General features: G+C 38.4%; 5 protein-coding genes across 6 annotated transcripts; 3 read left to right on the top strand and 2 right to left on the bottom strand.

Annotated features, from left to right (window-relative positions):
- The first annotated feature begins 26,493 nt into the window (after positions 1-26,493).
- On the top strand, positions 26,494-29,898 carry LOC122004622 (receptor-like protein 7). The gene has a single exon (XM_042559480.1). It carries the CDS (start codon positions 26,494-26,496, stop codon positions 29,896-29,898), a length of 3,405 nt encoding a protein of 1,134 aa, XP_042415414.1.
- A 1,985-nt stretch (positions 29,899-31,883) lies between these two features.
- Positions 31,884-32,288, bottom strand: LOC122004623. Its single transcript, XM_042559481.1, has one exon. It carries the CDS (start codon positions 32,286-32,288, stop codon positions 31,884-31,886), a length of 405 nt encoding a protein of 134 aa, XP_042415415.1.
- A 1,515-nt stretch (positions 32,289-33,803) lies between these two features.
- On the top strand, positions 33,804-34,392 carry LOC122006573. Its single transcript, XM_042562125.1, has one exon. It carries the CDS (start codon positions 33,842-33,844, stop codon positions 34,238-34,240), a length of 399 nt encoding a protein of 132 aa, XP_042418059.1. The 5' UTR covers positions 33,804-33,841; the 3' UTR covers positions 34,241-34,392.
- LOC122006572 (60S ribosomal protein L10-like) lies at positions 34,073-36,329 on the top strand. Its single transcript, XM_042562124.1, has 4 exons — positions 34,073-34,490; positions 35,091-35,592; positions 35,748-35,829; positions 36,044-36,329. The coding sequence occupies exons 1-4, from the start codon at positions 34,481-34,483 to the stop codon at positions 36,122-36,124; spliced, it is 675 nt and encodes a 224-aa protein (XP_042418058.1). The 5' UTR covers positions 34,073-34,480; the 3' UTR covers positions 36,125-36,329.
- Positions 36,330-37,141: 812 nt separating this feature from the next.
- On the bottom strand, positions 37,142-39,728 carry LOC122006574 (uncharacterized protein At5g39570-like). Of its 2 annotated transcripts, none has more exons than XM_042562127.1 (6): positions 39,000-39,728; positions 38,604-38,780; positions 38,318-38,494; positions 38,011-38,193; positions 37,682-37,867; positions 37,142-37,332 (listed from the first exon to the last, which is right to left on the bottom strand). In XM_042562127.1, the coding sequence occupies exons 1-6, from the start codon at positions 39,507-39,509 to the stop codon at positions 37,282-37,284; spliced, it is 1,284 nt and encodes a 427-aa protein (XP_042418061.1). In that variant the 5' UTR covers positions 39,510-39,728; the 3' UTR covers positions 37,142-37,281. The 2 variants fall into 2 exon arrangements, with proteins under 2 accessions (XP_042418061.1, XP_042418060.1); XM_042562126.1 differs by having other exon boundaries at positions 37,682-37,864; positions 39,000-39,719.
- Between the last annotated feature and the right edge of the window lie 32,361 nt (positions 39,729-72,089).

A 72,089-nucleotide genomic window follows, 5' to 3' on the forward strand; every position in this document is an offset into this window, starting at 1 on the left:
CAGAACAGAAAAAATCTAAGACACATAAAGGAGGACTACCCGAAACTCAAAAAGGAAAAAGACAAGAGACCAAAGCAAAACAAGCACATGAATCTCAAGGCCAATTGGGACGAAAGCTCATCATCCGAGTTAAAAATAAAGGCATACGCTGGATTAGCACTGATGGCTAGCTACGAAGAATAAAGCATCTCAAAAGCTAGCATCGATGAAGGGAGAGTGACTTCAAACGAATGCAGTGAAGTAGGAGGAGAATTAAGCTTCATATATGACATGATAAGTGAGGTATGCCTTTTACCACTTGATCAAGTTTATTTCAGCATTAAATCAATAGCAAAATCAATGTGCAAATTTAAAACTAAAAATGACAAATTAAAAAAATGAAAATTTAGAAATAAAAAGAACCTTAGTAAAATCATGATTAATAGATAATTTAGATAAGTTAAAAATTGAAAATGCTAATTTGAAATAACAAATAGAAAATTTAAAATGTTCAAATTTTTTCTGCTTCAAATTTTAAGAACTATAAAGGATTAAATTGGTATTATAAATTTCATAAGGGTCAAATAAAAAATATAACAAAAAACATACATCCCTAAAAAATATTTGATTATGTAACGCCTGCCCTCCCTGCTAACCCTAAGGGACGGGGCTACGATACTCTACGTACGTATTACAGCGGAAGACTTAAAATTATTTTTCTTAACTTAATTAAAACCGAACTACACTAATATGATTTCCATAACATGATAACAAGTTAAATAAAAACTTAACATCAAGTCACCCATATTGTATTACATTTCACAAAACCAAAGCATAGTTCTTAAAGGTTTTAAAGCAGGTTCTTTAATTAGTTGCCTAGCCACCGCCACACACATCTTTGTTGCCCCTCCTGCTGCTCCTTTAACTCATCTAACTTTTTCCTTTATCTGTGGTACAAGGAAAGTAAGCTGTGAGCACTCATGGCTCAGTAAGTTCCTTTCCTACTCACTAAAACCAAAAATAACATATAATCAAAGAATGTCTCAACTTAACATAATCTCAACTAGTCATGGTATAACATATCCTATTCTTTAAGCATATCGTGCAGCATAACAAACATCATAACTAGTCATGGCATATCATCTCCTAAAGCATAGCATGACACATAACATAATCATATCATGGCATATCATCTCTTAAAGCATAGCATGAAACATAACATAATCATATCATGGCATATCATCTCTTAAAGCATAGCATGAAACATAACATAATCATATCATGACATATCATAAATCATAGCATCATCACAACATGATAATAAGGTATATGCAATATGATTTTTGAAAACATGTATCCGAAAAACATGTATATGTCTCATGATCTTTAAAACCATTTCTTCTTACATATATACCTGAACATAATCTCAACTTAAAGGGGATCCCGGCTATGTACCACTTACATATTGCGCGCAACTTATGTAGACCCAAGGTAGCAAGTCTTGAACCCTACAAGGCAAACATACTAGGCCCGAGTCTTACTCCATCGACCTAGGGGCACTTAGGAGCCCATCCCTAACGAGGCCCGAGTCTTATTCCATCGACCCCGGGGCGCTTATGGAGCCCACCCTTGGTACAAGCCACATAAAGTAAAGTACATGTCATACTTATACATATCATACATCATAAAAGCATGCATCACTTAGGCACACATCATATCATAAAAGTATGCATCACTTAGGCATACATCATGTCATAAAAGTATGCATCACTTAGGCATACATCATATCATAAAAGTATGCATCACTTAGGCATACATCATGTCATAAAAGTATGCATCACTTAGGCATACATCATATCATAAAGGTATGCATCACTTAGGCATACATCATGTCATAAAGAAAAACATGCATATTTTCACCACATAGCATATCATAAAAAGCATGCATATTCTAAGCATATAGCATATCATCAAGCATGCATATTCTAAGCACATATCATATCATCAAAGCATGCATATTTCTAAACACATATCATATAATAAAAACATGCATATTCTAAGCATATAGCATATCATCAAAGAATGCATATTTCTAAACACATATCATATCATAAAAACATGCATATTTTAAGCACATAACATATAATTAAAGCATGCATATTTCTAAGCACATAACATATCACTAAAACATGCATATCTCTATCCACATATCATATCATAAAAAGGTATAAATCCCAAGCATACATGGTTAAGCATAAGGGTGTATCATGTGATTATACTATCATAAGAAACATGGTAACATAGTTAACTTGGGTTCTAAGCTTCCTAAACCCTTGGGTTCCTATCATGGACGAACCCCCTTAGGTCTCAATTTAGGTAAAAACAACCTCCAAGCATGTGAAACCTAAATTATCATTACATGAATTTCATAGGAAGCATTATAAGTATGATTTACTTGGTTTCTAAGTTCTCCAAGTCCTTAAACTCATGTGACCGAACCCTATCAGTATATAAACAATGTCCCAAATGTCATGAAGGCATGGAAACCTTAAACCATATTTATAGCATTTTTTTTTTCAAATAGCATAGTAAGCATATTGAGCTAGTTCTTAAGTCCTTCAAGCCCTTAACGTATATCTTGGTCAAACTTTTAACAAGTGTTCATTAGGGCTAAAAACAAACATACAAGCATGTGAACTTGAACTAACATCATGTATAAATTCATAACAAGACATCATACAATAGGTATGGCCGAAACTTACCCTAGCCTCATTTAGGTCACTAAACAACATATAGTATGAGAACTTTGGTTTTCTACTTATCATATTTCATGTAGAGTGACATAAGCATATTTAATTCTTGTTCTAGGGTTTCTAGGGCATCTATTCCTTCATGGCCGAAACACACAATGATCCATTTAGGTTATGGAAAAATTATACAAATATGTGACACACTCAACACCTTATCATATTTTCATAAGAAGTACTTTTAACACATTTGGTTTCATTTCTAAGGCCTCTAGGTCTTTTAAACCCTACTTGGCCGAAACTCACAGAATATAAACTTGCTTCAAATAGCCTAAAAGCATAAGAAATCATACAAGTTTCATAGCATGTATAAAGACAAGCATAATAAACATACATGTGAATTGTGTCTTAGGCTTCCTAGGTTTCTTTCCCTTTTTCTTTTATTTTTCCTCATGGCCGAAACCTACCAATCTTTAAACTAGGTTTTAAGTGGCCTAAAGCATGGAAAACCTAAGTAAGTTTCATGGCAAAAATTACTAAGAACATCATATACAAAGTTGGTTCATAAACAAGCTAGGACCCTTGTGATCTTACATGTCATATATCATGTAACTAATTTTCTATACTCAATTTAAACATAAGAGCATTAAACAACTTTCATATCATAATATCACAGAGGTCTTGAGCATATTAGAATTTTGTTTAAGTTTTTCTAAACTATCCATCTTATCATGGCCGAAAATCTAAAATAAGAGTTCATGAATTTCTAGCAATGTACAACATGCAATTCTTTAAGAGAACTCTATATTTTATCATACAAACATGGTTATTTAAATTTAAAGGTCTTCCTAACCCTAAGCCCTTTTCTTGGCCGAAACATATAAATGGATTTATTTGGTTTCAAGTAACTTTCAAGCAAGAAAACCAATAAAAACCCTTAGTAGTTCATGGGAGAAATTTTGTACTAGTTTAGTTAAACAATATTTTTCCCTAACCTCCTTAACATATTTTTGGCCGAAATTCTAGGGTTAGGTACTCCTCTTATCAAGCATCATTTAAGTATAAAAACATGAAGAAAATCCTTCCTACATAGCATAGAAAGAATATCATGAAATAAGGACTTGTTTAAATCATCCTAGATTTGAAAACCCTTTCTTTAGCCGAATTATCTTAAATTCTTTCCTAGGTTTTCTAATCCTTATAGAATCCGAAAATCACATAAAAGCCTTGTACCACAGGTGAGGGGAAGCTTACATCCTTTTCGCTTATGGATCTAAGGTATGGTGGAGAAGAAATAGCCTCTTCTTCTAGTTCCTTTTCCCTTGATTCCCTTGCTTAGTCCTCCTTGTATCTTAGGCTTCCTAGGAGAAAACCTTAGCTTTGGGGCCGAAGGTGGAGGAGAGGGGGCTGAGGTGTTCTCGGTGAGGGAGAGGATGAATGAGAGAAAATGAGAGAAAATAGAATTTTCCCTTTTACATATTCTCTTTTATGTTAAGGGGGAAGAGGTAGCAAACTTGGTTTTTGCTTTCCTTCTCCCTTAGCCTTTTTTTTCTATTTCTTTTTATTTTTATTTATTTATTTATCCTCATCATTCATGGTGAAATAAGGGGGAATGAATCCACTTAATTAGCCTCTTTTATTTTCGGCAAGAGAAGAGAGAAAGAGGGAGAGAAAGGGAGGAAGGCAAGTTGCCTTTCTCTTGTTCCTTTCTTGTTTTCTTTTGGCTAGCTTTTACTCTTACCTTTATCATGAGTTTCCCTCCTTTGCTATCAATATCTTCTCTCTATCCCAATTGGTTTCTACTAATTAATTCTATGAAATATAATATAAGAGGTTTATGGTTCAATCCTTGACCTCCTCTTATTTTTATTTCATTTTATTTCTTTTTTGCTTCAACTCACTTCCTATTATTTTTCTAAGGAAAAATCCCACATTCATATATTTATCTTACAAGTTTAGTGGGTATTACAGATTCTCTCCCTCATATAAAATAGTTGCATCAGGTGGCACTGAACTTTCGGCTGAGTGCATCGGCCACTTTGTTCGCCTTTCCTGGGTGATAAAGAATCTCGCAGTCGTAATCTTTAACTAGCTCGAGCCATCGACGTTGCCTCATATTCAGATCTTTTTGCGTGAAGAAATATTTCAGACTCTGATGGTCGGTATAAATCTTACATTGAGTTCTATATAAATAATGTCTCCATATTTTGAGAGCGAAGACCACGGCTGCTAGTTCTAAGTCGTGAATGGGATAATTCTTCTCATGTTCTTTAAGTTGTCTAGAAGCGTAGGCAATGACTTTGCCATCCTGCATGAGTACAACTCCAAGTCCTGTGATCGAAGCATCGCTGTACATATCGAAACCTCTGTTGGTTTCCGGAAGAGTAAGAATCGGAGCACTAGTCAGTCTCCTTTTTAATTCCGCGAAACTCTTCTCGCAAGCTTCTGTCCATTCATACTTTGTATTTTCCTTGGTGAGGGCTGTCATAGGGGCTGCGATTTTGGAGAAATTCTCTACGAATTTTCTGTAATAACCTGCTAGTCCGAGAAAACTCCTGACTTCGCTGGCATTCCTTGGTTAGTTTCAGTTATTTACAGCTTCGATTTTCCTTGGATCCACCATAACTCCATCTTTGGAAATGACATGACCTAGAAATATTACCCGGTCAAGCCAAAACTCGCATTTGGAGAATTTTGCATATAGTTGTTTCTCTTGAAGGATCTGTAGTACAGTATTCAGGTGTTCAGCATGTTCTTCTGGGGTTCTCGAGTAGATAAGTATATCATCAATGAAGACGATTACAAATTTATCAAGATATGCTGTAAATACTCGATTCATCAGGTCCATAAATACTGCAGGAGCGTTGGTTACTCCGAAAGGCATAACTATGAACTCATAGTGTCCATATCGGGTTCGAAATGCTATTTTTGGTATATCATCTGGTTTCACCTTCACTTGATGATAACCGGATCGTAGATCTATATTTGAGAAAACGGTCGCACCCTTCAGTTGATCGAACAGGTCATCGATTCGTGGGAGTGGGTACCGGTTCTTGATCGTCACATTATTCAGTGCTCGGTAGTCTATACACATTCGCATAGACCCATCCTTCTTCTTTACGAACAACACTGGAGCTCCCCATGGAGAGTGACTAGGACGAATAAGTCCCTTGTCGAGTAATTCGGATAACTGCTCCTGAAGTTCCTTTAATTCAGCCGGAGCCATACGGTAAGGTGCTTTTGAAATCGGCTGAGTACCAGGAATCAATTCGATTCCGAATTCTATCTCTCTGTCAGGGGCCAACCCTGGTAGTTCATCAGGAAATACTTTTGGATAGTTGCATACTACTCTGACGTCTTCTAACTTCGGGTCTTTGACTTGATTGGTATCAACCACGTGTGCTAGAAACCCCATACATCCTTTATCTAACATCTTTTGTGCTTTAATAGATGACAATAACTTCTCCGTTCCTTCTGATTCTCCGTAAAATTCAAACTCTGGTTCATTTTCGGGTCAGAAAATCACTTTTCTTTTGCGGCACTCGATTGAAGCGCCGTACTTGCTAAGGAAATCCATGCCCAAAATTATGTCATAATCCTGCATATCGAGTACTATCAAATTGCAGTAGAGTTCTCTGTTTGCAATCCGAATGAGTACTGCTTGCAGCATATGGTCTGATGGCATAATCTCCCCGGATGGTAAGGTTGTTAAGAACGTGTCCTCTAGAGTTCGGAGTGGTATATCTAGCTTCTTCATAAAAGGTGTTGAGACGAACGAGTGTGTTGCCCAGTATCAAATAATACTACAGCATACTGATGCTGGAGGTCTGGTGGAGTCACTGTCCCTCCGGTTCGGGCATTGCGTGTCCTAACCATGTTTATCTAAATAAGGACAAACAGACTAGTGTAAGTGGTTATCGTTTTTAGCCCATCTAACGTACTGTTTTGTTTCTATCTATTTGTTCTGGTATTATTCCTAAACTACCAATATGTAATCCTAATCTAATTTATAACTAAAAGCATAGAATAAAGCATCAAACATAAGCAAGTAAAACATGAAACTAAAGCATAAACAACATAAGGAAAAATAAGGAATATAATGACAAACAATGTAACATAAGGAAATAAAGCATAAGCAATGTAGTAAAGAAAATAAAGTGTAGGACCGTTAGATTCGATAGAGGGGGGGGGGGTGAATATCGATTCGAAAACTTAGAGTATAAACGCAGCGGAAAAGTAAAATAGACACAGATGTTTTTTACTTCGTTCGGAGCCTGTGACGACTCCTACTCGAAGGCCCGTGGTCCTTGACCACTTTCGTTGGGCAATCACTAACAAGTCGAAATATGATTACAGAATAAGTACAGGAAATGCTAGTGAAAATAAAGCAATACCGATAAGGAAATTAAATAAAAACGGAAGGAGCACTTTGTCGGAGCGTCGTTGGCGTCGCACTGAACGTCGAGCAGCAAGACCAGCAGTAGAAGAGTTCTCAGTTTGATTTATTCTGAAGCTCCGATAAAGTTTGCCTCCCGGGCGCCTGGATTCCTTCCGGGCGCCTGGATTCCTTCCGGGCGCCCGGACCCTGTTTTCCCGCTGAATCCGTCCTGCACGACAAACGTTAGTCCGGAGGCAAATATATATCCTGTAAAACAGATTGTTAGCACAATTAAAGTTCAACAAAGTAATAGCAAAGAGTATGACTTAGATTCCGTCTTTCCGAGACCGGAATCTAGTCACGATCTCAACTTAGACATCCGAAATGGATCTAAGCCGGATCGACGCCTAATGTTCCCTTCCCGGGAACGCGTCCTCGCAGTCACTCCCCTCCAGTGACTTACCTCACTTACCTGCCAGACGTCCGGTCAGCCCGTCGACCCGTCTGGACTTCTCGCCAAGCGTCCGGTCAGCCCGTCGACCCTCTTGGACTTCTCGCCAGCTATCCGGTCAGCCCGTCGACCTACCTGGACTTCTCGCCAAGCGTCCGGTCAGCCCGTCGACCCGCTTGGACTTCTCGCCAGCTATCCGGTCAGCCCGTCGACCTAGCTGGACTTCGTGCCAGACATCCGGTCAGCCCGTCGACCTGTCTGGACTTCTTCTGCACACTTGATCAAAGTGTCAGATAACAACAAAACTAATTTAACCTATTTGTCATTCATCAAAACCTAGGTTAAATCGTTAGTGCTAACCGCACCAACATAAAGCATAGGCAATATAACAAGAAAGAAAATAAAATAGAGCATAAGTCATATAATCATGAAAATTAAGCATAAACATGTAACAAGAAAATTAAACATAAGCATATAACAAGTAAATTTAGCATAAACATTCTTACTTGGAGTGGCAGGTAGGAGGCTTGATGTGTGTGTAGTGAGCTGGCAAAAATCTGGCTCTGATACCAACCTGTAACGCCCGCCCTCCCTGCTAACCCTAAGGGACGGGGCTACGATACTCTACGTACGTATTACAGCGGAAGACTTAAAATTATTTTTCTTAACTTAATTAAAACCGAACTACACTAATATGGTTTCCATAACATGATAACAAGTTAAATAAAAACTTAACATCAAGTCACCCATATTGTATTACATTTCACAAAACCAAAGCATAGTTCTTAAAGGTTTTAAAGCAGGTTCTTTAATTAGTTGCCTAGCCACCGCCACACACATCTTCGTTGCCCCTCCTGCTGCTCCTTTAACTCATCCAACTTTTTCCTTTATCTGTTGTACAAGGAAAGTAAGCTGTGAGCACTCATGGCTCAGTAAGTTCCTTTCCTACTCACTAAAACCAAAATCAACATATAATCAAAGAATGTCTCAACTTAACATAATCTCAACTAGTCATGGTATAACATATCCTATTCTTTAAGCATATCGTGCAGCATAACAAACATCATAACTAGTCATGGCATATCATCTCCTAAAGCATAGCATGACACATAACATAATCATATCATGGCATATCATCTCTTAAAGCATAGCATGAAACATAACATAATCATATCATGGCATATCATCTCTTAAAGCATAGCATGAAACATAACATAATCATATCATGGCATATCATAAATCATAGCATCATCACAACATGATAATAAGGTATATGCAATATGATTTTTGAAAACATGTATCCGAAAAACATGTATATGTCTCATGATCTTTAAAACCATTTCTTCTTACATATATACTTGAACATAATCTCAACTTAAAGGGGATCCCGGCTATGTACCACTTACATATTGCGCGCAACCTATGTAGACCCAAGGTAGCAAGTCTTGAACCCTACAAGGCAAACATACTAGGCCCGAGTCTTACTCCATCGACCTAGGGGCACTTAGGAGCCCATCCCTAACGAGGCCCGAGTCTTATTCCATCGACCCCGGGGCGCTTATGGAGCCCACCCTTGGTATAAGCCACATAAAGTAAAGTACATGTCATACTTATACATATCATACATCATAAAAACATGCATCACTTAGGCACACATCATATCATAAAAGTATGCATCACTTAGGCATACATCATGTCATAAAAGTATGCATCACTTAGGCATACATCATATCATAAAAGTATGCATCACTTAGGCATACATCATATCATAAAAGTATGCATCACTTAGGCATACATCATGTCATAAAGAAAAACATGCATATTTTCACCACATAGCATATCATAAAAAGCATGCATATTCTAAGCATATAGCATATCATCAAGCATGCATATTCTAAGCACATATCATATCATCAAAGCATGCATATTTCTAAACACATATCATATCATAAAAACATGCATATTCTAAGCATATAGCATATCATCAAAACATGCATATTTCTAAACACATATCATATCATAAAAACATGCATATTTTAAGCACATAACATATCATTAATGTTGGTGCGGTTAGCACTAATGATTTAACCCAGGTTTTGATGAATGACAAATAGGTTAAGTTAGTTTTGTTGTTGTCTGACACTTTGATCGAGTGTGCAGGAGAAGTCCAGCTAGGTCGACGGGCTGACCGGATAGCTGGCGAGAAGTCCAAGCGGGTCGACGGGCTGACCGGACGCTTGGCGAGAAGTCCAGCTAGGTCGACCGGATAGTCGGCGAGAAGTCCAAGCGGGTCGACCGGACGCTGGCGAGAAGTCCAGACGGGTCGACGGCTGACCGGACGTCTGGGGTAAGTGAGGTAAGTCACCGGAGGGGAGGACTGCGAGGACGCGTTCCCGAGGGACATTAGGCGTCGATCCAGCTTAGATCCATTTCGGATGTCTAAGTCGAGATCGTGGCTAGATTCCGGTCTCGGAAAGACGGAATCTAAGTCATACTCTTTTTATCCATCTGTTGAACTTTAACTGTGCTAACAATCTGTTTTACAGGATGTATATTTGCCTCGGACTAACTTTGTTTTGCGGAAAGGGAGTTTAACACAGTGGTGCAGGCGAAGGCGAATTCTATCCAGCCAAGTCGTCGCCATGTGGAGCATCTCGATTTGAGCGCATTTGCGCCAAGGGATCCAGCGCCGAACAAGATATAAAAGAAGCCCGCATGAGCTTCGGATAAATCAAATCAATCAAGTGAGAACTCTTCTCCTGGTCTTGTCGCCGACGCTTGACGCCAACAAAGCTCGACACTACGCTCCGCTCTTTTCCCTTTGTGTATTTGTTTTCTTTTCACATTCCCTGTACGGTTCTTTTGTAATCATTATTCCTAATTGCTAGTGATTGCCCAACGAAAGTGGTCAAGGACCACGGGCCTTCGAGTAGGAGTCGTCACAGGCTCCGAACGAAGTAAAACCATTGTGTCTATTTTACTTTTCCGCTGCGTTTAAACTCTTGTTTTTCGAATCGATATTCACCCCCTCCTCTATCGAATCTAACAGTCCTACAAGTGGTATCAGAGCGGGTACCGCTCTGATTTGGTGCTACCTCCAATCAGACAGGGGGTGAATTTTTTTTCTTTGTTTTTGTTAGATAATTAATTTTAAAACTGGTGTTTCGTTAACTTAATATTTATCTAATCAATTTAAATTAGTGCAACACGAATCTAGATTTTTTTTCTATTTTTCTCTTCCCGCACTACTAATCCAAGACCAAGTCTTGGGATATTTTTTTGGTTATTTACCTGTGCACAGAATGTCCCAACAAGAAGGATTCAGCACAGTGCGACCTCCACTCTTCAACGGGGACGACTTCCCTTACTGGAAGAAGCGCATGGAGGTTTACCTCAAAACAGACTTCGACCAGTGGATGAGCATTACGAGACCCTACAAAATTCCAGTGGACAATGCCGGGAATCTAGTGGATCCTGAAGACTGGACAGCAGATCTCAAGAAAAAAGCGTCAACAGAAAATAAAGCGATCAACACTCTACAGTGCAGATTGACAAGAGAAGAACTGAACAGAGTCGGTCCACACAAAAATGCTAAAAAGCTATGGGACAAGCTGATCGAACTGCACGAGGGAACGAGCGACGCTAAGGTAACAAAACGAGACCTGCTTCTAAATAAGATTTTTAATATAAAAATGAAAGAAGGAGAAACAGCGAATCAACTACACGCGAGGATCAAGGACATCCTCAACGGGCTTCATGCGATAGGCCACCAAATGGAGAACAGACACTTAATAAGGTACGCATTAAACGCCTTTCCACATAATAGTTTGTGGGCATCAATAGTGGATGCCTACAAAATTTCTAAGGATCTTTCTAACTTAAAATTAGATGAGCTTTTCTGTGAATTAGAATTACACGAACAAACTAATGCTAGAGCCGAGAAAGGTATAGCTCTATTTGCAGGTTCCTCCAAAGAAAAGAAAAGCAAGCCTGAATTTGAAGAAGAATCTGACCAAGACTCCGAAGACGAAGAACACCTGGTGAACTTGGTAAGAAAAATGTTCACCAGGAGAAAGAGGAGCTTCAACAAAAAGGACCTTCAAAAGATCAGCTCTCCCTCAGAACAAAAGAACGTGACTTGCTACGGCTGCAACAAAAAGGGACATTACAAGAACGAATGTCCAAAACTGAAGTTCGACAAACCAAAGCCAACTCAAAGCAACGTGGGACGACTCCTCGGACGAATCGGAGGAAGAAGAGCAGAAACATCAGAGCCACCTCGCACCGATGGCCCGCGCATCCGAAACAGAAAAAGAGTCGGAAGATGAAGACGGGTCCGAACCCGAAACAAGCCACGAGTCCGTACTCGTTTCCGAAGGCTCGAATGAGGTATATTTTAATTTAAACAAAAAGTTTTTTAGAATCATTTCTTGTTTAAATAGTAAATTAACCAAAGTAGAAAATGAAAACAAATTACTTCTTGAGGAAAATCAGAACCTCAAGGAACAATTAAAAAATTCAAATCCAACTCAAGATCTAACACTTGAGGAGGAGAATTTATCATTAAAAAATAAAATAAACAATTTAAAGGAGATGTTAGAAAAATTCACAACAAGATCAAAAAATTTAGACCTAATCCTAAATAATCAAAAAGCATGTTATAATAAAACCGGACTAGGATATAAGTCGAATTCAAATAAAACCTTCAAATCATTAATAACCCAATACAAGTCAACCAATCTAGCTTGGGTTCCGAAAGCGTGTCTGACCACGCATGTAGGACTTAATCAATATTATATACCTAAAGAAAAAATACATTATATAAAAGTGTATAAACCAAACCAAAATCCAAAATACAAACCTAAATCAAATTCAAAATCTAAACAGTTTAAAAATCAACAAAATTATCACCAAGTTAACTATAACTATAAAAAGAATCGATACAAGCCTAAAACCAAAATCTAAATTAATGGCCAATAATTCAGGGGGAGGCTCCAGAATAGCTGGCACCTCCAAAACTAACCTACCCCAAAACAAACTAACCCGGCAGGGTAATTAGGATTAGTTAAAAAGAGACCAAGTTTAACTTGAATCATGGTACTGGTAAAATTTTTGGATGATAGTACGTTAGGGAAGCTTGGGCATCACATGTCTAGAAAGATATGGCTTCGATCTGGTGCATTTGGCCAAGTGGAACTGACCGAAGCTACCCTTAAATGGATCCTAATCAGTTAGACCAAGATTTAGTACTAAGCTCCGTGGATAGGACTATTCGGAAAATCTCGAAAGGTTGGTTACTTCTAATGACGCCCATGTGACTCACCAAGCTTAGAAATTTATCCGAAGAATGCCTATTTGTGGAGACCAAAGCTAAATCTGAATCTAACTCAAGTTAAACCAAAACTCCATGAAAAAAAAAAAAAATCTAATTTCATCTCACAAAATCATAGGATTCCCTGATTGATAATATAGATCGGGTGAGATGAATAAGGTTTAAAATTTTAAACTTAAAAATTAATTTCAAAATTCTAATTTTAAACTTAAAAATTATTTTCAAAATTTTAAACTTAAAAATTATTTTCAGAATTTTAAACTTAAAAATTACTTTCAGAATTTTAAACTTAAAAATTATTTTCAGAATTTTAAACTTAAAAATTACTTTCAGAATTTTAAACTTAAAAATTATTTTCAGAATTTTAAACTTAAAAATTAATTTCAAAATTTTAATTTTAAACTTAAAAATTAATTTCAAAATTTTAATTTTAAACTTAAAAATTATTTTCAAAATTTTAAACTTAAAAATTATTTTCAGAATTTTAAACTTAAAAATTATTTTCAGAATTTTAAACTTAAAAATTATTTTCAGAATTTTAAACTTAAAAATTATTTTCAAAATTTTAAACTTAAAAATTAATTTCAAAATTCTAATTTTAAACTTAAAAATTAATTTCAAAATTTTAATTTTAAACTTAAAAATTACTTTCAGAATTTTAAACTTAAAAATTATTTTCAAAATTTTAAATTAATTTCAAAATTCTAATTTTAAACTTAAAAATTATTTTCAAAATTTTAAACTTAAAACTCTAATTTTAAACTTAAAAATTATTTTCAAAATTTTAAACTTAAAAATTATTTTCAAAATTTTAAACTTAAAAATTAATTTCAAAATTCTAACTTAAAAATTATTTTCAAAATTTTAAACCTAAAACTTAATTTTAAATTTTAAACTCAATTAATCTCAAAATCTTAATTTTAAACTTAAATTAATACATGCTCAAAAGACTAACTTTAAATCCTACTTACTGTAGGAAACCAAGTGGATTTTGGACAGTGGTTGCTCCAAACATATGACTGGAGATCACACCAAGTTCACTCAACTCACTTACAAAAGCCTAGGAACAGTTGCCTTTGGAAACAACGGCAAACTCAAGGTAATTGGTATAGGTAATATTGAATTAAAATTAGACTTTATAATTACAAATGTCTTACTTGTTGAAAACTTTAAATATAATCTTCTAAGTATAAGTCAATTGTGTGATACTAGGTATAAAGTCAAATTTCTATCTACAGAATGCTTAATCAAACATCTAGATAATCCTACCATAAGCCTAAAAGGTTTTAGAAAAGACAACATCTATGTCATCAACTTAACCGTTTCTTCCATTAAGTGTTATTTAACACAAAAAGAAGAAACTTGGTTATGGCATAGGAGAATGTCTCACACCAACTTTAGAAATATAAGTAAACTAAATGGACTTGTAAAAGGTTTACCGAAGTTACCTAACTTAGATTCAACCATATGTAATGCTTGTCAACAAGGCAAACAAACTAAATCAACCCACAAACAAACAAATCAACCACAAACTAACTCAATCTTAGAACTTCTACATTTAGACCTTTTTGACTCCCATGGAGTCAAATCCATAAATGGAAACTTATATTGTTTAGTAATTATAGACGATTATTCTAGGTTTACTTGGGTAAAATTCTTAAAACATAAAGATGAAACTTTTGAAATTTTTACAAATTTTTGCAAACAGATTGAAAACGAAAAAGATATTAAAATTAAAAGAATTAGGAGTGACAATAGGGGAGAATTTAAAAGTCACAACTTTAACAGTTTTTGTCTAGAAAACGGTTACCATCATGAGTTCTCATGCCCTAAAACCCCCCAACAAAATGGAATTGTAGAAAGAAAAAATAGAACCTTACTTGAAGCTTCTAGAACAATGTTAAATGAGTATAACCTACCTAAATACTTTTGGGCAGAAGCCGTTAGTACAGCCTGCTATGTACAGAACAGAACAACAATAAATAAAACTCATAACAAAACTTTCTTCAAAATATTTTATAATAAACAACCAAACATAAAATATTTTAAGGTATTTGGGTGCCCAATTTTTATCTTAAATACAAGAGAACACTTAGGAAAATTCACCTCTAAAATTGAAAATAGAATTTTGTAGGATATTCCCTAAATAGTAGAGGCTACAGAATTTATAATAAGGTTACCTTAAAAATTGAAGAAACTACTAATGTAAAATTTAAAGAAACTAAACAAGACATAGAACCTACACAACCACCGGAGTTTGTTCCAAAAACCAACCAAACTCTAAGTCATGAAGAAGAGGAACAACATCAAGAGAATCAACCTCCTAAAACAATAAGGGTAAACCCAAATCATCCAACTGATCAAATAATTGGTGACCCAGACTTAAGAGTTCAAACCAGATCATCTTTTAGAAACCTAAGTCAAATTTCATTAATTTCAAAAATTAAACCCAAAACTGTGGATGAATCCCTACTAGACCCAGATTGGATTATAGCTATGCAAGAAGAACTAGCCCAATTTGAGCGTAATGAGGTCTGGGACCTAGTCCCACCACCTAAGAATAAGAAAATAATAGAAACAAAATGGGTATTCAGAAACAAACTAAGTGAAACTGGGGAAATTACTAGAAATAAGGCTAGGCTGGTTGCCAAAGGATTTAGTCAAGTTGAAGGACTTGACTATGATGAAACATATGCCCAGTAGCCAGATTAGAATCCATTAGAATGTTACTAAGTTATGCAGCCCATAAAGGGTTCAAACTATACCAAATGGATGTTAAGTCTGCCTTTCTTAATGGACTAATAAAAGAAGAAGTTTATGTAGGTCAACCTCCTGGGTTTGAAAGTCTAGAACACCCTGATTATGTATTTAAGTTAAAGAAAGCATTATATGGACTTAAACAAGCACCCAGGGCATGGTATGAAAGGCTAACATCCTACTTAACATCTAAAGGATTCAAACAAGGTCAAATTGACCCAACCTTGTTTGTTAAATCATTAAATTCAAACATATTTATTGCACAAATTTATGTAGATGATATAATATTTGGTTCAACAAATTCAGATTTTTTAGAGGAATTTATTAATCTAATGGAAAAAGAATTTGAAATGAGCCTAGTAGGAAAATTAACTTATTTCTTAGGATTACAAATCAAACAAACAAATGAGGGAAATTACATTTATCAACACAAATACACTAAAGAATTACTTAAAAAATTCGGAATGGAAAATACAAAAGAAATAAAAACACCTATGGCAGTGAACACAATCTTAGATAATGACCCAAATGGAAAATCAGTTGACCTAAAATATTATAGGAGTGCAATAGGTAGCCTACTGTACTTAACTGCCCTGATATTTTATTTGCAGTTAGTATGTGTGCTACATACCAAACTTGTGCTAAGGAATCCCACTTGACACAAGTTAAAAGAATTTTTAGATATCTTAAAGGAACAATAAATGTAGGAATTTGGTATCCTAGAACCAATAATTTTGAACTAATAGGGTATTCTGACTCAGATTATGCTGGATGTAAATTAGACCGCAAGAGCACAAGTGGAGGATGCCAATTATTAGGTTCATCACTTGTTAGCTGGTTCAGTAGAAAGCAACATTGTGTTGCTCTATCTACAACTGAGTCAGAATACATAGCTATAGGTGAATGTGTTGCACAATTACTATGGATGATGCATACTCTAAAAGATTTCAACTTAAACATTACAAATGTAAAAGTATTAATTGACAATATAAGTTCAATTAACTTAACCAAGAACCCTGTGCATCATTCAAGAACCAAACATATTGAAGTTAGGCACCACTTTATCAGGGATCATGTTACTAAAAGTGATATTGAACTCAAATACATTGAGTCCAAATCAAATTTAGCTGACATTTTCACAAAACCACTCCCTGAAAGTGAGTTTAGCAACTTACGCCGAAAATTAGGAATGTGCTCAATAGACTAGGAATTTTCAATTTCAAAATTGTTTTCAAAAATCACTCTTTCAAATTATAAGTCAAACTTATTTGTTTTCAAAACTTTCCATTTTTAGATTTTCAAAAACAGTTTTGGCCTTAGACTAGTTTTGAATCCTTAGAAAGCATGTACCCATAGGACTAGTTTTTGAGCATCTCACCAACACCTTAGGTTTACCTTGCTTGTGTTTGACAAACATAGAAAGGGGTGAGATGCATAGGCCAACTGTCTGGACTTAAGATGCTTATTTCAGTGCATCAGCATAAGTCTGGACGTTAAATACAATTCAGATATTAATCAGATTAAAGTTCATTAGTCAAGTCAAACACTGACTGGTTATAATTAACTTAATCTGACTAACCAAGTGAAAGCTACTATCTTCTGATAGTTAGTTAGTACCTAATTGGTTAGACAGCTGGTTAAAGATGAGTGTCAAGTTCAGGGGGAGAAATTAATGTGTGTTTGAAAAATATTTTTTTTACATCTATGTTAAAACTAACTTATTTTTAAAACACCAGTTTTTCAAAAAGTTAAATTTAACTAAGTTTAATCCACCCTAATCTCAAAACCTGATTTTAAAAGATGAATATTGTAAATTTAAACTTATTCAGTTTTGTAACATATGCTTGAAAAATCAACTTTCCAAACTTAGCTTTTATCAAATTAGCCTTAAAAATTTATTTTAGCAAAATTTTACTTCTTGAAAAATTCTTACTTGCTTAATTTTTGCTGTGTTTTGAAAAATCGTAGTTGAAAAATTCATTTTTTTTTAAAAGAAAATGAAAAGTAAATTTGAAAAACCTGTTTTGAAAATTTGTTTTACGATTAAAAAGTTACACTTGATTACCTTTAAATTTATACTTTTCAAAAATCAATTTGTCTCCCCCAAGTCAACTCGACTATTTTTCTTGGTGTTAAAAATTGTACTTTTACAAACTCTTCACTATGATTGTGTACCCTTGCTTATTTTTGATGAATGACAAAGGGGGAGGGTTAGGTGGTTAAGTTAGCTAAACCAGAATTGAAAATACAAACTAACTTAAAAACCACATAAATGCATGTTGTTTCTTGCATATGTTTTCACTAACTTAACCAGGTTGTCATTCCATCAAAAAGGGGGAGATTGTTGGTGCGGTTAGCACTAACGATTTAACCCAGGTTTTGATGAATGACAAATAGGTTAAGTTAGTTTTATTGTTGTCTGACACTTTGATCGAGTGTGCAGGAGAAGTCCAGCTAGGTCGACGGGCTGACCGGATAGCTGGCGAGAAGTCCAAGCGGGTCGATGGGCTGATCGGACGCTTGGCGAGAAGTCCAGCTAGGTCGACGGGCTGACCGGATAGCTGGCGAGAAGTCCAAGCGGGTCGACGGGCTGACCGGACGCTTGGCGAGAAGTCCAGACGGGTCGACGGGCTGACCGGACGTCTGGCAGGTAAGTGAGGTAAGTCACTGGAGGGGAGTGACTGTGAGGACGCGTTCCCGGGAAGGGGACATTAGGCGTCGATCCGGCTTAGATCCATTTCGGATGTCTAAGTCGAGATCGTGACTAGATTCCGGTCTCGGAAAGATGGGTCGACGGGCTGACCGGACGTCTGGCAGGTAAGTGAGGTAAGTCACTGGAGGGGAGTGACTGTGAGGACGCGTTCCCAGGAAGGGGACATTAGGCGTCGATCCGGCTTAGATCCATTTCGGATGTCTAAGTCGAGATCGTGACTAGATTCCGGTCTCGGAAAGACGGAATCTAAGTCATACTCTTTTTATCCATCTGTTGAACTTTAACTGTGCTAACAATCTGTTTTACAAGATGTATATTTGCCTCGGACTAACTTTGTTTTGCAGGAAAAGGGAGTTTTCTGAAACAAAGTGGTCCGGGCGCCCGGAAGGCGAATTCTATCCAGCCAAGTCGTCGCCACGTGGAGCATCTCGATTTGAGCAGTTTCGTCACATTCCAGGCGCCCGGAAGGGATCCAGGCGCCCGGAACAGCATATAAAAGAAGCCCCAGATAGGAGCTTCAGATAAATCAAATCAATCAAGCTGAGAACTCTTCTACTGTTGGTCTTGCTGCTCGACGTTCAGTGCGACGCCAACAAAGCTCCGACACTACGCTCCGCTCTTTTCCCTTTGTGTCGGTATTTGTTTTTCAGTTTTCATTAGCATTCCCTGTACAATTCTTTTGTAATCATTATTCCGAATTGCTAGTGATTGCCCAACGAAAGTGGTCAAGGACCACGGGCCTTCGAGTAGGAGTCGTCACAGGCTCCGAACGAAGTAAAACCATTGTGTCTATTTTACTTTTCCGCTGCGTTTAAACTCTTATTTTTCGAATCGATATTCACCCCCCTCTATCGAATCTAACGGTCCTACAATTAAAGCATGCATATTTCTAAGCACATAACATATCACTAAAACATGCATATCTCTATCCACATATCATATCATAAAAAGGTATAAATCCCAAGCATACATGGTTAAGCATAAGGGTGTATCATGTGATTATACTATCATAAGAAACATGGTAACATAGTTAACTTGGGTTCTAAGCTTCCTAAACCCTTGGGTTCCTATCATGGACGAACCCCCTTAGGTCTCAATTTAGGTAAAAACAACCTCCAAGCATGTGAAACCTAAATTATCATTACATGAATTTCATAGGAAGCATTATAAGTATGATTTACTTGGTTTCTAAGTTCTCCAAGTCCTTAAACTCATGTGACTGAACCCTATCAGTATATAAACAAGGTCCCAAATGTCATGAAAGCATGGAATCCTTAAACCATATTTATAGCATTTTTTTCAAATAGCATAGTAAGCATATTGAGCTAGTTCTTAAGTCCTTCAAGCCCTTAACGTATATCTTGGTCAAACTTTTAACAAGTGTTCATTAGGGCTAAAAACAAACATACAAGCATGTGAAATTGAACTAACATCATGTATAAATTCATAACAAGACATCATACAATAGGTATGGCCGAAACTTACCCTAGCCTCATTTAGGTCACTAAACAACATATAGTATGAGAACTTTGGTTTTCTACTTATCATATTTCATGTAGAGTGACATAAGCATATTTAATTCTTGTTCTAGGGTTTCTAGGGCATCTATTCCTTCATGGCCGAAACACACAATGATCCATTTAGGTTATGGAAAAATTATACAAATATGTGACACACTCAACACCTTATCATATTTTCATAAGAAGTACTTTTAACACATTTGGTTTCATTTCTAAGGCCTCTAGGTCTTTTAAACCCCACTTGGCCGAAACTCACAGAATATAAACTTGCTTCAAATAGCCTAAAAGCATAAGAAATCATACAAGTTTCATAGCATGTATAAAGACAAGCATAATAAACATACATATGAATTGTGTCTTAGGCTTCCTAGGTTTCTTTCCCTTTTTCTTTTATTTTTCATCATGGCCGAAACCTACCAATCTTTAAACTAGGTTTTAAGTGGCCTAAAGCATGGAAAACCTAAGTAAGTTTCATGGCAAAAATTACTAAGAACATCATATACAAAGTTGGTTCATAAACAAGCTAGGACCCTTGTGATCTTACATGTCATATATCATGTAACTAATTTTCTATACTCAATTTAAACATAAGAGCATTAAACAACTTTCATATCATAATATCACAGAGGTCTTGAGCATATTAGAATTTTGTTTAAGTTTTTCTAAACTATCCATCTTATTATGGCCGAAAATCTAAAATAAGAGTTCATGAATTTCTAGCAATGTACAACATGCAATTCTTTAAGAGAACTCTATATTTTATCATACAAACATGGTTATTTAAATTTAAAGGTCTTCCTAACCCTAAGCCCTTTTCTTGGCCGAAACATATAAATGGATTTCTTTGGTTTCAAGTAACTTTCAAGCAAGAAAACCAATAAAAACCCTTAGTAGTTCATGGGAGAAATTTTGTACTAGTTTAGTTAAACAATATTTTTCCCTAACCTCCTTAACATATTTTTGGCCGAAATTCTAGGGTTAGGTACTCCTCTGATCAAGCATCATTTAAGTATAAAAACATGAAGAAAATCCTTCCTACATAGCATAGAAAGAATATCATGAAATAAGGACTTGTTTAAATCATCCTAGATTTGAAAACCCTTTCTTTAGCCGAATTTTCTTAAATTCTTTCCTCGGTTTTCTAATCCTTATAGAATCCGAAAATCACATAAAAGCCTTGTACCACAGGTGAGGGGAAGCTTACATCCTTTTCGCTTGTGGATCTAAGGTATGGTGGAGAAGAAATAGCCTCTTCTTCTAGTTCCTTTTCCCTTGATTCCCTTGCTTAGTCCTCCTTGTATCTTAGGCTTCCTAGGAGAAAACCTTGGCTTTGGGGCCGAAGGTGGAGGAGAGGGGGCTGAGGTGTTCTCGGTGAGGGAGAGGATGAATGAGAGAAAATAGAATTTTCCCTTTTACATATTCTCTTTTATGTTAAGGGGGAAGAGGTAGCAAACTTGATTTTTGCTTTCCTTCTCCCTTAGCCTTTTTTTTCTATTTATTTTTATTTTTATTTATTTATTTATCCTCATCATTCATGGTGAAATAAGGGGGAATGAATCCCCTTAATTAGCCTCTTTTATTTTCGGCAAGAGAAGAGAGAAAGAGAGAGAGAAAGGGAGGAAGGCAAGTTGCCTTTCTCTTGTTCCTTTCTTGTTTTCTTTTGGCTAGCTTTTACTCTTACCTTTATCATGAGTTTCCCTCCTTTGTTATCAATATCTTCTCTCTATCCCAATTGGTTTCTACTAATTAATTCTATGAAATATAATATAAGAGGTTTATGGTTCAATCCTTGACCTCCTCTTCTTTTTATTTCATTTTATTTCTTTTTACTTCAACTCACTTCCTATTATTTTTCTAAGGAAAAATCTCACATTCATATATTTATCTTACAAGTTTAGTGGGTATTACAGATTAACTAGTAGGAATGAACCTATATTGGATTCCAAAATCATGCTTAGCTTAATTTATGCATATTTCTAATTTTAATTTAATATATGCCTTTTAATTGCCTAATATGCTAAAATAAATTCCTTTGTACAATTTTTGTTCAAAATTAATTAGTTATTGTTTTTTTTGAAAAAGAGGACTTAATTTCCTATTTGTAGAAAAGTTTTCATTTTTTTTACCATTGCCTTCTTTTTTATAATTTTCAATTTAAAAAATATTTTGCAAAGTTATTTTTACAAAATATATTTTTCAATAAAAACTTATAATATTCTTTATCCAATAATTAAAATATCCTGATGAATTATTTAGATAAATGCTAACTTTTAAAATAAAAATTTCTTGAATACTTAATTTTTGAAAATGTAATTTTTCTGCAAATAAACATACACATTTCTAATCTCAAAAACTTTTTCAAGAATTTTTGAATCTCTAAACTATTTTTGAGTTTTTTTTTTCAAAATTCATCCTTCTATAATAAATAAATCATTACTACTTTAATATTATTTTCTTATAAAGATTTTATTACTACTCTCAATGTGTCGATTAACCTATATAAAAATTTTCATAACTTTTCAACAAATCAAATTATTTTTAGAAATCTTTTTGTTTAAAATTACTTTTTAATCACAAAATCAGAATTTCCAGTATAATTTTTCAAAATTGTTCCTAAGTATAAGTCACTGGTTTTAATTTTCAAGTATAAATTCCTTATACTTTAATTTCAACTTAATTTAGTAAGAAACCCTTATTTTTAATGTGATCAAGGGGGAGAGTTATAAGTTAGGGTTAAGAGGGAGCTATATTTCTCAAAATATTACATATTTACTGTTTCATTTCATTTAATGTCTTTAATTTAATATCTTATTTTAACTATAACTTAACTTAGTTGATCCACATAAAAAATGAGAGATTGTAAATACCCCGTGATGATTTTGATGTGATCAACCAAGTCAAGTTATGTCCTGTTGTTATTTTGATGCCCTGTGTCTAAGTGTGCAAGAACTTGGGAGCACAGGAAGTCGGGCGAAAGAGGCAGCTAGCGAGAAGAACGACATGGGAGAGAGTCGACGAGCTCAATGTGTCCGAGGGATGAGGTGCTATGGAAGAGTATGTTAGAGGACGAGAAGGAGGTGCGCGACATTTTCGCGGGATGAGAAGCTGAAGTGGAAGGTTGCTTGCAAAGGTTGGAAAATAGATTCGGGTGAGCACTATTCCGGATGGCCAAAATCATCCAACTGAGCAGAGCCGGAGCGAGAGCCCTGACCAAAAAGTCAACACAAAGGTTGACTTTGGTCCGGATCGCTCGGACCATAAATTTTATCAAAACTTGGTGTGGCGTGATCTATTGGGAAGAGGATAAAATTTTATCCATATCTAGGCGCCTAGAACCCTTCCAGGCGCCTATATCAGGACTATAAATATAACCTTGAGTTTAGTAGTTTAGAACATCACTTGTAAAATGACTTCCATTCTTATTCTACTACTTTTATGAGTTGTCAACGTTGTAAAGAGGCTACTCCGTCTAAAGGAGACTTGAGTGAACTTCATTTGTGTAGGATTAACAATCCTCTGATTGCGAACCTAGTAATTTCTCTTGCCTTTGCTTTTAGTTTATGCATTTAGTTTCTATTATTATACAAGTGTTTTCTTAATTTAGATTGAAACATCGAGCAAGGTTTGATTTGATTTTCAGGGCTATTCATTTCCCTCTAGTCGGCCGTTAGGGGACCAATACATACATTATCAAACATTAAAACTCAAATATTAAGACTTAAGTTTGTGTCAATTCAAATTTAGTCAACTTAATCAACCTTGATCCAGGGTAAATTACACCAACATGGGAGACGTGATGACAAGATCTATGCGATGCAATCATAAGTAAAAAAAATAAAATAATAATCACATTAACATATTAACAATCTTTATACAACAATAAGGACATTTGTAATCGTAAACCTTTTAAAGAGGTTTATGCTCTGCCACATCATTGTCACATCAAAAGTTAAAAACCTTATTTCTTTTAAAAATCACTCTCTATTATCATAAAACCTCTCTCTTTTAAAAACTCCACTTCTTTTAAAATCCTCTCTCTATTCTCTCTCCACTATTTTTTTTATAAATTTGGTCCCAAGATTTTTATACAGGTTTATAAAAAAAACTATAAACCTCATCTATGTAGTGGAGAAGAGGTTTATATTAAGAAATTTATACTATAAATTGTATGCTATAAATCTCCCAGATGTCCTAACACGGTTATATCCAAAATTGAGTTATATATATATATAAAACAAGAAGTTAGTATTAAGGTAAAAATAATTATTACGTAATCAATACAGATAATAAAATTATGTACTAAAGTCAAATTTAAAGAAATCAAAGGATGATCTACCCACCTCGTCCTATCCGTCCTCAAAAGGTCTGTCTTAAATTTGAATCCTATATATCTTATATATGATACAACACAAAATTAAATACTAAAATACTTCCCGTAACCATATGTATGTATACATGGGTCAAACATTTTATTTTCCCTTATATTTGCTTATTTTCTCATTGATTATTAAACTCATTTAACTAGCAATTCATACTTAAATAGATAATTAAATATCTTGAGCCATGGTACCGTGATAAAATATCTAGATTATTACTCAGGTACTCATGATTCAAATCCCAGCTATAACATATTTGTAGGAATTTTTTCTTCAAATTGGGGGGAGGTGTAATCAAAGGATACTGAACTTCTGGGTTGACCATTGCGTGCGCTTTCCGATTTATCCAGATGGTAAGTGGGAAACTTCTGTTGGACCGGACCGGTCACCCCAGGGATAGTCAATAAGACCAACTGGATCATTTTTCCAAATGAGGGGCGTAATTACAAGATGTTGAGCTTCTGGGCGGATTACTGGTGCACTTTCCGATTTACCTTGATGATCGGTAGGAAATTTTTATGGGACCGGACCGGTCATCCAAAGATAATCATGAGACTAATTGAGATTATTATTATTTTAAAATAGATAATTAAATCTTAAATATCAATTAATTAATCAACCACCATGAATTAACTTAATAATCTTCATTAATCATCAAATTAATTAATTCTCAGCATTTCTTCAATTAATCAACTAGTTAACACTAATTAATTAATAATCGTTAAATAAATTTATCTGTCTATTTATATGAGAATAATAAATGGGGGCTTTTATTTTTGATAATTTAATTAATTAATTTTATTAATTAAGGCTCTGTAAACTGATTAATCTCAGAAATGATTAATCCGATTCTCAGAAAAAATTTTATCGACCACGAGAATATGCTTATAACATTGTATGGTATCCCACCGCTAGCCTGAGACTATAAATTTAAGTAACTTTAAAATATAGAATAGAATAGTGGATCACTCTCTTTACTCAGGTTAACTTTTCTTGTTTATAAAATAAAGAATAAGAAGATCAAGAGAAAAAGAACGAGTGCACGGTCAATTCACGCTACCAATGCTGAAATGTCAACAATTAATAATGATCTTGCCAAAGAAAACCTATCAAAGTCTTTCAAAAACTCTGAATATGAAGAACAGAAAATATAGCTTCCATCAAAAACATGGTAAAAAAAGATCTTCAAAAACCCTGTCGATCCATTCTCGATTGTTGGAAAACAAAAAGTGTAAATATTAATGTGCTCGAGTGTGAAGATGAGTCCAAAGGTCTAAATGCATGATTGATCCGTTCGAGATTAGTCGTAAAGTCGAAGTCTATTTGTTGACATTTAATGCACACTCCTAAATTCCATGTCAACGTCGACGGTTATTACTGAATTCTGGAATCAATTGCCGTAATTTTTGACTTCGGACCCCGAGAAAAAAAATTATAATCGCGGTCCATCGAAAATTTTTGATCGGTCACTAATATAAATGAAGAAACGCACATGAGTCCAAGAATTTAATATTTTTTAATTACACCTCTTATTTATTTAAATATGTGATTAATTTTGAATAAAAAAAGCAAAAGGACGTGTTTTTTTTTTATGTTTGTTTTTTTACACTTAAAAATAGGTATCTTTATCCTTCGTCTATCCTCATTATTATTTTCTTACTAATTTCATAGTTTCAGTAATAAGTGAAACAAGTAAAATTTTATAACTGTTATAATATAAATATTTTAATAGATTATGTAGTATAACAGTTAACAAATTATAATTGCTATAATGTGTCTGATTGATTCAAAATATGGGAAGACATGAGAATAAAATGTACAAATAGTATAAAGAGTTATTTTTGATAAAAAATAAAAATGAGATGCAGACATTTGTATCCATTAATTTTTAAATTTAAATAATAACAAAACTAAAAATCCTTTCAAAGAATTTGTGATTATCTATTCATATTCTTTTTATCCCACGGTTTGATATAATTGATAGAGTGATTATCTTAATATTAAATAATTCTTAATGAATATTAAATACCTGTGGAGGGCGTTAAGGTTATAGTCAAACGCGTTTTCCAAATATCTACATTCCAACAATATGTCATAAAACTAAATTTCTGGTTTGTTTTATTTTATAAATTATAAGAGTAAACTATAATATTTTAAATCAGAGGAAGAACGGAAAGAGTAGGTAAGTTATAGGGGTAAAATGTAAAATTTTCAATATAAAATTCAAAAAACCGACGGTAATGCGTCTGGCCGAATCGCCGCCTATTAGTTCTCATCCATCGTCCACTTCCTGGCTCAGCCTCTCCCCCACCATGAGCTTCCATCGCCACCACGTCCTCCTACTCTTCTTGTCGGCGCCGTTCTTCTTTGACCTGATTGCCGCCGATGTCTGCGTCTCCGACGACAGCTCCGCCCTCCTCCAGCTCAAGGGCGGCTTCTCCGACGCCTCAAAGCTCGCATCTTGGCGGTCCGGTTCCGACTGCTGCACGTGGGAGGGCGTGTCCTGCTACAGCTCCACCGGTCGCGTCGTCTCCCTCAACCTCAGCAGTTTCTCGCTGTCCGGCAAGATCGACCTTGCCCTCTTCAACCTTACCCACCTCACATCGCTCAACCTCGCGCACAACCTGTTTGATGGGATTCCCTTACTGGATTTGCCCTTCTCGAAGCTTGTTAACCTCACCAGCCTCAATCTCTCCTACGCTGGATTTTCCGGTCAAATCCCGGCCGACATAGGTCGCCTCCGGAATTTGGTGTCTCTGGACATTTCCACCTCCGCTTTAGCAGAGCCCCTTGACATTTTGATAAAGCTCCAGGATCCCAACTTCGGAACCCTAGTTCGCAACCTTAGCAATCTGAGAGAACTTGTCTTAGATGGCGTCAACATCTCAGCCGATGGGTACGAGTGGTGCGGGGCAGTGTCAGCTTCAACCCCGGGACTGCAAGTGCTAAGCTTGTCGGGCTGTTCCCTCTCCGGTTCCATTCACTATTCCCTCTCCAACCTGTCATCGCTCTCGACGCTTCGCCTATCTGGGAATTCCTTGAGGTCCAGCGTTCCCCAGTTCCTTAGTAATTTCTCATCTTTGAGTGTGCTTGTCCTCGATTCTTGCGGGCTTCAGGGATACCTTCCTGAAAGCTTATTTCGACTCAGAAATCTGACAGTTCTTGATGTTTCCAACAACCCAATGCTTTCTGGACACTTGCCGGAATTCTCCGTGGCTAGCGCTTTGGAAATTTTGTTGCTCTCCGCGACGAACTTTTCTGGTGTTCTACCGGAATCAACTGGTAACCTCAAAGCTTTGTCAAAATTGCAGCTTTCCAATTGTAGTTTTTCTGGTTCAATACCACCTTCGATGGCAAATCTCACGCAAATGATTCACTTGGACCTTTCTCTGAATAGTTTCAGCGGCGTTATTCCTCCAACTGATCAATGGTCGAAGATTGCTGACATAAACCTTTCACATAATAACCTGACAGGAAAAATCCCTTCTTTCTCGAGTAAGGATGGATTTGGCAACCTCAAAAAAATTGATATGAGGAACAATTCACTCTCTGGACCGATTCCTGTTTCGCTGTTTACTCTACCCTCTTTACAGGTTCTGTACCTTAGCCAGAATATGTTTTCAGGTCCGCTCAATAATTTTCAGAATGTTTCTCCCTCCTTGACGACTGTTGACGTGAGCGATAATAGTCTGGAAGGGCCAGTTCCAGAATCCTTGTTCAATCTCTCAGGATTAAAAGTTCTTTCACTTGCATCAAACAACTTCGATGGTATGCTAGACATTGATCAGTTCTGGAAATTGAGAAATCTCTCTAATCTTGACCTGTCAAACAACATGTTGAAGATAACAGAGAGAGAGAGAGTTAATGGTTTATCTAATAGTTCATTCCCAAAGATTAGTACATTGAAGTTGGTTTCCTGCAATTTAGAAAAGATTCCGGCATTCTTGCAAAATCTTCGTGGGATCAGTTACCTTGACCTCTCAAACAACAGCATTCCAGATGCAATACCAGAATGGATATGGAGCATTGGCAATGGAAATCTTGATTACTTGAATCTGTCGTACAACTTATTTACGTCTGTGGAAGGACCACCAGCAAATCTCAGTATGCCATCTCTGATGATCCTGGATCTCCATAGCAACAGGCTTCAGGGGCCTATTCCACTCCTTCCACTGAACACTATTGTTCTGGACTTCTCAAGCAACTATTTTTCGTCTGTCATTCCAGAAGTCTTGATCATCCACCTGAATTACACAGTTTTCCTATCACTTTCTAACAACACACTCACAGGTGAAATTCCAGTCTCAATTTGCAATGCTAGCTTTCTTCAAGTCCTTGATCTCTCAAACAACAACTTGAGTGGTTCCATCCCATCATGTCTCTTGGAAGGAAGTAATGATTTGAGAGTCCTAAATCTGAGGGGAAATAAATTATATGGACAATTTCCACAGGACATTGTTGAAGGATGTGCTCTTCGGACAATAAATCTCAACCATAACCAACTTCATGGGAAGTTGCCTATGTCCTTGGCAAATTGTTCTTCGTTGGAGGTCCTTGATATTGGCAACAATCATATAAAAGACTCATTTCCGTATTGGCTGGGGAACCTTTCTGAGCTGCGGGTCCTTGTTATGAAGGCCAATGAATTTTATGGAACCCTTGTAAATCCTCCGGGAACCATAGAAAGCCATCATACCTTCTCAAAGCTGCAAATTTTTGATTTGTCATCTAATAATTTTATTGGTAACTTGCCCCAAAATTGCTTTAGAAATCTCAAAGCCATGTTGTTTAATTCAGATATTGACCGCCAAACAGTTGGTTTCAGATTCTTACAATACAGTAAATCATCTTATTATGAAAATACTGTTACAATCACAAGCAAAGGGCTGACATTGACACTATCGAAAGTCTTGACAATTTTCACAGCAATCGACTTCTCAAACAACATGCTAAATGGCAGCATCCCGCAGACCGTTGGTGACCTAACTTCACTTTGTGTTCTAAACCTTTCACGCAATCTCCTGACAGGTGGGATCCCTCCTAAGCTTGGAGCCATGACACAACTGGAGTCATTGGACCTCTCCACGAACCAACTCTCTGGAGAGATCCCTTTGGAGCTAACTTCGTTGACCTTTCTCTCTTTTCTGAATGTCTCATACAATCATCTGGTTGGACCGATTCCACAGGGCAAACAATTTACCACATTTCGAGAAACTTCATATGAAGGAAACGAACTATGCGGAGAACCATTGGCAAAACAATGCAATGAAGTGCCTCGTTCAGACTCTAGTTTGTCATCCTCAGCTTCATTGACGAATCTAAACTGGCAATGCATTGCCATGGGTTTGGGGTTTGGAGGTGGCTTGGCAATTGTTATTGGGCCTTTAATGTTTTGGAATGAAAGTAGGAAGTGGTACAATAAGCATGTTGACAACATGCTCAGAGCACTTTTTCCTGGATGGTTTTGTGATTATTGTGGGGAGGTCAAGGTGGCAGCCGATGATGTTGGCTATGACTTGTGTGAGATAGAAGATGAAGGCCAAAGATTTTGCCTCTTCTGTACTCGTCTAGAGTTTCATTCAGGCAAAGCCATTATACATCATGTGCAGTGCTCTTGTCCTAGAGATTTGACTGTGGAAACATGAGATTTTGTCTGTACAGAACTTTTGATCAGAGGTAATAGAAAATTCCACACAGCTACTTTGTATGAAATTAGATCTATTAATAGAGTCATCCATCCATTTCTTTTTTTATTTCTTATAATTTTAACAACATTGCTTTTAACATATTGTTGCATAAAACACATGTTCTACGAGCCAACTTGTCATCTCAACCCCAAATTATTGCCTTTTGCTCTGCATCAGCATTGGATCCTTCTGCAATTTGAAATGTTGTGCCAAGTTATCTAATTACTGTAATGTTGTGCTTACATATGATCTAATTACTATAATGTTGTGCTCAAGCAAAAATAAACCATCTTAAAGTGTTCTAATCTTATTTCGAAGTATTCATTTATAAACAGGACGATTGAGTAATGTTTGATAATTCGGAGACTCCTAACTAGTGGGATTTATCTAGCACGTAGGTTGAGTAAGGAGCCCATTGTTTATATTTTTCTCCTCTTCCATGCAAGCAATTTGCAGAGTCTACATGCAATCTCATGGATTCTGGATCATGTATTATTTTCATCTGTTGTTTCCTTGTCTGTCTGGTGGGTGATGGGGCAGACAAATCACAGTGTTTGTTCCTTAGTGGAGATCAGATGAGACTAAAGTTATGTTCCTGAATGAGTTCTTTTTTCCACCACAGATTGAAAGGTGCAAGCATTAATGTCTAGGATAAGCTTTCTTTTTCATTGATAGAGTTTGACTGTGAAGGCTATTGCGTTAGTCATATATCAATTTAGCACTTCTGAAACTTGCGTTTTCATTGATAAATCAGTCGAGCACTTCTGAAGCCTGGTGGATCTGATTAATTAGGCGAGTCAAATAAGACACAAAGTTCATTGAGGATGTTAATTTGTGAAAATGGAGGCATAAAGTTCACTGTGGCCTAGCCGTGAACTCGCGGACTGAACCACTGATAAACTATGAGTTGACTGGAACAAATTCTAACGACCCAAGCAATAGAAAATGGAGGACCTTTGAGCCAAAGAAAGTCAGAGATAGATTTTCATTTGTTGGTTTTGCACAATAGAATTAAAGAAGGTAGTTTTTCAGGATTTTTTGTTTTGTTTTTCCTGTTATAGCCATGGTGAAAACCAACACAATTGCTTAGAGGTTGCTTTCTAACCCCAACAGGATGACTTTGTATTGCAGACTCAATGAACATTTCAATGCAGCAGCTCATCAGATTCTTCTTTTGCATCCCATTAGTTCTGTGCTAGTCATTAATGAGCAAGGCTTGGAGCAAGAGGCTGAAGGGATGAAAACTAATCACACAACAACAAAACTCATTCATAAGATCGAGCAAACCTAAACCTTCGTTCCATTTCGAGTGCTTCTTCCAGCATATAATTTCAAGATGCACGTTTAGGTATTGTGTTAGCTATGTGTGTTGTTTAGTAGCTTGTAGTAGGTTACAACAAGTAGATAGATGCACCTTGCTTACTGAGCTAGGTTGAAGCCGATGGAGTTCGGTCGAGGTGAAATTCACCCAACAAAGTAGGAATGGGTCCATTGAAGTAGACTTGATAACTTCCTTCCTACAGCCATGATTAGGGACTAGATTAGGATGAGCCTAACAGTCACTATAGAAAGTTGATTGAAAGACCAAAATAGATCGAGTTTGGACTCGATGAACTTGGTTAACTCCCAAGGAAACCCTGGTTGGGGTGTATGCTTTGAGGGGGACAAATTGTCACCTAGTGGTAGCTTTTAAGTTGGGGCCTTTGTGAGTAACTAACTGTAGAAGATCCTCCAATGTTTTTGGTCTCCTTTAGGAAACAAAACTATCATCAAGAGGCCTGCATCATGACTTCGGTGAAGCTTTATGAAACTCCAATCATCCTCCAATTAATGATCAATTACTACTCAAGGAACACTTGGAGGTGTGGGATTATGCAAATTTCTTATGTTACTCGAGTCTGAATTTCAATTTAAAAACAGAAAACAGTAGATGACTACCGATATCAATTGATCTTATCATTTGTCCCTCGTCTCACTCTGAAGCACAACGCCGACGGCAGAGAGACATCCCCGGCGGCGTTCAGTGGCGACGAGGCCATCGGGAACAAAATCGGCAGCCAGGAAGACAACTTGCTGCCCCGGAGGAGCTTCAGCGCCACGCAGCGCACGAAGCGCTTGGGAGACTTTCTCTCGCTCCTCCCTGGGCTGGAGAGGCAGTGGGAGCCCGGCGGCGGGCTGAGCAACAGCGGCGGCAGCAGTGAGGCGTCTCCGGCAGTGTTCTTCGGCGTACCGGGCACCGACTCCCATAAGAAGGGCACGGCGACGGCGGCCACCCCGTAGTAAACTGACCTGGAGGAACCATGGTTCATCGAATTCTCCCGCTTTACCAATCTCGATTCCCTACTCATCTCCGGAAGCTGAAGCAGAGTTCAACGGCGAAGCTCAAATTACACAGAAAACCTTTTATAAACCTCGAAAGATTTGCTTCTCGATAAACAAGCAATTATTAATGGAAAAGGACAAATAGATGGTCCTTGTTTCAGTTGAGATGCAATTAAAAACGATACATCAAATAATGGCGATTGCAATAGTTCTACGAGAGTGGTTGGCAAGCAAATATCAATGTGAAATCATCATCTTTAATATAGTTCCTCTCACGCTGCAACAACATGGAACGGGGTGATCACGTAACTAATTGATTAATTCGATTGGTTGTTTTATGAGGAGACCACACTTTCCATTAAGACGTAGCTGTTGGGGGACTACTTGCTCTTCCAATAACTCCAACTTAATGAGTCTAAGTTAAGCTAACAAATCTATCAAGTCAATGGTTGGAGTACTTTAAAGATGATAGAGAGGTTTGAGATGAGCATGGTTAATGCACCGTGAAGCTTGAGTGGAACTTTAACAATTGTGCGATGGAGCACAGGATACGGTCAAAAAATCATCACAATCATCATTAAACCTTGTTGGAACTTTATCAATCTGAATTAAGAAACAAAATGAATTTGACCTTCTTGGGATCATCCTCTTTGAAGATGTGTTATGCTGGTCCTGTGGTCCATAGGCAACCAAGCACCACAGCACTGTCAAGGTTTAGAAGAGCTAATGGAATGGGCACTTAAATTGACTATACACCTAACACAACACCACTGATTACTGCAAAGAACCTAAGCTCAAACCAGGGAAGTTCAACTGTCGCACGCATCATCTGTATCTCTTGATGAAGGTTGTTCTGTCTTGTTTATGGTAACATATACTCTACAGCGCGTGACCAATCTTGCACAATCTTTCTCTGTGGTCTTCCTGCACTGGTTCTATGTTTTCCAAGATGTTTGTGCTAAGAACTGATTGCTGGAGCCTGCAGTTTTCCAAGATGTTCCGCCAAAATAAACAGCTGAAAAGGATGTTGTTTGCCATAAAACACCAATTTTTGATGGCTAGCCGAAGAAACTGTCCGATCTAATTGCGGAGGTGGACAAGCTAGCGCTGAAGAAGGAGAACAGCCAAGTCTTCACACTCTTGAGCACCAGTCGGCACGCGAAGCAACAGCATCAGCAGCAACATGGCCATGTGTGATGGATCTTAACTTAATGGAGAGCTTCACAAGTTCATCGAATACGAGAGAGGTGAGGCAATTTACTATAGCTTCGGCCAACAATGGAGTTAATGTCACTCAATAAATTCGAAGGAAATTCTTCTTTACTACAAACTCATTAGATCACTCTCCACGGGGCTCTGGATCTGTCTCGTCAAGGAGTTGGACAGGCAGTGAGTTTGCTTGTGCGAATGCCACCTCCTTACGCGTGTCTCGCGACGTTGGCACGTGGCTACAGGCCGAAGGCTCATCGCTGCTTCGTAGGAGAAAAGATAAAGTTAAAGAATGGAAGCATTATTGCGTTGACGTATTTTACATGTATATTTATTTATATATAGATGAATCGATGTGCGTTATGATCGTATGGCGTCTGGCAGTGTCATTCTCCTTCTTTCTTCCTCCGGCAGCTTTGTAAGAGGCCGATCTTGTTCGATATGTCCTAGCAACGAAATGACACGGAGGCCGAAGATGATGATATCGTCGTTACGGTACGGGAAGCAGCTGCAACGACGGCGACAGCTGAGGGCGGAGCTGCCAGAGTCGGTTTGGAAGCCAGGAGAGGATCATAGAGATGAAGAACTAAAAGTGGGGGAGGAGGAGGAGGAGGAGGAGCTGATGGAGATGGAAGAGGCGGCGATCACGGCGGGACGCGACGATGGAAGGGAGCCGGATGATTACGATCGGAGGGCGCGCATCTTTCAACAGAGTGCGAGGCTGGTTCAGGCACGCAAAGGTCCGCCGCCACCGCGGGAGCAATTGTAACAGAGATGTTTTGGAGTAATTTAGGGAATCATTGGATGCGTTTCACACTCGTTGCTTGGTGGGCCATTAAGTTAAGTCCTTGGTTTGTAACGGGCCACGGCCCAAATCAATCCCAGTGGTCCGCTCCTTAGGGTTGCCCTTCTTTTTCTCCCCTATGCTATATATAAACACAACGAGCCGTCGTCTCCTCCTCCTTGCTGGTTTTCGGCGTCGATTTCTTGCTTTGTCTTCGCCGCAGCGATGGGCCGACGTAAGTCTCGGTTTTCTTCTCATTTACAGATGCCTTGTATATGTTCCACCGTGTCATGGTCATACGATCGATGCGTAATTTTCTTCGGTTGGTTTAGATTATGGTCGTTCGATCGATGCCTTAATCTTCTTCACTTGGTTTAGATTCATAAGTTTATTTATGTATGATCTCCTTTAGTGGCGCGTTCGATTTGTTTTCCTGTTTTCCCTGTTTTTGTGTGAGATTTTTTATGACATAGTTCAATTTTGTTACTTCTCAGTTGTTTCCATTGGGCTGTTCGTCTATTTCGTTAGTTTCAGTTATATTTTGTTAGAATAAGTTGAACGAATACATGTGTTGTATTGATTAAATTTTTGTGTCGTTGTTGTTAGGTCTATTCAGAATTTTTAACAATAAATATCCTTAAAATAACTAACTTTCTAAATCTGCATTGCATATTTGAAGGCAAAATCGAATATTGTTGTGAAGATCTTGTAGATCTCCATTTTTATTGACTAGTTGTTTCATTCCCTTTAGGTGCCTCTGAATATCCCGAAGCTCACTATATAATCTACTGTCATTATTTTTTTAATTGTTCGAATGGTTTTTCTTCACCCCCAGGACCTGCACGTTGTTATCGTCAGATCAAGAACAAACCCTATCCTAAATCTCGCTATTGCCGTGGTGTTCCTGATCCCAAGATTAGGATCTATGACGTTGGAATGAAGAAGAAAGGGGTTGATGAGTTTCCCTTTTGTGTTCATCTAGTGAGTTGGGAAAAGGAAAATGTTTCAAGTGAAGCTCTGGAGGCTGCCCGCATTGCATGTAACAAGTACATGACGAAGTTTGCGGGGAAGGATGCTTTCCACCTGCGAGTGAGAGTCCACCCATTCCATGTCCTGCGAATCAACAAAATGCTTTCTTGTGCTGGAGCTGATAGACTCCAGACTGGTATGAGGGGGGCCTTCGGGAAGCCACAAGGGACATGTGCTAGGGTAAGTATTGGTCAGGTGCTTCTCTCTGTTCGTTGCAAGGACAACAATAGCCAAAATGCCCAAGAAGCATTGCGCCGTGCCAAGTTCAAGTTCCCCGGCAGGCAGAAGATAATTATTAGTGGGAAATGGTGAGTGTTAGAAAGAGATTCTAAAAATTAACACTTCAATTTTGATAATGACTCATTTGTATATAGATTCCATGTTTTAGTTATAATGACTAAAGTCTTTGTTCTTTACTCCTGAGTTAGTCAACTCTAAGTCTACATTGCTTGTTGATTAACAGGGGTTTCACTAAGTTTAGCCGCAATGACTATGTGAAGTGGAAGAGCCAGAACAGAATTGTACCAGATGGAGTCAATGCCAAGGTATCTTCTATTACAGAAAAATGTCATGCACATTATGCCACGAATCAGCATATTACTACGCAGCCTATGCGGCATCATTTAGTTGTGTTTGTTCATTTGTGGTTCTTAATTGTTCCATTGCATAAACAACTTGCATCCGTGGATATGTGCTCTGCAGTTGTAAGAGATGGTTGTCATGAAAATTAAAATATATATATTTTTTTCGATTGTGCAGTTACTTGGTTGCCACGGGCCACTTTCCAAACGTCAACCTGGAAGAGCATTCTTACAATCCGCTTTTGCTGAAGCTTCTTAAGAATGTTCCTATGGGGGGTAAGCTTCATGTCTCTCTCGATTATTCTCATTTGTCTGCTTAGTTTTGTCAGCATTCTACCAGTTGTTACATTGTGTTACTCTTGGGTATGTAATAACTCTTTATTTCGTGGCAATTTAATTTTCAGTACTTGACTAAGTAATTCAATGAGTCTACTATAACAAGGTCGAACCGTACCTTTGCTTAATTCACCTTTTAAATATTTGCACTGTGCATGAATCAAGGATCCTTGCATGTGAACCAGGCGTATTTTTTTAGGCAAATAAAGCGCATCGAGCATTTTCAATTGGTTTCCTCACTATCCTTTTGTTTTTTTACCTCCTTTCAAGTCTGAATATCTGTGACAAAATTCATTCTAACCCATAGTTCTTTTGTATTTAAGAAGTTGATTTTATTTTTTTCCTCTTTCTACTTGCATGAACATTAGTTGAATACCCATGCCAGATCCACTCATCCACTGTATGGTCTTGGACATCACTCAGTGAGCATCAACGTCAATTTTTTTAATTTAAAATGTATAATTTAGTATAAAAAATTATCTCTCACTTCTATAATATTACTTTTCTATTCAAAATAATTAATTTAGATAAAAAATTATTTTATTAAGTTGAGATATTCATTTTTCAATGTATTATTTATTAGTTTTTTTATTTTTTATTCTCTTCTAGATGTTTAGGAAATGAAATTTATTTTTTAAATAAATAGAAATATTGTTCATAAATATATAATTTAGAGAATAGAAATGATAATTTATATAAAAATAAAATTTTTAAATAAAATATCTGATGTGGATGTATTAGGTATTTAAGTAGGAAGGGAAGGGACACTTCAACTCATCCCTTTTGTCCTCTCCACTTGGTGGGTACGTTTTGCTCAGCTAGCTTGCAGATCAATTGGTTTAATTGGTTCCTTTAACATTAAATCTAGCATGCCCAACCAATTGACATGATTGTATATGTTCATATCGATTCAATCAATTGTGTTTATTTAAGAATAAAATAAACGAAAAGAGCATATAATTTATTTTTGCAATCAATTAATTATGCAGATCTCAAAGTATATTTAGCAAATATCTTCCTTCATGCTATACATTTAGATTTAATCAAGCGATGGCTGATGGCCAACATCGTTTCACATTATCAGCTGTAGTCGAACAACTTATGGAATGGATAGTACGGAGAATCACCCTCCTGCAAATCCCCAAAACTAGTGTGAGAATCTGAGTCCTGATAAAACTACTACCTACAACTAAACGAGTATACAACCACTGATTAACATGCTATCAGTTTCTCTATAATATTTTACTTTATTAAGTTCAGATATTATTTTTTTACTATCGTATATCAGCTATTTTAAAATTTTAAGATAAGATAGTGGGATGTAAATATTTTTTTTTATCTAAAATATAAAATTTAAGATAAATTTTGTATTTAGAGAAGTTGACAGCGATGCTCTGAGATATGAGAATATTATGCCTAAGCAGTTGCATTACTCAGAAGCTGACATCCTTAAAACAAAGGCACGATGATGTATACTCACTAGCTCATCTATTTGAGAAACCTGTTCATTCTGTGCTTCATAGTAACTTGAATATTGTGACCAGGATGACTTGTAGGGTTCAACCTGAATAGGTTCTGCTTGCTCGTAATACTCTTGTTGAGTGTAGTAGTAAGTATCTTCTGAATTGGTAAAATTTTCACCTTGACCGCCAACGGATGAATACTGCTGAATGCAGAGGGCAATAGCATACCCACAATTATTTTAATTTTGTGAAGAGAATAGGAAAGGCTAAAACTTACATAATATGGAGATGCGGGATGCTAATTCACAAAATGCACATAGAAACCAGGTTCGAGATTAGTACTTACCCAATTCCATTTTGGAGTTTCTTCCTCGTTGCCATCGTAGTGACCTTGATTATAAGACCACGAGGGCTCATAAGGGCGGAGCTCAACATAATCAGGTTGTTCCCAGGAGTACCTCTTATAGGTAGAGCCTGAACTGTGAAAGAAATCGCCTGCTTCCCTTTGAGTATCATTGTGCGAGGAACTCTGGAAAATAGTCAACAATTTGAAAGTCAGTTAAACAAGGAGTTATATAACTAATTCGTGACTTTTCCGTTTTTACAAAGAAAGTCGATGTCAGATGTGTTTGAAAGATTAATTCTCTACTCACCCACTCGGACTTTGGGAATGCTGACTCCTGATAAGCCTCAGAGTAACTCGACTTCTGATACCAATCTGTTTCGATTGGCTCGACTTGAAGATGCAGTGGCTGCTCATAGTGGTGCCTATTGTAAGCAATGGAAGGGCTTCCAAAGAATGCACCAACATAATCACTGTCGTTAAATTGCTGCATGAAGAGGAACAAAATCACTACCATTCGCAAGCAACAAGCACCACAAGAGGATCATGCATTAACAAAACAAGTTAATGATTCAGGGTCAAGGTACACTGCTTACCGAGCGATGATGTGATTGAACTTGATAACCCTCATGATAGTTCACTTTCTGATGCCACACGGAATCATTGGGATCAATCTCCACATGAAGGGCCTTCTCGGCGTAGTGCCTATCATAGGCAAGAACAGGATTTCCATACCCATGCTTCTCTGCTGTACCACTGTAGCATGATGACCACTACACAAACAAGAAAAAATTGGAATTACAACCATCCAAAATAGTCACTTCCACCATCAAATTAGGGATTCAATATGCGTTCAACGGCCTCCAAATGCACTTAACCCTATGCCAAGAAGTTCCAGATCAAGCAAAATTAGGGATTTCATGCAAAGTCGAGGAACAATTGATTTCACGAACAGGCTAGATTGTAATCGAGAAGGAAGGTTTCCAACTCACATGGTGGTGATCCTCAGGGCGGGTATCGTGATACTCCACCCTCTCAACAGGCGCCGGTGGGACCTCAACCAGAACGGACTCTGCGCCATGGAGCTTCTTGTTGGCGTAGATAGGGATCCCATAGCTATCGACTCCGATCCTCCTCTCCCCGTACCCTTCTGCGTGACCGAAGAGGTAATCCAGCGCGCGCCTCCACCCGTTCCAGCCGTCGCCGCCCTCGGGGACGGCGTAGGCCTGGCGGTTGTCCCAGTCGGTGAAGGGCCAGCTCCGGAAGAGGTCGGGGGAGGGGAAGGGTCCCGCGGGGTGGGGATCGGGGAATCCTCCAAGGTACGAGGGGCGAGGAGGAGAGGGAGGAGGAGAGGGCGGGGAAACAGGCGAGGTGGAGATAGGGTAGCAGATGGCGGAGGAAGGCGGGAGGGGGTCGCCGTAGGTGAGGGCGATGTCGTAGCCGCCGCGATACGGGTGGGGGTTGTACTCGGGGAAGTCGTCGTCGTCGGTGGCGGACGCCATGGATGCGGAATCGGAGCGAATGATTGAGGAGGGCGGCAGCAGCAGCAGTAGTAATCGCAGTAACAAACATTGGGGCTTGTTTGATGGGGATGGTGGAGTAGAAGACACAAAATTATCGTACGGTTGATGAGAAACGCCATGGAATGAAAGAGCAGGCGGCGTCTGGTTGTGCGCGGTGGCGTGATGGGTCGATAAGTCTCTTTCGAGGGAAAGGCCGAAGGGGACGGCCAATTAAGCGCTACGGTGCAGCGGATGCAGCGACGCCATCACATGCGTGGGGACCGGGGGACGAGTGGCCTGGTCCAGTCCTAAAAACGCTTTGATAGTTATGTAACTTCTATGCAAAGCTTTGGTGTCGATTAAAAATACAAAATGTGGAGTTGACGATGCTTGATTTGCCTGCAACTTGGCTGGGAGTGAGACGGATCCCTGTGGGCTTGCGTGAACATAAAGAGCGGCACGTCCAGCCTGCCCTGGACGCCTAGCGCGGTCCATGGCTAGTTTGTGGTGTTAGATGACAAACATGAGGCCGTCCATCGCTAGTTTGTGGTGTTAGATGGAAAACATGGGGCAGGGATCCTGTTTATTCATTAATTAGATGGCTAAATTCCACCTGTTAAATAAATGAGATTCAATTCATCCAATTAATAAATAAATAGGATCTCTTTTGGTCCAAAAAAATTATAGATCAGAAGACTTGACCTCGAAAATATGAGAGGCAGTTCAGATCCTTTGATCTGCGAAATAGGAATAAGAGGATGAGCCACATGAAAGGAGGCTAGGGCAAGAGTGAGAGGAATTACCTAACGCAAGTGGCATGAGGACACAAGAAAGTTGACACTGACTAGATGCATCTTCTCACCAGTCAGGATTCTCTGGACTGTAGTTTACGGTCTAGAGGATGTATCATATAAATTGATTGATTGATTGATGGAGATGTAGATGAGATCCATCGCACCTTTTCACACAGGCCCAGTATAAGGCCTCGAGTTATATGATAGTTGATCCATTTATACGCTCCCAAATAAAATGGAAAAAAACATAAGGTTGGACGTTATCTGAATCGGTTTGTAGGTTTCTTTTAAATACGAAAATGATCTTCAAATAAAATATCATCAAAGGTACCGAATTGATATGTTACCTGATCTTACATCTATGATGAAGTGGTTGGGACGTCCGGAAGTAATCCGAGCATCCTGAAGTGAATGGATTTGGAAATCTCGGATCACTTCCGGATGCTTCGATTACTTAATCGCGGATAAACGGTTGGGCAACATAACACCTCATCAAAGGTAACATTATCACGAGCCGCTTTGATTTGTTAGTCTAGCCTAAGTGGACTAACATGTCAACGTGTTACAATGAACTTCTTTGGCAAAAGTTTATTTTAAGTTTTTAGGTGAATTTTATCAACTATTTGTTAATATAGTTAACAGGATAGTGTTACATTGCATGGTAGCTGTCCGCGCTTGCAGCACAGCGTAACTTTTCCCATAGTTAACATATGTTTATTTTACTCGCAGATAGAATGCCTCCATCAACTAGGTCGTTTGACCAGCTCTGTATCGGACCACTCAAGCTTGGAATACGTAACTGGACTAAGATGGTCCTATTTGGATGCCTGCCTTAGATTCAGGAGAGTTTAGTCTATTATAGTAAACGATGGAATTTGTTATCGCAACAGTTCTACATGGTCAATTTATAATCATTTGTGAGGAGATTCATCGAGAAATTGATGCAGAGAATAAATGATTTTTGATAATGACAAAGAATTTTAAGTTAAGTGTTATTGTTGTTCTAACAAATTAAACTGAGTGTATAAGAAAGTACTAAGTGATCTTAGGTAAAGAGAAAATCCTAGCTACGGTTAGATAATGAAGTCCTGGTCTGGGGGACTGGACAAAGTCTTGACGGGTCAAAGACATTGGGTGAAATCCTAGAGTCGAGGACGCTAGGTGCAAGTTTTGGGAGTCGCAGACACCAGGTGGAAGATTGACGGATCGGGGATTTAACGTCCAACATGAAGTCCTGATGTATCGGACGCTGAGCAAAAGTTCAGATGGTTTGGAGGACTAATCTGGCAAAGGTAAACTCTTCTGAGAGAAGTGAATGAGGACGTGTTCTTCGTTGAGGGAACACACTACAAAAAAAAATAGTTTTACCGACGGAATTATCCGTCGGCCTTCCGTCGGTATAATAGGTTACCGACAGAATACTGACGGAATTGTAGTTGTCGGCAACCGATTTGTCGGAAAGGTCATTACTGACGAAAGATCTTATTTCCGTCGGTAATAATATACCGACGGACCATAATTCCGTGGGAAACATTGCCGGAACAGTGATTTTTGGCTAGGAATGAACTACCGCCGGAAGACTGTTTCCGTCGGCAACATATCGATCTATCGACGGAAAACCGCATTTCCGTCGGTAGATTTTTTCGATATGTACCGACGGATTTAGATTTCCGTCGGTAAACTAAAAAAAAATTTCCAGGATAGATCTGTTTTGGCAATTTCCATATATACAATTTCCAAATATACAAACCATCACAAATATAATTCATTACAATCAATCCACACAAATATATATAATCCACACAAACATATATAATCCACACATAAATTAAAACATCACATTTACACAATCCACAGTTAAACAACCATAACATTCTAACACTTCATTGATACAACTGCATACAAACATATAATCCACACTTACTAACTTACATCATATATATATATATATATATATATATATATATATATATATATATATATATATATATATATATATATATATATATATATATATATATATATATATATATATATATATATAACAATTATTTTTACACAATCGACACTTAAACAATCACAATATCATATTATTAGAAACAACTATAATCATCTAAAACAAACTAAACTGAACAAAATATCATAGTGCATATATAAATCCTGTCAAAATGATACATACTATAGTGCAAAGTTACAGAATACATACCATAGTGCAGAGTACGTAAAATAATACAAGAATGAAAGATAATGCTAGAAATCCTGTCAAAAGACAAATATCAAATGATCATGTTGATATATAAATAAATATTTTTGCATATATGTATATCGAATTTTATTTATAATAAAATGATACCTGAACACAAAAAGGAGCATATGATCATATGAAGAGCCAGTATGTAAATAGAACCGAACGTGACTCCTAAAACATATATTAATAAAACATTTAGAAATTAAATGATCATATTATACCAAATATAAAAATAGAATAAATATATTACCACGGTTTATATATGATAAATAAAAAACTATTAAAGTATAATTGAACATACCTCAGAAAATACTAATCACCACCGGCTGATGGATCTTGAGTCTCCTGTGACTCAGAACCATGTGATCCCTGGGTGAAATTAGCCACGATCTGGCGCATCTGGGCCATGAGATCATCATTACTCTTGTCACGTTCGGCTCTCCTCTTCTCCTCATCAGCTCGCCACTGATCCATATCGGTCATCCTCTCATCCATTGATTTCAATTGAGTGCGCAGTTCTTGATTTTCACGTCTTAAGGACTGCATCTCACTAGATGAAGAGGAACTAGCACGACCGGCCGGATTTCTCAGACAATCAAATGCAACTTTTGCTTGAGAGCCCAGGCCGTAGAGGGTAGAGTTTTTTGTCCTTCCACCGACAACATCATAATAAATTTCATTTAAAGTGTCGGTGGATAGAGACTGTGAATCTCCCCCCTCTACTGATGGCTGAGATGTCTGAGTCACCCTTTCTGTCATTTATTGCTGTAAACAAATAAATAATATCCAATTTAATCAGTATTGCTGACTACTAATTAATATAGAAATGAACAAATGTAATAAAGTTAATAATCTTACATGGAGAGTCTGAGATCAAGAATCAACAAATGATCCATCCTTCTTCTTATGGGTCTTGAGAAAGACCTCCATACATGTGGGCTGTCGGGCAAGCTCACGTTCCTACATACAAAAATTTTTTGGATAAAATTATACAGGTTTGCTAATAAATACATAATTTGTTACAATGTATAACTTTAAATTTTACTCACCAGATCCATGGTATGCTCTACAATAGATTTGGATCCTGACGTATGCCGAGCGGTTCCGGTGCTCGGGCCACTTGGTTCTGTATTTCTATTTGCTTTTGCCTTTTCAGCATTTGCCTGCCATCTTTCTGCAGCCCAGGTGGCCATCCATGCACTCCATATCGCCTCGGAAACATACGCAGGTCTAACGCCCTTCTTTCTCATGTAATACATATGGTCTCTGTATAGTTTGACACAGTATGTATTCCATGTAGATTTAAATTATTCTTCATGCCCATCCTCCCATGTATACATTTTCTGCAATTATAAGTTAAGCATTTAAGTTAAGTGATAACTATATTAAATATAATACCAAATATATTAAATTTACTTACCACAAATTCATTATAGTAAAATATCTTCATCTCCTGGTCTACATGCCTCCATGTAGTACCAGACGCGCTAACTCGTTCTTTGAATTTTCCCATGATATATGTGGCAACTCGGTGGCTATCTGGAGTGAACCTGCACAAAATAATATTAAGTTAAGAGAAATCAATTATATATTAACTTGAATTAATATAATGAAAAATACGTACGAGTCCCCGACGACTTTAAGGACCTTGTAGCCACGTGGTGCTACAGGCTGCTGCTCTGCCATAATGATATCTGTAAAACAACATTAGAACACATAATAATAAGGTGATGAAAACATGATAATAAAATTACAATTTAATACGAAAGCATAACTTACTTGATGATTACTAATTATAATACTTAATCATCGTTACCATCTGACTAATCAACTCTGTACAGTTGCTATGTCCTCTTCGCTAGATGAGCTTAGTTCAACTTCATACTCACTATTCGACATCTCTCCATCATCAATCTCTTCGTAAGTGACATTAACATCTACAAGTAATTAAGAAGTAGATTGGAGTTGTAAATCAACTAAATGTCTCTCCACTTCATCATTCTGAAATGCATCATGATTTTGAGGAGTGACTGTGTTCGGCATCTCTATGGTTGAGCGAGACTTGATTCGACAAACAGATAACCATTCACTAGATCTTCTTCTCTTCGTAGGGTATTCAAGATAGAAAACCTGACTCGCTTGTATCCCAAAAATGAAAGGCTCAAATTTGTTGAATCTTTTGTTTGCATTAACCTCAACTAAATTATAATTTGGATGAATTCTAGTACCTATTCTTGGTGTCGGATCATACCATGAACACTTGAACAACACACCTCTTTATTGGTAATGCAGGATATTCAATCTCTATGATCTCCTCAAGTCTACCATAGTAATCAAACTCAGTATTGTTGTTGTCCATAGATCCTTTGACGCAAACACCAGAATTATAAGTTAATCTCTGTGAATCTCTTTGTGCCACGTGAAATTTAAGGCCATTAACATAGTAACCAGAGTACAACTTAATTTTATGAAGCGGGTCTGATGCAATATTCATTATCCTATCACCTTTCACATTTGATATTCTACGGTCTTTCACCTATAAAATATAGTCCACATAGAAATTAGGACACCTATTAATAGGATTGAAGGAAAATTTTTTATAAATTTTTTAACTTACATGTATTTGAAACCATAGTGCAAATTCGGTCTCTAACTTTTCAGCTACCTCACTTGCAGCAATTGATGGATTTTGTATATATAGTTGTTGTTCGTATAAGCTAAGAAAAAATGTAATTATATAAATATTGGGATATCAAGAAAGATATTTAAGAATGAATAATTATTTATTTAGAGTAGTTAACTTACTTTATGTATGGCTTGACCTCTTCACAGTTTAATAGTATGTATGTTCTTGCAGCATTGTATTCATCTTCGGTTAACCATCTAGAACGTGATGCACCCATTGATTTACCATAAATTTGAAAATAGAAAGCATCGATGGGTCTATCGGCTGAACATCATCATAATTTCTAGGACATTTGCCGTGTCTTGTTTGCACACTATCAACAAAATAATATGAACAGAAAGAAGATGCTTCTTCAACCAGATAAGCATTACAGATTGAACCCTCAACTCTTGCTTTGTTACGAATATTATTTTTTAATTTCCTCAAAAACTGTTCAAATGGATACATCCATCTGTACTGCACAGGCCCTCCTATTTGTGCCTCATATGTAAATGCACTGGTAAATGTTCCATTTGTTGGAGTGTATACTGAAAGCCTAAGCTTTGTAAACATTCATTATGAATAAAGAATCACATTTGGTCAAATTGTCTACATTTAGTTGTAGTTGTTCAATTAATTTATACTGTAGATAACATAGTATGTGGTGCCACATGCAAAAGATGATGTTATCAGTACCTTATAAATTATAAACAGTAGCTCACGACTAAAATGGAAAGGAACAAACCATTAGAAGGTCGTAGTGTAATTAGGTATCAGTTTATCTTGACTGTATAATTACACTAGTACACTCAGAGTGTATTGAGTAGGACCATTTGAGGTCGTTTCTTTTATACTGACTTTATAAAGGAACAAAGACCTCGGTTGTTATGGAATGTGCTCTTAATCCTAATATAATAACAAGCACATATATTTGATATTTATTTTTTAATTTATCAATGGGTGAGATTTAGTTCGATGAATCAATAAGCCCGAGAAGTTGGGAAATGGTATCACTTATAGTGTGTGTTGTTGATTATAGAAGGAAACTGTCCTAGAGATACTAGGTTGATAATGTCCTCAAGAGGAGCTCATAAGGATTGTCATGTTAAACCCTGTAGGTGGACTTAGTCCGACATGATGATAAGGTTGAGTGGTACTACTCTTGGACTAAGATATTAATTAAATGAGTTGTCAGTAACTCACTTAATTAGTGGACATTCGATATCTTAAACACAGGGAGACTAACACACTCATAATAAGAAGGAGCCCAAAAATGTAATTTGGGATTGGTGCGGTGGTTCAATAATAGTTCTCTAGTGGAATGAATTATTATTGATAAAATTAAGTTGTGTGTTCGGGGCGAACACGGGATGCTTAATTTTATCGGGAGACCAAAACCAATTCCTCCTCTCGGTCCCTATCGTAGCCTCTTATTTATAGAGTACTATACCCACCTATACCCACCTTCTTACTCAACCTATAGGGGTCGGCCAAGCTAGCTTGGAGACCAAGCTAGGGCCGGCCAAGTTAAATTAAAAAGAATTTTAATTTTAATTTTTATGGAAGAAATAATTTATTAAAGAGAATTAAAATTAAAATATCTCTCTTGTAAAAGATCTATAAAAGATTAAAGAAAGAGATTAGATCTCTTTCCTTATTTGTAGATTGGTGAGATATTTTATTTTCTCTTTAAAATTATCCACATGTTGATAAAATTAAAATTATAGAAATTTCTTTTTATCAACCATGAAGAGATTTTTAAAGAGAAATTTTAATTTTAAAATTTCCGGAAACAAATTAGGAAGTTTTAATTGTTGATTAAAACTTGTCTAATTTATCTCTTTTGATGTGGCCGACCATTAGAGATTAATTGGGGAAATTTTATTTTATTTTTCTCAATTAAATCATGTCAAGGGAATTAAGGAAATTTTATTGTAATTAAATTTCCTAATTTGCCTAGGCCAAGGAATATAAAAGAAGGGGTGAGGGTGCCTTCATGAGATACAACCTCTATTATTTCTCTCCCTCTTTTCCTTGGGTGGTCGGCCATCCTCTTCCTCTCTTCCTCTTTGTGGTGGCCGAAACTCTCAAAGGCTTGGAGCTCTTGTGGCGGCCGGATACTACTTGGAGAAGAAGAAGAAGAAGAAGGAGAGAAAGCTAGCATCTCTTGGAGCTTGGTTGGTGTTTTGTTCTTCATCCTTGGTAAAGTTTTTTGTGGCCGAACCTAGCTAGGAGGAGAAGAAGGTGGTTGGTGGTTTCTCATCTCGGAAGATCGTTGCCCACACAACGTCCGAGGTTAGAAGAGGAATACGGTAGAAGATCAAGAGGTCTTTCTAAAAGGTATAACTAGTAGTTTTTCCTTTTCCGTATCATACTAGTTATTTATGGAAATAATACCAAATACAAGAGGCTTACGTTTTAGTATTTCGAATATGCTTTTCGAACTTGTGTTCTTTTGTTTTATTTTTCCTTGTGATTTGATTGTTCTTTTCGGTTAACCTAAAGTTATTTTAGGAAATTAAATATTAGATTTCTATAAAAGGTTTTGTCTAGTCGGTGGTGGTTGCTCCCATATCCAAGAAGGCCATGTGCCTCGCCACGTCAGTACTGGGAACCAATTATGGAAATTAATATTTAATGGAATTAATAACTTAAGGTGATTTGGATCGAACGTGTTAAGTTCCGCAGGAGATCCAAGTCAAAACCTAAAAGAACAAATAGATTAAGTTTTGGATCAAACGTGTTAAGTTCCGCAGGCGATCCAAAATTTAATTTAAAAGAACACATGGTAGCTAGGAAAAGGTTCAGACCTTTGTACAAAATTTTTGTACAGTGAAACCTCTAGGCTTTCCGAGTAGCAACCAACACCATTGAATAAAAAAAAACTAGGTGGAAATATGCGCTCCAGCTTACATAATATAAGAGGAATGCCTATTTCTAGCCGAAGCATATCATCCATCATAATACATCTCGCTGTTAAATCTCTAAAAAATAGACTCAATTCAGTGAGTGCTTGCCAAACATGTTGAGGAAGTAAGTCATGGAAGGCTACTGGAATAAGTCTTTGCATGAATACATGACAGTCATGACTTTTCATTCCAAACATCTTTAATCTATTCACATCCACGCATCTAGCCATATTTGAGGCATACCCATCTGGAAATTTGATTTCTTTCAACCAATTGCATAAAGCTTGCTTACCATCTTTGTCTAATGTATAACAAGCTTTTGGAAATCTGTTGGTTGTTTCATCCTGATGCAACTCTGGTCTATTAACTAGTTCCTTTAATTCTTCACATGATTTTGCAGTATCTTTAGTTCTTCCAGGCACGTTCATCACAGTGTTGAAAATATTATCGAAGAAATTTTTCTCAATATTCATGACATCCAAATTATGTCTAATAAGTAGATGCTTCCAATATGGTAGCTCCCAAAAAATACTTCTTTTCTTCCAACCACACTTGCACATCCTAACAATGTATTTATTTAACTCATCGGAACCAGGTTGAGATACTGGTAGAAATCCATAATTATCTATTTGCTCAATGATTTCTTCACCTAAAACATGGGCTGGAGGAGATTTTCTTACAACTGTAGGACCGTTGGGCCGGCTAGAAGGGGGGTTGGATAGCCCTGTAAAAAAACAAAAGCAACCATTCTCGAACTCTTTAAGCTAACACTTGCATAAATAAACTAAGCAGTAAATTTGCATAAAGAAAAAGCGAGGCACAAAAGGTTTACTTGGTTACAACCGATGTGGTTGTTAATCTAAGGAAAGTGATCGCACTAAAAACTCCTTCGGGCGGAGAAACCTCTTACACCGGTGAAAGCACAAAAACAGGAGCTAAACTAGAACAGTGAGCGCACAAGTGTTTGGAATGCTAATTACTGAGTTGATTGAAAGCTTCTGGACCAAGGCTATATTTATAGCCTTGGTCGGGGCGCCTGGAAGGGTTCCGGGCGCCCTGGGGGGATAAAACTTATCCCTCAACGTTCAGATCGAGTCAAAACTTGATCTGGTCATTTTTACTGCTCAGGGCGCCCCGGAGGGTTCCGGGCGCCCCAGAGGGCGCCCCGGAGGGTTCCGGGCGCCCCAGAGGGCTCCGGGCGCCTCGGACTGCTCCGGGCGCCCCGGAACCCAAAGTCAACAGTTGTTGACTTTTTCGTCCGGGACTTCTTCTCTGGTTCAGTCCCACCTCGGTCCGGTTCTTCTCCTCCGGATCCGCTCGCTTGGGTGATCTCTGCTATCAGGAATAGGGCTCACCCGAACCCAACTTCCGGTCTTCTCGAGCGTGCTTCCCTCCGACTTCTAGTCCATCGGAATTGCCGCGTGTTTCCTTCTCGTCCGCCAGCGTACTCATCCGCAGTCTTCGTCCCTCGATCGTCGACCTTCTCGCTAGCTGCGTCTCTTGCTCCCCGAGTAATCTTCCGCTCCAGCTTTCGTCCCTCGGAACCACCGCGCGCTCCCTCGGACTGTCGTCCTTCTCCCTAGCTGCGTCTTCCGCTAGACTACCTGTGTTCCTAAGCTCCTGCACACTTAGACACAAGGTTAGAAATAAACATGATCTAACTTAACTTGTTGATCACACCAAAACAACCTTGGGGTTCCAACAACAACAACATTTTTTAAAAAGAATTTCTTATTTCGCCTAAAAGAGTGATCAATTGGTAAAAATTTACGGTGATTATCAAACCAAGATACTTTCCCACTATAAGGTAATGAAAATACATCAGAATCTGTCATACAGTGTGGACAAGCTAATTTACCAGCCGTGCTCCATCCCGACAACATTGAGAATGCTGGAAAATCATTGATTGTCCATAATAATGCAGCATGCAATCTAAAATTAGTTTTATTTGCAACATCGTAAGTCACTGACCCTACATTCCATAATTCATTCAACTCGGTAATCAGAGGTTGCAAGAAAACATCTATCTTCTCTTTTGGATTTGTTGGACCAGGAATAAGTACTGTAAGGAACATAAATTCATCCTTCATACACATCCATGGCGGTAAATTGTACGGTGTTAATATAACTGGCCAAGATGAATATTGTTGCCCTGACTGACCAAATGGCTGAAATCCATCGGCGGAAAGTCCCAATCTCACATTACGTGGTTCAATTGCAAACGAAGGAAATAAAGCACAAGATGTTTCCATGCAGGGGAATCACAAGGATGACACATCAGCGCTCCATCGTGCTCATGTTCATGATGCCATATCATGTGGCAAGCTGTAGCAGTAGATGCATACAAACGTTGAAGTCTAGCAGTTAACGGAAAATAATACATAACTTTCCAAGCAATTTTTTTCTTCTTCTGCCCTGGTATACGATTACTATGTTTATAACGAGGGTGTGTACAGATTTTGCATTCACGTAGATCATTGTCTTCATTCCAAAATATCATGCAGTTGTTTATACAATAATCAATTTTCTCTACAGGCAAGCCTAAACCTGTGACCAATTTCTTTGTATTGTAAAAACTATCAGTTATTATGTTATCAGCAGGAAGCAATTCTGACATCAATTGACATATGTCATCTAGCATCTTTCTGAAAAATGATGTTCTGCTTTCATATTCAATAACCTAGCAGTAGCTGATAACTGAGAATGACCAGAGGGAATTCCTTCCCACATTTCTCTTTCACTAGCTTTTAACATTTCATATAGTTGCTGATATTCAGGTGTTGGTGTTTCATCATCTATATTGGAATAATTAACTGCAGCATTCATCGCATCATGAACCATTGACTGCATTGCAATATCATTAGTTGAGATATCAGGAGCAGTATAAGTTGTGGCAGATGACGCCCCACCAGAAGGTCCAATTGATTCATACAGATAAGGCTCCCCGTGACAATACCAATTATAGTAATTTGATACAAAACCATTTCTGCATATGTGAACCTTCACGGTATCCTCATCACGAAAAGCTCTATTCCTACATTTCTTAAGATTACACGGACACCGTAACTCATCACCATTCATACATTCTGGATGACTCTTAGCAAAGTTCACAAATTTTTCAACTTCAGCAATAAAATCATCTCTAATAAACCCATTTTCCAAACGATTGTACATCCAAGCTTTGTTTATAGACATTTTGACCTTAAACCAATAAATTGAAAATTAGCAAATATTAATGTACAAACACATTACAAATGAAATAACTATATTATGTTACAGAATAATATACGAATATATCTAAATTAAATCATGCTAAATAATATCAAGTATAATTTACTAAAATATACCTGAAGATGTGTAGGTCAACTGGAGAAGAGCAGCAAATGCTATATGTTTACAAAATAAAAACAACTTAGTACAAAATTTTACTAAAAATTAACAAGTACAAAGCATAAACTATTACTATCGACAAACACAGCAGTGTCCAACGCAGCAACGATCACCAAGGCAACATCTGGAACATCCGACTCACAAGCAACCGGCACAGCGGCCAGCGGGCCGCTGACGGCCAGCGCCGGCCGCCACAAAGAGCAGCAGGGAGAGGAAAAAAAAATGAGGGAGAGGAGTTCTTACCGGCGAAATCGGGGAGGAGGAAGAAAGGAATCGGCGCGCGCGTGGAAAGAAAGGAAGCTAGGGTTGGTGTTTTAGGCGGATTTACCGACGGAATCTGTATTCCGTCGGTAAAAACGTAAGTTATCGACGGAAAATCGTTTCCGTCGGTATAGGAATTTTTTTTTTTAAAAAAAACCATTTCCGACGGAATAAAAGATTCCGTCGAAAATGAAAATAATACCGACGGAATTAAATATTCCGTCGGTGATTAAGAATATTACCGACGGAAATTGTTTTCCGTCGGTATGCCCGTCGATAAAACTGTATTTTTTTGTAGTGACAATAGGCAAAGGGAAAATCTTAGCTACGGTTAGGCAACGAAGTCCTGGTCCTGGGGATTGAGCAAAGTCTTGGCGGGTCAAGGATATTGGCGAAATCCTAAAGTTGAGGACGCTAGGTGAACGCAGACACTAGGTGGAAGACTGGACGGTTCAGGGATTGGACGTCCAACATGAAATCTTGATGTATCATATGCTGAGCAAAAATCCAAACGGTTTAAACTCTTCTGAAAGGAATATGTGAGGACACGTTCTCGATTGAGGGAACAATAAGCATCAGTTCAACCTAGGGTTTTTGGGAAATCTGGAAGTCAAAACCGGACAGTTCAGAGACTGTCAAAATACCTTATCTATTTATTATTTTAACTATATTTTACAGGAAGCTAACATTTTGCAGGTTAAGGTTTTTGCCTTGTTCGGTCGATCGAACGTCGGGATCAGTCGATAGAACCCTAGAGATCATATCAGCTACCAGGGGATCGGTCGACCGAACCTCGGGTTCATTCAACCAAATAGTGGATAAATAGTGGGATGATTGGACCGGGTTGATCGAACTAGATAAGGCAAGGAGCGTCGAAGGTTCGGTCAAGCAAACGACTAGATCAGTCTACCAAACGAAGACTTTTATACGAAGTGGCAGCATCTGGAAGGGAAGTTAGGTTGATTCAGGAAGGATCGATCGACCGATCAATTTCGAGTCAAAAAGTGATCTCGAGATCAGTGGATCAGATCAGGTTCAACTTAACTATAAAAAGGGTTTGACCAGCAACTTCGAAGATACATCATTCAGAACTTCAATTAACGAATTCTCACGATCTCTCTATTGCATACTACTCCAAAAGACAAGTTAACAAAGTTGTAACACTGATCTGATGATCGAAAGCTCAAAACTCCAACTCTCTAAGTCGTTCGTATAATTTTCATTTATAGCATTTAATCTCTAATTCAATTGTACTTGTACTTCTCCTTATAATTCTATGGATTGATAGTAAATTGCCCAAAGTAAATACTCAACGCGTGTAGATCTTAGAGTAGGAGTCATCAAAAGGCTCCAAACTAAGTAAAACTAAAAGTGTTAGTATTGCTTTTATTTTCTTTATTTATTCTGCTACGTTTTACTCCTACAACTTTCTAAAATCGTGAAAAAGCTATGAGCATTATTTACCCCTTTCTAGCACAATGATCCTACAATTGGTATCAGAGTAAGGTCATTTTGAATTGGTGAAACCACCGTTTGAGCAAAAATTTTTAGTATTTTTCCTGGTTTTGCATCTTGAGATTTTCGGAATCCATCGGAATCGGTGCATCACACCCCTTTCGATCAGATTTTTTTTTTGCAATCGAGTTTTTCATTTTTCGAAGTCGGTGCAAACACCACTTGAGTTTTATTATCTCTTTTCATACCACACTACTTAATCCAAGACTAAGTCTTGGAACAAGTTTCTTTCTTATTTTTTTGTTCAAGACTTTACATGGCCCATCATGAAGGCTACAATACTGCACGACCCTCCTTTTATCCGGTAAGGATTTTGGCCACTGGAAGGGCCGAATGGAATACTACTTGAAGACCCAAGTAGAAATGTGGATAAACATCCAAACAAGATTTGCACTACCATTCGATGGTACTGGAGCACCAGTAAAATGCGAGAATTGGGGCCCACACCTGATGAAAAAGATCGAGGCCGATGCCAAAGCAACTCAGACACTCTAATGCGAGATGACCAAAGAGGAGTGGACCACCGACAAGTGCGAAGGACCTATACGAAAAGCTAATCGTATTGCATGAGTGGACCACCGACACTAAGATAAGCAAACGAGACTTAATTTTAAATAAGTTATATAATATTAAAACACAAGACGATGAATCAGTGAGCCAGTTACACGTTCGGATCCAAGACATGCTTAACGGACTACACGCGATCGGCCAGAAGATAGAGAATTGTGAATAATAAGGTACGCGTTAAATGTTTTTCCGAGGAATATCTTGTGGGCATCAATGGTAGATGCTTACAAAGTATCTAAGGATCTTTCTTTAATTAGACTAGAAAAGCTATTTTCAGAATTTGAATTGCATGAATAATCTAATGCTACTTCGACAGAGAAAGGTATTGCGCTACTTGTAGGAAAAATCAAGACTAAGAAAGTGAAGCCCAAGTACCAACTGGAACCTGAATCTGAAGACGAATTGGATTCTGAAGACAAAGATGAGATCACTGCCAAACTAGTCAACCTAGCTCGGAAAATGCTTAAGGAGACAAAGATAATCCAATCCCAGAACAAGCAACCGGGTCTGAAGCAAACCATGAAGCTCAAATCAGAAGTAACCTGTTACGAGTGCAATAAGAAAGGACACTACAAGTCAGAGCGTCCGAACATGAAGCAAGGAAGAAGGAAGGCATTAAAGGCAATATGGTCCGAGTGCAACATGGTCCGAGTCATCGAAAGAATTAGATAAAGAAAAACAAACTCAACCAAGCTTATTGGCACTATCAGCACAAGCTCATGTTGCCGAGACTGAATCCGAGTCCGAGATAGAATCGGAAGCTAAGTCCGAGCAAAGCCATAGATCCATATCCGGTTCAGAAGGTTTCCAATCCACTGTAAGTTTTTTTTTAAATTAGAACACATAATTTAATTTCCTACTTGGCTAGAAAGTTGGCTAAATCCAATAGGTCAAGTCACTCCAAGAGGAGGTCAAAGCCCTCAAAGAAAAGACTAATCCAAGTTCATTAACTGAGAACACACAAATTTGAACTCTAACTCAAGTCCAACTTGAGGAAGAAAATTCCAATATGAGAAATCAAGTTAAAGAACTTAAGGAAACGTTGAAACAATTCACTTTGTGTTTAAAAAATCTTGACTTAATTCTTGGGAAACAAAGGGCCATATACAATCAATTTGGACTCAAATATAAGGCCAAATGTTGATGCAAATCATACTTGTCCTTAGTGTTAGAGTGTATACTAAAAGCCTAGCTTTTGGTATAAATATTTATCTAGAAATAAGAATCACATTGGTCAAATGTCTACATTTGTGATAAATGTAGTTGTTCAATTAATTTATATTGTAGATAACATGGTGTGTGGTGTCACACACAGAAGATCATGTTATCAGTACATTATAAATTATAAACAGTAGCTCACGACCATGATGGAAATGAACAAACCATTGGAAGGTCGTAGTGTAATTAGGTGTTAGTTTATCTTAACTGTATAATTACACTAGTACACTAAGAGTGTATTGAGTAGGACCATTAGAGGTCGTTTCTTTTATACTGATTTTATAAAGGGACAAAGACCTCAGTTATTATGGAAGTGTGTGCTCTTAATCCTAATATAATAACAAGCACATATATTTGATATTTATTTCTTTAATTTATCAATGGGTGAGATTTAGTTCGATGAATCAATAAGCCCGATAAGTTGGGAAATGATATTGTTGGTGCGGGTAGCACTAACGGTCTAACCCAGGTTTTGATGAATGACAAATAGGTTAAGTTAGTTGTGTTGTTGTCTGACACTTTGATCAAGTGTGCAGGAAAAGTCCAGACAGGTCGACGGGCTGACCGGATGTCTGGCACGAAGTCCAGATAGGTCGACGGGCTGACCGGATAGCTGGTGTCAACGGGCTGACCGGATGCTGGCAGAAGTCCAGCTAGGTCGACGGGCCGACCGGATAGTTGGCGAAGTCCAAGCGGTCGACGGGCTGACCGGACGCTTAGCAGAAGTCCAGACGGTCGACGGCCGACCGGACGTCCGTAAGCAAGGTAAGTCACCGAAGGAGGATCAGAGGACGCTGCTCCCGGAAGGAACATTAGGCCGATCCGCTTAGATCCATTTCGATATCTAAGTCGAGATCGTGACTAGATTCCGCCTCGAAAGACGGAATCTAAGTCATACTCTTTTAATTATCTGTTGAAACTTAACTGTGCTGACAATCTATTTTACAGGATATACATTTGCCTCGGACTAACTTTGTTTTGCAGAAAGGAGTTTTCGAACAAGGTGGTCCCGCCCAAGGCTAATTCTATCCACCGAGTCGTCCCCACGTGAGCATCATGGTTTGTGCACATTCCGTGCGCCGGAAGGGATCCAGCGCTGAACAAAGATATAAAAGAAGCCCCATGGAGCTTCGAATCAATCAAGCCGAGAACTCTTCATCACCTGGTCTTGCTCAACGTTCAGTGCGACGCCAACAAAACTCCGACACTACGCTCCGTTCTTTTCCTTTTTGTCGGTATTTGTTTTTCAGTTTTCATTAGCATCTTTTTGTACTTAAATTGTAATTATCCAAATTGCTAGTGAATTGCCCAACGAAAAGTACTCAAGGAGTACGAGCCTTCGAGTAGGAGTCGTCACAGGCTCCGAACGAAGTAAAACCATTGTGCCTATTTTTACTTTTTCCGCTGCGTTTATACTTTGTATTTTCGAATCGATATTCACCCCCCCCCTCTATCGAATCTAACGGTCCTACAAGTGGTATCAGAGCAGGTACCGCTCTGATTTGGTGCAACCACCAATCAGACAGGGGGTGAATTGTTTTTTTTTGTTTTTAATAATTAATTTTAAAACTTGTGTTTCGTTAACTTAATATTTCACTAATTAATTTAAATTAGTGCAACACGAATCGAGATTCTTTTCTATTTTTCTCTTCCTGCACTACTAATCCAAGACCAAGTCTTGGGATTTTTTTTGGTTATTTACCTGTGCACAGAATGTCCCAACAAGAAGGATTCAGCACAGTGCGACCTCCACTCTTCAACAGGGACGACTTCCCTTACTGGAAGAAGCGCATGGAGGTCTACCTCAAAACAGACTTCGACCAGTGGATGAGCATCACGAGACCCTACAAAATTCCAATGGACAACGCCGGAAATCTAGTGGATCCTGAAGACTGGACAGCAGATCTCTAGAAAAAAGCGTCAACAGAAAATAAAGCGATCAACACTCTACAGTGCGGACTGACAAGAGAAGAACTGAACAGAGTCGGTCCACACAAAAACGCTAAAGAGCTATGGGACAAGCTGATAGAACTGCACGAGGGAACGAGCGACGCTAAGGTAACAAAATGAGACCTGCTTCTAAATAAAATTTTTAATATAAAAATGTAGGAAGGAGAAACAGCAAATCAACTACACGCGAGGATCAAGGACATCCTCAACGGGCTTCATGCAATAGGCCACCAAATGGAGAATAGAGACTTAATAAGGTACGCTTTAAACGCTTTTCCACGTAATAGTTTGTGGGCATCAATAGTGGATGCCTACAAAATTTCTAAGAATCTTTCTAACTTAAAATTAGACGAGCTGTTTTGTGAATTAGAATTACATGAACAAACTAATGCTGGAGCCGAGAAAGGTATAACACTATTTGCAGGTTCCTCCAAAGAAAAGAAAAGCAAGCCTGAACTTGAAGAAGACTCCGATCAAGACTCTGAAGACGAAGAACACCTGGTGAACTTGGTAAGAAAAATGTTCACCAGGAGAAAGAGGAGCTTCAGCAAAAAGGATCTTCAAAAGATCAGCTCTCCCTCAGAACAAAAGAACGTGACTTGCTACGGCTGCAACAAAAAGGGACATTACAAGAACGAATGTCCAAAACTAAAGTTCGACAAAACAAAGCCAACAAAAAAGAAGGCACTCAAAGCAACGTGGGACGACTCCTCGGACGAATCGGAGGAAGAAGAGCAGAAACATCAGAGCCACCTCGCACTGATGGCCCGCGAAGCCGAAACAGAAGATGAAGACGAAACAAGCCACGAGTCCGTACTCGTTTCCGAAGGCCCGAATGAGGTATACTTTAATTTAAACAAAAATTTTTTTAGAATTATTTCCTGTTTAAATAGTAAATTAACCAAATTAGAAAATGAAAACAAATAATTTCTTAAGGAAAATCAAAACCTCAAGGAACAATTAAAGAATTCGAATCCAACTCAAGATCTAACACTTGAGGAAGAGAATTTATCATTAAAAAATGAAATAAACAATTTAAAAGAGATGTTAGAAAAATTCACAACAAGATCAAAAAATTTAGACTTAATCCTAAATAATCAAAAAGCATGTTATAATAAAACCGGACTAGGATATAAGTCCAATTCAAATAAAACCTTCAAATCATTAATAACCCAATACAAGTCAACCAATCTAGCTTGGGTTCCGAAAGCGTGTTTGACCACGCAAGTAGGACTTAATCAATATTATATACCTAAAGAAAAAATACATTATATAAAATTAAATAAACCAAACCAAAATCCAAAATACAAACCTAAATCAAATTCAAAATCTAAACAGTTTAAAAAACAACAAAATTATCACCAAGTTAACTATAACTATAAAAAGAATCGACACAAGCCTAAAACCAAAATCTAAATTAATGGCCAATAATTCAGGGGGAGGCTCCAGAATAGTTGGCACCTCCAAAACTAACCTACCCGACAGGGTAACCCAAAACTAACTAACCTGGCAGGGTAATTAGGATTAGTTAAAAAGAGACCAAGTTTAACTTGAATCATGGTGCTGGTGAAATTTTTGGATGATATTACTGTTAGGATCCTTTGTACGGCTAGAGAGGGGGGTGTGAATAGCCGACCCCAATTCGTTCTCGTTTCTTTCTACAATGTCGAGTTAGCGCAGCGGAAATAAAACAATAGAAGCGACAAAGAAAGAAATCAAACCTCAAACTCGATGGATGTAACGAGGTTCGGAGATTAGGGCTCCTACTCCTCGGCGTGTCCGTAAGGTGGACGAGTCCGGTCAATCCGTCGGTGGATGAGTCCCCGGAGAACCGGCTAATATAAACTCCTTATGGGTGGAGAAACCTCGCCACACTCTTTTGCAACAGCAAACAAAGGAGTACAACAATGGAGAAAACAAACAAGAACAATAGAAATTGTAATACACTTGCTTGCCTCTTGTTGTCGACTGGAACCTTGATGAAGCAGCAGCTTCTCGGATCCAGCAGCTAGAACACCAGCAGGAAACTCACGCAGAGCTTCGACGAGTTCAACGGAACTCAGCACAATGAGAGCTCAACCAAAGCTCAGCAGAAGCGTAAAAGATTCAGCGTAAGAAGAGCAAGAAACCGTTTGGCTCGCGGTAGCCGTAGCCTCCTTTATAACTGCGGCGAAACACATGAGAAATCTGGCGTATGACGCAACGGTTAGTCGGTCGGGGACCGATCAGACCTATTCCGATCGGTCCCCCGATCGGCTTTCTTCACGACGCCCACCTTCGCGGGTTCGATCGACGTGCGTGGACCGATCAAATAACCGATCGGTCCGCATCGATCCCAACCTCAGCGACATCGTCTCGATCGGTCCCCGAACAGTCGGCCCGACGGCCCGGACCGATCACTTTGCCTCGTTGGCCGATCGGTCACCGATCGACAAGAATCGAACAGAGCTTGATATCGATCGGTCACCGCACCGATCGAAGCAACAGTATCACCGATCGGTTTGGTGACCGATCCAGAGCTTGGGTTTGGCCCAAACCAAGTCCCAAGACTTCCAACCCAATATCCGTCAACCTTGACCTATTGGTACTTCATCCCTAACATTTGGTCACTCCTCGACTGCTAGAACTCCCAAGTGTCCGTCAATCCTTTCGACCTACTTGACTTTCCACCGTAAGTCCGATCATCCCCGATCCATCTGGATTTTCCCGGCTTCACTCACTGGACTTTCACCTCACTCACCAGGATTTCCCATTGCCTAACATCCAGTTAGGACTTTCTCATTCACCTAGCTTCACTCACTAGGATTTTTACCGCCTCACTTTACTCACCATTGCCCGGCTTCACTCACTGTGACTTTCCCTCCCCGGCTTCACTCACCAGGACTTCCCAACCGCCTAACATCCCGCTAGGACTTTCCACCGCTTCACTCACCAGACTTTCCAACCGCCTAACATCCAGCTAGGACTTTCCCGCTCACTATCCAGACTTTCTCGTGCCAAGTCTTCATACTTGGACTTTTCCGTGCCAAGTCTCCATACTTGACTTTTCCCGTGCCAAGCTCCTTGGACTTTTCACATGCCAAGTCTCCATACTTGGACTTTTCCGTGCCAAGCTCCTTGACTTTTTCCGTGCCAAGTCTCCATACTTGACTTTTCGCGCCTAAGCTCCCTGCTGGATTTTTCAAGTCTCCATACTTGATTTTCGAGCCAAGCTCCTGCTTGACTTTTCGCAAGTCTCCATACTTGGACTTTTCCCTAATCAGTCAACCAGTCAACCTTGACCTACGGTTGCACCAATAATCTCCTAAACATCTATTCTTGTCCCATATCAAGAATAACTCTCTCACGAGTGTCAAACATCAACATGCAACACAACTAGGTCAACCTTGACCTAAGGTTGCGACCGACAATCTTCCCAAGTCAAACATCAAAATACAACTCGAGTCAAGTCAACTCGAGTCGGGTCAACCAGGTCAACCTTGACCTAAGGTTGCACCAACAATCTCCCTGATGTTTGACAAAACCATAATCAAGTTAGGTTAACCCGATAACCTAACTTAGGTTTTCCAACCATCTTCCAATGTCCAATGTTCTTTCCTTGAACATTCTCCGGACATTCTCCCCTTAGGTTAACCCGATAACCTAACTTGGGTTCTCCAATAGTTCTCCCCCTTTTTGACACACATCAAAAAGAATTCCAATGTTCTTCCTTGAACATTCCTTGACATTCTTCCCCTAGCTTAGGTTAACCCGATAACCTAACTTGGGTTCTCCAATAAACACTCTCCCCTTTTTGACACACATCAAAAAGTAAAAGGAGGATATCAAGGTCAAAAGTTTCTTCCTAATGAAAGTCTCATACCTTTCATTGAAACTCTTATTTTCCCTTTGATACTAAGCTCAACAATCCACTTAATGATAATCCCATATCACTAATCCTTAAGGAGTAAAAACTCCCCCTAAAAGTCAACTCCCCTTGACTAATAGTTAAAACTCCCCCTAAAGGCCAACTCCCCCTTGACCATTGCACCAACAATGTCTTGGAGAGTTTCAAACCTTTATAAATCTAAAAACCAACTGTCAGCCGAAATTTCAGACATGCAGTCGAATTTCAGCACATTGGCACGCTATCAGACCTCACTGGATCGGTCCAGCGACCGATCCAGACACTGATCACAGGGATTTCTGATTTTTCTTCTCCCGAAATTCAGAAACCCCTAATAAATTCCAGAAAATTCGAAAAATTGTGAAATTTTGAGGATACATTCCTCATATCATACACTACCATGGAAAAATAATTTTCTATGAAAATAGTTTCCATTTTCAAATCTTGATACAAAGTTCAAAAACTTTGAAATAGTTCAAGTTTTAACTCAACTTTGTATCACAATGTTCAATGATGAATGCTATCACTAGGAAAGCTTCATCAAGGTTTTTCAAATCAATTTTAAAATGCTTTTAAAACCATTTGAATTTAGGACCATAATCTTAGGGCTAGATGTACATGACTTGTACACAAGCTTTCCCTATGATCCTCAATTTCTTGAATTAGGCTCATCTAGGTACAAGAACTATGCACCTTGATCCTAATTCATGATCCTAATATCTCACACACATCTAAGGTGTATCAAACCACATTCAAGTCAATTTGATGTGAGATATGGGTTAAGGTCAACTTAGGCTAAGTTCTCATGCATTTTCTAAACACAAATTTGATCTCAATATCAAAATGTATTTTTCATCCTTAAATCAATTCAATTGATTATTAATGCAAGAGATGATGACATGGCATAAAATGGTATCATAAATGAAAACATGTGCCAATGTCATGATGTCATGGCATAAAGTTTGAAACTTAAATAAACATGACATAACAACTAGCCTAAGCATTATCATGACATTTCAAATGATAATAAAATAAATATGATGTCATGGCATGGCATATGGTAACCAATCATGGCAAGTTAGCACAAATAAAATACCTAAATTCCTATCTAAGTATCCTTAGCCTTAGCTAACTTAAAATCTAACCCTAGATTGCCCATATATCCCTAAGAGAAAACCAAAATCCCAATTATGGTATTTCTCTAGGTTTTCCTCAAATTGTGCCACTTAAGATTAAAAATGATATTTCCACCATTAGGCACATTTAGCTCTTCAAGGGAGTAAATGATAATTCCATTTCATTTTCAAAAGTTCTCAAAACCTTGAAAATGCTCCTTGAGTGTCAATTTCCTCAAAGTTGGGTTAACTACCCTTCTTATTGGAGTTGACACTCTCTAACCCATTTATGGGGTAGAGAAGATGCTCCTAGGAACCCAATACCTATTTGAGCTCATTGGGTTCACTAAATATTCACTAGGATAACTTCCCTAGCAACCCTCCTAATGACCCTCTTAGGCTTTAAAGCCTTGGTCATTTGGGTCTCATCAAGGTCAACTATAGGGGTGACTCCCCTTGTGACCTTGGTAATGGTCTTCCTAGCCCTAGGTTTTGTTCCATAATCAAATGGAACATTGTGGTAAGTGGGCTTGACCATTTGGGACTTAGGTTTGTGACTCAAACCTTTCTTGTCCTTGGACTTGGGTTTTTGACTCTTAAACCCTAGAGATGACTTCTCCATGTTTTTAAGAGCCTTTTCCAAAGTATCAAGTCTTGACCTCAAGACTTGATTCTCCTTCTCTAATACCTCAATTTTTGATTTGTCATTTTTCTTTGAGGCATTCCTAGGCATGTGTCTAGTTGATTTGGGATTCCTACCTAGGTTCTCCTTAACCTTAGATGAGGTAATTCTAGGGTTGGCTTTCCTAGTGTTATCCTTATCTAGGCTCACATGTTTTGCACCTAAGCACATGTATTGATTCCTAAGGTTATCATGCTTGTTATTATCGACAAGTGCAATAAAATTCCTAGCATAAGTTTTATTAGAATTGCAATAATGAACCTTAGAGGTTACCTTAGGGTTTGCCTTAGCTCCCCCTATCGTTGTGCCCGGTCTCTTGCCCTTGTGAGGTTGCCTCCCCCTCGGACAATGGCTCCTATAGTGTCCCCTTTGCTTGCATTGGAAGCACACGATGTGCTCCTTGCCCTTGCGTTTCGGGACTCCGGCTTCCTTGGCGCCGGTGGAGTCTTTCTTACCCTCTTTGGACACTTACTCTTGTAGTGCCCAAATTCCCTACACTCAAAACACATTATATGCAATTTACTTGAACTTAAGGTGTTTGAGTTACCTAGGATTGAGGATGAATGGATGTTCTCTTCTTCATCCCTCCCGGAGGTAGAAGCTTCTTCTTCGTGCTCCGATCTTGAAGAAGAACTCACTTCCTCTTCTTCCTTGGATGTTGAGTAGCCCTCAACTCCCAACTCGCTCCCTCCATGATGTGAGCTACTTGGCTCACTAGGCTCCTCTTCATGGCTTGAAGTGGAACTCTCCTCATGGTACTTGGCCAAGTTATCCCACAACTCCTTGGCATTGTTGTATTCACCTATCTTACGCAAAATATTAGTAGGTAATGAAAATTCAATTGTTTTAGTTACCTCATTGTTGATCGTTGATTGATGGACTTGTTCCTTTGTCCACTTGTTCTTCTCTAGAGGCTCTCCTTCTTTATCCATTGGAGGAGTAAACCCTTCTTGTACACAAAACCAATTCCACATATTAGTCCTAAGAAAATACATCATCCTTACCTTCCAATATGCGAAGTTGTCGTTGTAGAAGGGTGGAATGGTGATGTCTTCTCCGAATTGATCCATCTCTAGCGCTTGTGCTCCCACGGGTGTGAATCCGATGAAGAGCGACCTCGCTCTGATACCACTTGTTAGGATCCTTTGTACGGCTAGAGAGGGGGGGTGTGAATAGCCGACCCCAATTCGTTCTCGATTCTTTCTACAATGTCGAGTTAGCGCAGCGGAAATAAAACAATAGAAGCGACAAAGAAAGAAATCAAACCTCAAACTCGATGGATGTAACGAGGTTCGGAGATTAGGGCTCCTACTCCTCGGCGTGTCCGTAAGGTGGACGAGTCCGGTCAATCCGTCGGTGGATGAGTCCCCGGAGAACCGGCTAATATAAACTCCTTATGGGTGGAGAAACCTCGCCACACTCTTTTGCAACAGCAAACAAAGGAGTACAACAATGGAGAAAACAAACAAGAACAATAGAAATTGTAATACACTTGCTTGCCTCTTGTTGTCGACTGGAACCTTGATGAAGCAGCAGCTTCTCGGATCCAAAGCTAGAACACCAGCAACAGGAAGAGAGCTTCGACGAGTTCAACAGAACTCAGCACAATGAGAGCTCAACCAAAGCTCGGCGAGAAGCGTAAAAGATTCGGCAGAAGAAGAGCGGTAAAAACCGTTTGGCTCGCGGTAGTAGCCCTCCTTTTATAACTGCGAAAGCGAAGAAAACAGAAGAAATCTAGCCGTTGCGGCGCAACGGCTAGTGATCGGTCCGGGGACCGATCAGGACCTATTCGATCGGTCCCGGACCGATCGCTTTTTCACGTGCCCACCTTCGCGGGTTCGATCGCCTGCGGACCGATCAGACTGGATCGGTCCACGCACCGATCCCAACCTCAGCGACATCGTCTCGATCGGTCCCGCATCGATCAGATACGGCCGATCGGCCTGGACCGATCACCGCCTCTTTGCCTCTGGCGATCGGCCACCGATCGACAAGAATCAACTGAGCCGATATCGATCGGTCACCGCACCGATCGAGCAACAGTATCACCGATCGGTTTGGTGACCGATCCAGCTTGGGTTTGGCCCAAACCAAGTCCCAAGACTTCCAACCCATATCCGTCAACCTTGACCTATTGGTACTTCATCCCTAACATTTGGTCACTCCCTTGACTGCTAGAACTCCCCGCCAAGTGTCCGGTCAATCCTTTCGACCTACTTGGACTTTCCAACACCGTAAGTCCGATCATCCCCGATCCATCTGGATTTTCCCTCCGGCTTCACTCACGGGACTTTCACCGCTTCACTCACCAGGATTTCCACATTGCCTAACATCCCAGCTTAGGACTTTCTCATTCACCTAGCTTCACTCACTAGGATTTTACCGCTTCACTCACCGGATTTCCAATCTCGCTTCACTCACGGGACTTTTCTGCCTGGCTTCACTCACCAGACTTTCCTTGCCTCGGCTTCACTCACCAGGACTTCCCAACCGCCTAACATCCCAGTTAGGACTTTCACCTGGCTTCACTCACCAGACTTTCCAACCGCCTAACATCCCAGCTAGGACTTTCCACTGCCAAGCTTCCTGCGACTTCTCCGTGCCAAGTCTTCATACTTGGACTTTTCCGTGCCAAGTCTCCATACTTGACTTTTCCCGTGCCAAGCTCCCCTGCTTTCCGTGCCAAGTCTCCATACTTGACTTTTCGCGTGCCAAGCCTGCTTGGACTTTTCCATGCAAGTCTCCATACTTGGACTTTTCCAGTGCCAAGCTCCCTGCTTGGACTTTTCCGTTGCCAAGTCTCCATACTTGGACTTTTTCCCGAATCAGGTCAACCAGGTCAACCTTGACCTACGGTTGCACCAATAATCTCCTAAACATCTATTCTTGTCCCATATCAAGAATAGAACTCTCTCACGAGTGTCAAACATCAACATGCAACACAACTAGGTCAACCTTGACCTAAGGTTGCACCGACAATCTTCCCAAGTCAAACATCAAAATACAACTCGAGTCAAGTCAACTCGAGTCGGGTCAACCAGGTCAACCTTGACCTAAGGTTGCACCAACAATTACGTTAGGGAAGCTTGGGCATCGCATGTCTAGAAAGATATGGCTTCGATCTGGTGCATTTGGCCAAGTGGAACTGACCGAAGCTACCCTTAAACGAATCCTAACCAGTTAGACCAAGATTTAGTACTAAGTTCCGTGGATAGGACTATTCGGAAAACCTCGAAAGGTTGGTTACTTCTAATGATGTCCTTGTGACTCACCAAACTTAGAAGTTTATCCGAAGAATGCCTATTTGTGGAAACCAAAACTAAGTCTGAATCTAACACAAGTTAAACCAAAAGTCTGTAATCAAACCAATTTCATCTCACAAAATCATAAGATTCCCTGATTGATAATATAGATCGGGTGAGATGAATAAGACTTAAATTTTTAATTTTTAACTTAAAAATTAATTTCAAATTTTTAATCTTAATTTCAAAATTTTAAACTTAAAAAATTAATTTCAAAATTTTAATTTTATTAATTTTAACTTAAAAATTAATTTCAAATTTTTAATCTTAATTTCAGAATTTTAAACTTAAAAATTAATTTCAAAATTTTTTAATTTTAACTTACAAATTAATTTCAAAATTTTAATTTTTAACTTAAAAATTAATTTCAATTTTTAATTTTAAATTTCAAAATTTTAATTTTAAACTTAAAAATTATTTTCACAAGTTTAATTCTAAAACTAAATTTTAATTTCAAAAATTTTATTTTTAAACTTAATTTCAACCTTTAAACTTAACTTCAAACATAATTTCCAAAAAAAAAAAAAAAAAAAAAAAGTTCCGGGCGCCCCGCCCCAGCAACCCCGGGCGCCCGGAATCCCCTATAAATAAGGGGCAGCAGGCGCCCCCAACCTTTGCCCCATCAATTCTCACTTTTGCCAAGGTTCACTTTGAACCTCAATGCGAAAGTACTCTAAATCAAAATTTTCTTGCGGTGAAGACGCTGTTGCGATTCAACCGAGGTCGTCAAATCTATATTTTTCGATGGCTCCTCGGTAAAAAATTCTTCCCCTCTCTAAAATTTTATTTTTTTTGTCTTCTCAATTTTCTTAGAATATTCTTTTATTTATATACAGTAGGAAACGAACTAATACTGGTGCTGGACCCTCCAATGCTAGTACAGACCCTAGGTTTCCCACAGACGAACTTAGGATTAAGTTTGAGTCCACCATTTATAAGGCCATTAGGACTACCTGCATAGATAGATCGTTCTTTCTAAGGTCATGTCCCTCTGCTTTAGAGGTTATAGGCCACTATAATTTAACGAACCTTGTCGAATGTACCAGTCCAATAAACATAAGTCTGTGTGCCGAATTTTGCAATAACCTAGTAAAAGTAGACGATTTCACCTATACCACTAGGGCAGCAGGCACTGATATCGTATTTTCCCCTACGACTATCCGAGAGTTTTTAGAGTTGCGTCCATCTACTTGCTCCTTTTTGTGCTATCCTCCGAGGGATCTACCGTTCGAAGATCCCTACTCACATATTACTCTCGATACGATTTATTCGTATTTTTTCGGGGGAGAGAGAGATCCCACGGTGACACAGTTTAGATCAGTAGAACTTCGAGTCCAGGACTACGCTCTTTATAGGATTGTAGTCCTTTGCATTTTACCACTGACTACTCGGGACATCGCTGTGATGCGCCCATTCCATTTGTTCTTACTTTATGCCCTGATTCATAGGTTAGACATTGACATCAGCCTACATATCTTCTCCATCATCATCTATTCAGCTGGATTTGTGACTGACAGTCGAGTCCATATACCATTTGGTCACATTCTGACAGCCTATATGTCCTCGTTGCACATTGATGTCACTAGGGGAGACGTTGCCCATATGACCGAGTTCGATGTTATAGCCGCTCGGAACTTTTCCCTAGCCGGCATCCATATAGATAGAGATGACGGGACTATGTCTTGGCGGAGGGGGGCACAGCACCAGCCCGATCCAGACGCACAGGTGGACGAGTTCATGCTCGCACTATTTCCAGAGGAAGCCGCACCGGCTCCACCACCACCCCCAGCTCGAGCACCACGACACGCTCCCCGCACTCTAGCCGACCGTATGACCGGACTAGAGAGAGCTATGGCGAGTCTCCAGCAGGAGAACTCTGATTTTCATCGGGACATACGGCGAGAGGTTGCCGAGTTACGAGCTGCCGGAGACACCCGACACACTGAGCTGATGGCACTTCTTCGATCCTTGGGATCTGGACCACCCCCTTCATCATCTCAGTAGCCTTAGTGATGACCTACTTCTGTAGCTACACTACTTGTAAAATATTTTGGATTTATCTAGTGGCATTTCAAACTTACATTGAATATGTTCTATCTTAATAGGCTAGGATCTTTCAAAAAAAAAATACTTTCAAAAATGATTTTACCAACTTATAGGCTAAACTTGTTTGTTTTCAAACTTTCCATTTTTAGACTTTCAAAAACAGTTTTGGCCTCAGACTAGTTTTGAATCCTTAGAAAGCATGTACCCATAGGTCTAGTTCTTGAGCATCTCACCAACACCTTAGGTTTACCTTGCTTGTGTTTGATAAACATAGAAAGGGGTGAGATGCATAGGCCAACTGTCTAGACTTAAGATGCTTATTCCAGTGCATCAGCATAAGTCTGGACGTTAAATACAATTCAGATATTAATCAGATTAAAGTTCATCAGTCAAGTCAAACACTGACTGGTTATAATTAACTTAATCTGACTAACCAAGTGAAAGCTACTATCCTCTGATAGTTAATTAGTACCTAATTGGTTAGACAGCTGGTTAGAGTTAAGTATCAAGTTCAGGGGGAGAATTAACTCAAATTTGGTGTGTTTGAAAAATGCTTTTTAAAACCTAACATATGTTTGAACATTGATTTATAAAAAGTTAAATTTAACTAAGTATTTGAAAAATGTGAAAGTTTAATCCCACCTGATTTTCAAACCTGCTTTGAGAAGTTAACTATTTCAAAATTTAGTTCTTATCAAATTAGCCTTAAAAAAAAAAATTAATTTTTGACAAATTTTTTTTTGAAAAATTACTTAATTTTTTTTTGTTTGAAAGATCAAAGTTGAAAAACTTACCTTTTTGAAAAGTAGATAAAAATTTGAAAAACCTATTTTAAAAATTTCCACACACTTGAAAGTTAAATTTGATTAACTTTAAATTTATACTTTTCAAAACTACTTGTCTCCCCCAAGTCAACTTGACTATTTTTTTAACTTGGTGTTAAAAATTGCACTTTTATCTTTCAAATTTTGAACCAAACCTAGATATCTTTCAAAATTTGATTACCTGTTACAGTAACTCTTCACTATGATTGTTTACCTTTGTTGATTTTTTGATGAATGCCAAAGGGGGAGGAGGGTTAGGTGGTTAAGTTAGCTAAACCAATTTGAAAATACAAACTAACAAACTTTAAAACCACATAAATGCATGTTGTTTCTTGTATATGTTTTAACTAAGTTGTCATTCCATCAAAAGGGGAGAGATTGTTGGTGCAAGCACTAACGGTCTAACGTTTTGATGAATGACAAATAGGTTAAGTTAGTTGTGTTGTTGTCGACACTTTGATCAAGTGTGCGGGAAAGTCCACAGGTCGACGGCTGACCGGATGTCCGCACGAAGTCCGAGATAGGTCGACCGGATAGTGGCGCAGAAGTCCAAGCGGGTTGACCGGACGCTGGCGAGAAGTCCAGCTAGGTCGACGGGCTGATCGGATAGTCGGCGAGAAGTCCAAGCGGGTCGACGGGCCGACCGGACGCAAGAAGTCCAGACGTCGACGGGTGGCCGGACGTCTGGCGGTAAGCAAGGTAAGTCACCGGAAGGAGTGATCGGAGGACGCGTTCCGGGAAGGAACATTAGGCGTCGATCCGGCTTAGATCCATTTCGGATATCTAAGTCGAGATCGTGACTAGATTCCGGTCTCGAAAAGACGGAATCTAAGTCATACTCTTTTTAATTATCTGTTGAAACTTAACTGTGCTGACAATCTATTTTACAGGATATACATTTGCCTCGGACTAACTTTGTTTTGCAGGAAAAGGGAGTTTTCTGGAACAAGGTGGTCCGGGCGCCCGGAAGGCTAATTCTATCCAGCCGAGTCGTCCCCACGTGGAGCATCATGGTTTGTGCAGCTACGTCACATTCCAGGCGCCCGGAAGGGATCCAGGCGCCTGGAACAGCATATAAAAGAAGCCCCAGACAGGAGCTTCAGAATCAATCAAGCTGAGAACTCTTCTACTGCTGGTCTTGCTGCTCAACGTTCAGTGCGACGCCAACAAAACTCCGACACTACGCTCCGTTCTTTTCCTTTTTGTCGGTATTTGTTTTTCAGTTTTCATTAGCATCTTTTTGTACTTAAATTGTAATTATCCGAATTGCTAGTGAATTGCCCAACGAAAAGTACTCAAGGAGTACGGGCCTTCGAGTAGGAGTCGTCACAGGCTCCGAACGAAGTAAAATCATTGTGTCTATTTTTACTTTTTCCGCTGCGTTTATACTTTGTATTTTCGAATCGATATTCACCCCCCCTCTATCGAATCTAACGGTCCTACAGATATCACTTATAGTGTGTGTTGTTGATTATAGAAGGAAACTGTGTCCTAGTAATCTAGGTTGAGAATGTCCCCAAGAGGAGCTCATAAGGATTGTCATGTTAAACCCTGCAGGTGGACTTATTCCGACATGACAATGAAGTTGAGTGGTACTACTCTTGGAGCTAGATATTAATTAAGCGAGTTGTCAGTAACTTACTTAATTAGTGAACATTTGTTATCTTAAACACAGGGAGACTAACACACTCATAATAAGAAGGAGCCCAAAATGTAATTTGGGATTGATGCGGTAGTTCAATATTAGTTCTTTAGTGGAATGAATTATTATTGGTAAAATTAAGTTGTGTGTTCGGGGCGAACACGGGATGCTTAATTTCATCGGGAGACCAAAACCAATTCCTCCTCTCGGTCCCTATCGTAGCCTCTAGTATATAGAGATTTATACCCACCGCATACCCACCTTCTTACCCATCCAATGGGGCCGGCCAAGCTAGCTTGGAACCCAAGCTAGGGCCGGCCAAGACCAAGTGGATGAGCCATGTAGGTGGCCGGCCAAAGCTTGGGTCCCAAGCTTAGGTGGTCGGCCACTAGAATATTAAAAAAGATTTTTATTAAAATTATTTCTTATGTGGATATCATGATTTTAAAAGAGAGTTTAAAAATTAAAAATTTCCTTTTATAGTTTTCTACAAAAGATTAAGAGAAGAGATTAATCTCTTTCCTTATTTGTAGTTTAAAAGGTTGGTTTTAATTTTTGGTAAAAACTTTCCTTATTTGTAAATCATCTACATGTTTAAAAGAGAGTTTAAAATTTGAAATCTTTCCTTATTTGTTGATTAAAGGAGGATTTTAAATTTTAAGAAAACTTTCCTTTTTAACCATGTTCATGATTTAAAAGAAAGTTTAAAAATTAATAATTCTCTTTTATTAGTTTCTACAAAAGATTGAGAAAAGATTTGATATCTTTCCTTATTTGTAGATTAAAAGAGATTTTAATTTTTAGAGATAACTTTCTTTTTATCCACATGTTTAAAAGAAAGATTTTAATTTATTAAATTTCTTTTTTATAAACCAATCATGAAGGGATTAAATTATTGGAGAAATTTTATAAATTTCTGGAGACAAATTAGGAAGTTTTAATTAATTAAAACTCTCCTTGTTTGTAGCTTTTATGTGGCCGGCCAAATAAAATTGAGAAAGAAAATTATTTTAATTAAATAATTTTTCCTTTTCAATGGAAAAAGAATTAAGGAAATTTTTATTAAATTTTCCTTATTTGCCAGGATCAAGGATTATAAAAGAGGGGGTAGAGGAGGCTTCAAGGAGAACGACTCTATTCTATTTTTCTCCCTCTTTTCCTTGGTGGTGTGGCCGACCTATTTCTCTCCTCTCCTCTTGTTGGCCGAAACTTATCTCTTGGTGGAGCTTTTGTTAGTGGCCGGATCAAGGAAGGAGAAGAAGGAGAGAAAGCAAGCCTCGTTTCTAGCATCCCTTGGAGCATGGTAGTGGTGGCCGAACCTCTTCATCCTAGAAGATATTTTGATGGCCGAAACTTGCAAGGAAGAAGAAGGTGATTGGTGGTTTCTCATCTCGGAAGAACGTTGCCCACACAACGTCCGAGGTTAGAAGAGGAATACGGTAGAAGATCAAGAGGTCTTTCTAGAAGGTATAACTAGTAATTTTTCCTTTCCGCATCATGCTAGTTATTTATGGAAATAATACCAAATACAAGAGACTTACGATTCTAGTATTTCGAATATGTTTT

This window comes from Zingiber officinale, chromosome 7B (genome assembly GCF_018446385.1).
Source record: "Zingiber officinale cultivar Zhangliang chromosome 7B, Zo_v1.1, whole genome shotgun sequence".
Classification (NCBI taxonomy): Eukaryota; Viridiplantae; Streptophyta; class Magnoliopsida; order Zingiberales; family Zingiberaceae; genus Zingiber; species Zingiber officinale.

Bases quoted from the DNA above. Each gene is read 5' to 3' on its own strand.
- LOC122004622 (XM_042559480.1), top strand. From the start codon at position 26,494: ATGCGTCTGGCCGAATCGCCGCCTATTAGTTCTCATCCATCGTCCACT.
- LOC122004623 (XM_042559481.1), bottom strand. From the start codon at position 32,288: ATGAGTAGGGAATCGAGATTGGTAAAGCGGGAGAATTCGATGAACCAT.
- LOC122006573 (XM_042562125.1), top strand. From the start codon at position 33,842: ATGGCGTCTGGCAGTGTCATTCTCCTTCTTTCTTCCTCCGGCAGCTTT.
- LOC122006572 (XM_042562124.1), top strand. The intron at 35,593-35,747 runs GTGAGTGTTAGA...GTTGATTAACAG, and splicing joins ATAATTATTAGTGGGAAATG to GGGTTTCACTAAGTTTAGCC. The intron at 35,830-36,043 runs GTATCTTCTATT...TCGATTGTGCAG, and splicing joins CAGATGGAGTCAATGCCAAG to TTACTTGGTTGCCACGGGCC.
- LOC122006574 (XM_042562127.1), bottom strand. From the start codon at position 39,509: ATGGCGTCCGCCACCGACGACGACGACTTCCCCGAGTACAACCCCCAC. The intron at 38,194-38,317 runs GTGAGTAGAGAA...ACTATTTTCCAG, and splicing joins CATTCCCAAAGTCCGAGTGG to AGTTCCTCGCACAATGATAC. The intron at 37,333-37,681 runs GTGAGTATACAT...GGGGATTTGCAG, and splicing joins TTTCTCAAATAGATGAGCTA to GAGGGTGATTCTCCGTACTA.